Source organism: Lactuca serriola, chromosome 5 (assembly GCF_051521515.1).
Source record: "Lactuca serriola cultivar US96UC23 chromosome 5, Lser_US96UC23_V15, whole genome shotgun sequence".
NCBI classification, from domain to species: domain Eukaryota; kingdom Viridiplantae; phylum Streptophyta; class Magnoliopsida; order Asterales; family Asteraceae; genus Lactuca; species Lactuca serriola.
Window position 1 is genome coordinate 147,806,145 of NC_136412.1, and position 72,089 is coordinate 147,878,233.

Sequence of the window (72,089 nt, forward strand, 5' to 3'; positions counted from 1 at the left end):
ACCTTGTCGTAGTGAGCTGTTGCAAAATTCTGGGACATGAAATCCATGGGAACTGCTTCAGCTCTGGTAAGAGCAAGAGCGATTGGCGAGTACTTCAGGCATTCGATAATTGGGAACATGAAAGCGTCGTATGCTTGAGGAGTAAGATCAATGATCAAACTCTGCTGGGGACGAATCGGCAAGATGTGAGAAGTTGCGTGAACTGATGAAGAATCCACCATTGTTGTGATGAAGATGGGAGAGATGATGAACAGTAGAGTGTTGGACGATTTTCTTGCTCTCTGGAAATATGGGTGCAGTAAAGAGGTAAACAAAGGTTTACGTTACCTTTTATACTGTGGGTAAAGGAGAGAGAAGAATCTTTCCCAAATCTTCGAGTGAAATACAAAGAGATTTTCGGTGGCGATTGACGCCTCACAGTTGGTGTTGCCGATGATTACGCATGAGAGAGAGTGTCTGTCCCGATTTACACGCCTTCCCATCAGGCGCCATTTTGAGATGAAACGGTTCCAATTCGCACGCTTGGCCTTCTTGCGCCGTTTGAAATCAAATCGATTGGACTCCCGCCTGAGTCAGCATTTTGTCATCTTATCCTTTTAGAGTTTAACAGCATCTTTTAAATAAAATCGCCCACATGGATCAAAATTAACCACAACCCTTTTATAACAACCAAACCAATTAAAATGCCTTGTAATTAATGAAACCAGAATTATGGAAAATCAAAAGATTTTCGTGCTGAGTGTGTAAAAGAAAAAGAAATAAAGCAACACTTTTGAGGGATTATGTGATGTCAATAAAGACACGAAACAATGGATCCCGAGCACGAATCTCTTCCTTCAAAGTCAGGAAAGACCTTAAAGTGTTTGTGTGGTTTCCCGTTGAATGATGATCAGACACTTATTAAGAAGTGTTGAAAGGCTTCTTTTAATTAGGCTTATTTAGGTGGCTTTTGCTTCAATTCAGAATTCCTAATCTTGATATAAGACAGAAATCGAACGAAGTACTTGTGAGACCAGTGTAGTCTGTTGAACAAGTAGGTTGGAGATAATTTAAGTGGCAAGGTAAACTAATGTATGTAAAATCTCAAAAAAAAAAAAAAAAAAACTGGATTCCAAGGGAAGAAATGTTATGGGATTTAACAAGTTCATAGGAATCACTCAAAAGAAAATTAGAGATTTCACATTGTATCCCCATTGATAAGTCCGTCAATTCATTAGTGAAAGCTAGAGCAAATTTATTGTTCACCGTCAATGCATAGTAGGTATTGAATTGTGGGTTTCACTTAGCACGTAGTGACACGAAGCTAAGATCATGAACACAGAAATTGTGCAACCATAAACCTCAGTGGTAATGTCTGAGAGTCTCAAGGGTTACGTTTATGAAGAGAATAAGATGGAGAAAAGTAATGTAGATGGTGTAAAGAAACCAAAGTACCTCTGCTGTAAAAAATAGGGACTAAGCAGAAAACTCTTATCTCATGTGAGAAGAGAGTTAGGTAGCTCACGATTAGAATAAATATGAGAGCCTAATTGGGAATACAAGGTTTGTTTGTAACAAGTCAGTAAGACTATTATTCAGAATCAGGTGAGACTTTGGACACATACAGCAGCATGCTTCTAGGTCCAATTAACTAGTGAAATGATTTCCCCACAAATAGACATACAAAAAGATAAGAGCCAAAATTAAAATAAAATAAGGAAGAAAAAATTAAAAAAAAAATATTTTTGGAGTTTTTGAATTTACGAAAAAAAGTATTTTTGGAATTTTTGATAAAATAAAAAAATTAGACATAAAAAAACTGAACAAAAAAATGTTGGAACCGAACCCGAGCGTTCGGTCTATTTCGGTTGAGAAAAAATTTGGAACCGAACCCGAGCGTTCGGTCTATTTCGGGTGAGAAAAATTTTGTAACCGAACCTGAATGTTCGGTCTATTTCGGTTGCCAAAAAAAATAAGTTTGAAAAAGAAAAGAACTTTGACAATAAGATAAATGAATTTGAGAAAATAATACAAAAGAATTACAACCAAAGAAACTACCTGTGACAACCCTAAATTTCCATTATGTACAAATTATATCACTTCAATAGAAGTTATAGTAGTCACAGTTAATTTTCAGACTTTTTCGCGTAAGTTTGAGTAATTCAGGGTTTACACTTCAGGAGATATCAGGAGAGTGGATGCACTAGGGTTTAGTGCAACTCTATTATTTCATCACTCTATTATATTAGAGATCATTTCGGGAATAAAAATATTTTCTGCCAAAAATATCTCAGGACTATAAATAGAATTCTGAACCAAATTCATTCATTATTCACATTTCCAACTAAAGAAAACCCATTTTCTCTCTCACGAATTTTCGGGTTTTTATCCCAAATCGTGAGTACCTCTTTCTAGTAGTGTTAGAAAGCTTTATATGTAGTTATAACATGATTTAGAAGGCTAAATCACTAGATTTAGGAGTTTACTCCCCAAGGTGTTCTTGGGCGGTAAACTCCCGAAACAAAGCCGAGACCGACCCTTGTGTTATGCTATTGCCTTAGACTCATTTATAAGTGTGTTAGGGACATGAAATAAAGCAAAAACCACCCAAGTTTGGGAGTTCACGGCCCAAGAGTTTCTTAGGCCGTAAACTCCAAATTCAAGCTCCAAATGGTGCTTTTAAGGCACCTAAAGCATTGGACACTTACTAGGAATTGTTCCCACTTAAATCAAGGACCAAAGCACATCAAAATCACCTCTTGAAGTGAGTTTATGGCCTTGGTAATGCTCCTCGGCCGTAAACAGCAAACAAGGGCACCAAAGTGTGCCTAGGTTCCTCATTAGCTTTAAACAAATGCCTAGAAATTATCCCACTTATGCATGAGGCTTGAAAACAACAAAATCAACACCCCAAGGGAGTTTACAACCGTAAACTCCAAGGGAAATGGCCTTGAGGCCGTAAAATCCTAAATGGAGTGCTTCTATGCCTTAAACCCTTTCAAGAATTGAACCACCAAGTTGGAATAATTCTAGGAATCATTTGGGACTTCAAAACACACCATACACCCATGGTTGGGAGTTTACGGCCGTAAACTCAAGAGTTTACAACCGTAAACTCCATGTGTGATGGTATATGGGAAGTAAACTCATATATGGGGTCCTTTGGAACCCTAAACTCAAGTGCCTTGTCCCACAATAGCTTAGATGCAATCTTTAGGGCTTAAAACACTTATATAAAGTGTTTATTATGTCTAGGATGTCTTAACATTATCAATTAGTAATTTGAGACTAATTGAGTGCATATATGTGTGATTATATGCTCATTAGGATCGTAGTGTGTGTACAAGTCCTCGCTTGACACCTAGCAATCCTATACCGTTCAGTTCATCCCAATCACCAACTATAGGTGAGTTCATACCCCTAATCAATGTTTTAAAAGATTTTAAATGCTTTATAAAGGGGGGAATACAAGTAGAAACAAACATGTTATTAAATCATTGATATGTATTTTGTAACTGTGTTTGTCATTTAACAGATTTCACATACTACAAAATGTGATGCATGAAATGGTTTCAAATCTTAAAAATACGTTTTTATCAAATGTTTTACTTTTGAAATGTTTATTAAAATGACATCAAGTCATTGTTAATTATTGTTCAAAACCCATAAGATGTCTTACAAAACCATTTTATATTCTTGAACTAAACTATGCATATACACTTATATTCTTATATATGTATTGATGTTATAGTTTACATCTTTCATTTAGTTTCCCACACCCTTGAGTAGTAAGAGTGTATAAACCAACATGATCAACCAATTATATTTCAGTAAATTATCATAGGGATAATTTGAAGATATCAAACATCACTCCTATTACAAGGAATCACACAAGAGTCAGTTCATTCATGAGTCTATACTAGTACATTACCTGATACATGAGTACATGTACATATGCTTACCTGATACATGAATATGTTTACATATACTTACCTATTACATGAACACACTTACATGAATACCATACATGAACACTTTTACATAGGTGCATTATCCTGTATTCACTTACCTGGATACTTGTACTTAGAACTACGAGGATAATTTATTAGTACTTCCTGTGTAAATTATCTTTCCTATCCCGATTCAATGGGATATCTAGGCGGGACTTACCATTCCGAACCCCACTGATTAGCACTAGTGGTCGATGACCATCTACGGAGGTCTAAGGTTACTACTTATACTAGGAAGATCAATAACCGGGGCTAACCTCTCCACCCACCTGCTGCTGCTACAGAGGACAAGTGGACAATCTTTGATTGTTCATAAGGTTATACCTTTCGCTTATTGCGATGATGTGTTACTCCTTATACCCATCGATGACACTTACATTAATACTTTTCTGGACAATCTTCGGATGTTCATTAGGTTACATATTTCTCTTAATGCGATGTTGTGTTAGTCCTAGTACCCAGTGACAACACTTACAGTAGTACATTTTCCTGTTTACTTTATTTTGTGATACTTTCACATAAACGAGGAGTTAGACTAAGTACTTTAGTACTAAACAATTAAAGGAAAAACTATCATTTTACTTACAAAACATTCGGGTCTTGGTAGAAGACTACATTGTCATAAACAAAACATTCGGGTCTTGGTAGAAGACTACATCTCAAACTGATAGAAAATAAGGGATTTTTTAGGGCTTTTCATACTTACATCAACATTTTCATTTAAAGGTTTGCATGACTTTTAAAACAGCTTTTAGTAAGCAAGACAATGACACTTAAATACTTATGAATTCACCAGCTTTAAAGCTGATACTCTCTTTCAAAATAACTTGTATTCTCAGGTCAATAGTAGACAGGTACGATGGCCAGGTTTTGAGAAGACGGAGCAGACAAGTCTCGTCTTTTATTTTGATTATATATTTTTGGTGTCTTACTACAATGAAAGAACACACATGTATTAAAACTTTACTTATAATGCAATGGATGATGTTGTTGCTTGTTTATTATATTACACTGTTGTGATACTGTACATGACGTCCTCCACCCCTGAACGTTTCCGCCATTCGTGGTTTTGGGGTGTGACACTACCTTTGAGTGATAAGCGAAGATCAGATGATACGACCGAACCCGAGCATTCGGTTCATTTCGGTACACCAGAACAAGACCCGAACCCGAGCGTTCGGTTCATTTCGGCATACATGAGACCCGAACCCGAACGTTCGGTCTATTTCGCTTCTAACTTTTGATCTTGAGAAGTAATCTTTGGTACTGACTTCGATTCCATCATTCCTAGCCCTTGTAGAATTTTGTTGAAAGAAGCTTCAGGAAGAGATTTGGTGAAGATGTCAGCCAGTTGATCAGTGGTTCGAACAAAGTGAATTTCGACGTACCTCAGTGCTATGTGCTTAGTCTTGGAGTGTTGCACTGGGTTAGGATAGATCCTAATTGCACTCTCTGAGTCGCAATATAGTGGGATCTTTTTCATATTGAGTCCATAGTCCCGGAGCTGGCTTTGGATCCAAATCACTTGAGATGTACAGGAGGCAGCTGCGATGTATTCTGCTTTAGCTCTAGACAGAGATACACAAGTCTGTTTCTTTGATTGCCAGCTAACCAACTTCCCGTCAAGGAATTGGCAGCCTCCCGTGGTGCTTTTCCTGTCTAGTCCACAACCTCCAAGGTATGCATCTGAGTAGGCTTGAACGAAGAAACCTGAGTTTGATGGATACCATAGGCCGAGAGAGGTAGTTCGTTTCACATACCGGAGTATGTTCTTCACTGCAAGCATATGAGGTTCACGAGGATTCGCCTGAAATCTAGCACAGTAACAGACAAAAAACATTATATCAGGCCTGCTAGCAGTAAGGTACATTAAAGAACCGATCATCTGGCGATATAACGTAATATCGACTGCTGGCTTATCCAAGGATGGAGTGAGCTTGGTGCCGAACGCCATTGGAACTTTAACCTTTGAGTCTCCCATCATGCCGAATTTAGCAAGGAGAGTCTTGGTATACGCTTCCTGGTTGATAAAGATGCCTTCGGGTCCTTGTCTAATATTTAACCCAAGGAAAAAGTTAATCAGACCCATTGAGCTCATTTCAAATTTAGTCTCCAATCAGCTTTCTGAATTCAGCTGTTAAGCTAGGATTCGTTGAGCCAAAGATGATATCATCGACATAGATTTGAACAATCATAAGGTGGTTACCTTCCTTCTTACGAAAGAAGTTTGGGTCAACCGAACCTTGTTTGAATTTAGACATCTTTAAAAACTTGGTTAGCGTTTCATACCATGCCCTAGGTGCTTGTTTCAGACCATAAACCGCTTTGTCTAGAATATAGCAGTGATGGGGTACTTTACATTAACGAATCCCGAAGGTTGCTCCACATATACCGTTTCTTCAAGTTCTCCATTCAGAAATGCGCACTTTACGTCCATTTGGTAGACCTCAAAGTTCTTGTGTGCAGCATAGGCAAGAAATATTCGAACAGATTCCAGCCTAGCTACAGGAGCAAAAGTTTCCTCATAATCAATTCCTTCCTCGTGGCAGTATCCTTTCACCACTAGACGAGCTTTGTTTCTTATCACATTGCCTTCCTTGTCCATTTTATTTTTGAAGACCCATTTGAGACCAACAACCTAGGCGTCTTTAGGAGCTGGAATGACGCGCCAAACCTTATTTCTTTCAAACTCATTGAGTTCGTCTTGCATAGCTTGAACCCAGTCAGAGTGATCAAGAGCAGTGTTTACTGTCTTCGGTTCAATTTTTGAGACAAAAGAGTTAAACAAGCAAAACTCTACTTTTGAGAATAGAGATGTTTGCTTTGCATTCTGTTGAGATCGGGTCAAGACCTTTTCAGAGACATTACCCACTATCCGTGAAACAGGATGATCTCTGGTCCATTTAACAAGAGGAGGGTAATTTGCATCATAGGATGGATCGAATTCAGCATTGACCATTTCTTCTAATTCAGATTGGCTATCATTGTCGTACAACACATCGGCATTCTCCCCCTCGACTGATGAGCTTTCAGGTGTATCTAGACTTTCCGGTGCTACAGGACTTTCGGGTGCAGTAGAGCTTTCGGGTGCAGCTGGAGAAGAGTTCTCCCCCTCAACTTGTGAGCTCGACTGTTTGGAAGAAGATGGATTTTCCCCCTCAATTGAAGCGTCGTGTTGAAGAGGTTTATTTGGAACTGGTTCTCCTTTACCCATTCGTTTGGTAGCATTTTCGACGATTTGCTTTAGATGGTCGACTTTGTTGTCTGTTGCATTGGCTTCCGAGAGAGTAGCTTTCTCCGGTTCATCGAATAACTCCACAAACTGCTCAAACAAATTTGCAATTGAGGTCGTGACTTGACCTGTTTGAGAGAAAATTTCTCCAACTGTTTCTTCAGAGGCCTTCAGCTTCTTGACGTAGCTGTCATCGAAAGTTACATAATACGTTTCTTCAGTCTTCCTCGAACGCTTGTTTAAAACCCGGTATGCTTTTGAAGTAAGAGAGTATCCCAGAAAAATCCCTTCATCGGCTTTAACTTCGAACTTGTTACGATGTTCTTTAGAGTTGAAGATGTAGCATCGTGAGCCGAATTTGTGGATGAATTTAACGTTCGGCTTCCTGTTGTTTATAATGGATGGGTGACTTTGACGACTCTGCTTCCCCATTTCACACGCAGCACACAAATGTTCTCAATCAAACTTGAGCAATGGAAGACCCCTAACATGACGTCCGGTGACAAGCTTGTTGATATCTTTGAAGTTGAGATGGGAGAGCCTTCGGTGCCACAACCAGCTTTCGTTAGAATGTGCTTTGGATAACATACAGATAGTTGGATTTCCTTTGATAGGTTTAAGATTAAGAGGGAACATTTCGCCTTTGCGCTTTGATTTGAGAATCACCCTTTCTGTTTTCTTCTCTATTATTTCCGAACCCTCATCGTCAAATGAAACTTTAAGACCGGTACCTCCAACAAGCTGAGATACACTGATGAGGTTATGTCGTAGCCCTTCAACGTACGCAACCTTTCTAATTGTGAAGTCACCATTTGTTCTCATTCCATAACCTTTTATTGTTCCATATGAGTTGTTCCCGAACTTAACATTTCCAACATTTGGAAGAGATCGGAATTCCCTCAGCTCTTCCTTCCTTCCTGTCATGTGACGTGAGCAGCCACTATCAATATACCATTCTTCGTCGAACTGCTCGTCACTGATAACCTGCAAAAATCAAGCAGATTTAGGAACCCAAAGTTTCTTGGGTCCACGTGAGCCTTTCACAGGAACAGGAATAGTAAGAGAAATGTCAACAAGATATGTTCATTTTATTAAAGTTGTTTCATCTTTCTTCTTGATAGTGAATACTTTAATTTCGTTAGGATTTGTTACAGTCGGTTTGGATTCAAATTTTGGCGTTTGGGCCTTGGACTGCTTTTGATCATTTTTGACTAAGTAAACCATCAATTTTCCTTTCTGATCTGTTGAAGATTTTGGATTTTGAGTTTGAACATAATTGGATTTAGAATGAGGTTGAGAAGAATTAGAACGAGAGAATTTGGACTGAGAAGTTTTCTTGACTTGAGGTTCTAAGTGACCCTTTTGTTTTTGGTCATTAGTGGGACCGAACCTTGAACTTTGGTAGCTTTTGCTTTCAGAACCGAACCTATGCTTTCGGTAGCTGGTGCTCTCTGAACCGAACCAGTTCCTTCGGTTGTTATTCCTTTCAGAACCGAACTTGTCCTTTTGATTGTTATTACTCTCTTGCGGCCTGACAACACTTTTCTCTGACTTTGAATTTTTGTCAGGATAAGAGAAATGGGCGTTTTGAGATCGCCAAAACTGTTTTCACTCTGAGAGATTCTTTTTGTATCTCAGATTCCTTTGTTGCTTTTGATTCTTCACTTGTTTCGGCTGTCGATGGATGTTGGCCTTTTGCTTCTGCTTCCTGTCAGCCGGTTCACTTTTAACAGATGATGTTTCGCTTGTAGAAGTGACTTCTTCTATAGGAACTTCTTTTGTACCACTAGTGCTTGGCACATCAAAGTTGTCAGGCTTGTTTAGTGGCTCTGGCACATATCTGCCTTTGGTTTTCCAGGACATCCGCTCTGACAGACCAACAGTTTCATCAGCATTATCAATAGGAGCAGACCAGAAAAACTCATCATAGCCATCTGCATTATCTTCGTTCACTATGGCTGTTAGTTCGGTTGTTTGATGTTCGGTTACCCCTGTGACCTTATACACCTGATTTGGTGTTGTTCTCACCTTTTGATACACAACAACCTTTTCTTCTAGAATCGGGGACTTATTTGGGGACAAATGAGCAAACTCCACAGAATTTTCAGAAATGAGATTTTTGTGGTTTTCGGGTTCGCTCTTGACAAACTCAGAACAGTCGACTTCATCCTCTACAGAAATTACGCACATATCATCATCCTCATTAAGTTCAGATGCGTTTTCAACATCAATTTTGTTTTCTGAACTTAAATTGGCATTGAACGAGTCAAATTTTTGTATGGTTTCGGTCCTTAATTTCATCTTATCGTTTTCATCCAAAAGGTTTTTCAGCATGTCCTTATAGTCCTTGGACTTTATAAAAGATTCGATTTTGTCCAGACCATACATGTAGGTGGGATTCACATCATCGGACGATACAACGCTTTCGCAGTTATATGCTTCAGCATCGATTTCATCCTCCATGAACTCAAGGAAGGGTAAAATCATATGATGAATTTTCTGCCCTATTTCACAGTTTAGATGCAGTTGTGTGATGTTAGCATAAAGACGTTTAGCAATTAAACAAAAAACATTTCTCTGTTTCAAAAGTTTTAAATTGTCTCTTTGTAAATAAATGTTTTCGTCCTTAGATTTAATCAGCTTCGACTCTTTCAGCTCTATCCACATCCTCCGTTCCTCACTCTTGGATGACACCCTGCTTATTTGGTCAGTTAGGTTAGAATTGGTGACCCGTGTTTGAGTTAAACAACTATCTAGATTTGAGATTCTTGAATTTAAGCTATTTAATTCTTTTTCATACGATTTCTGAGGGACTTTGAATGAAATAAAAAGGGATTGTACCTTCTTGATCAATTCATCAAGCTCATTGATCTGCACACTGAGAGGTTTTGCTGTGAAGCATAAGTCCTCTCGCTCCTTGGTGTCCTCATTCCCACCGTCTGTATTGTATCCCCTCATGTGAGATACATCTGTCACCATTAAACACTTCCCACTGCTTTCATCACCTCTTGCAACATACGCCTTTCCATGAGATGGCTTCCTGACTTCATCATCCTATGAGTCGGTTGACCAGACCTGCACGCCACCGAACTCATCATCCGCTGCCGAACCCTGCACAATTAAAGCATTCATCGAAGGGTTAATAGCAGCTTTCTTTCTCTTGATCTCTTCCAGCTTTTTCATCAACACAGCCTCTTCATCTTTTTCCTCATCCTTCTCTGCCATTTTCTTTAGAACACAGTCTTTGGCATAATGGTTCTTTCCTCCACAGTAGTAGCAGTTCACACCAGAATCTCCTTCAACTTTCGCCTCTTTCTTTGGTTCCTCTGTCTTCGGCTCCTCCCTAACTTTTTCAGAACTATAGCTTCCCTGCCAATTTCCGTTCTTATTGGTAGGGAACCTTTTCTTGATGAACCTCTTTGGATTAGACACCATCATATCATAATCTTCAGAAGTAATATCATAGTCTTCTAGGTTGAGATCTTCATCTTCTACCACATTTTTGCTTTTAGATAGGAGGGCCAAGGACCCCAAACTTGAGACCACATTTTTCTCTTGCAAGACAATCTTTTCTTGGGATTTCAAGATTCCCACCAGCTTTGCCAGCGAATAAGACTTGAACTGCTCATGGGATTTAACAGTGGACACAACAACCCTCCACTCGGATCTTAGGCCATTCAAAAAGGTGACCTTCTGTTCAATCAGCTTCCTTTCTATATCATGTTTGATCATCTTGCTAAGAAGATGATAGAAGCTATCGAACGACTGAGTAACAGCTTCATCTGAATTCTGTTTGAATTCCCCAAACTCAGACAAAAGCACGGTCTGAATAGAATGCTCCAAATCTTCATCTGTGGAATATAGCTCTCGCAGCCTATCCCAGATTTCTTTAGCGGTACTGCAGGAACTCACCAACCTGAATGTATCTGATTGAAGAGCGAATCGAATCAGTCTCAATGCTTTAATGTTGCACTGAAACTTTTCCTTTTCGTCTTGAGCAACGTCCTTTACGTCCTTTAACAGATCATTATACTCTTTCTGAGTTTTAATGATTTTAGATGTTCCTGAGTGAGCAAATGGTCCAGACACGATTGCTTCCCAAATAAGATATCCTTTGTCTTCAGATCCAATGACATAATCTTCAAAATGATGCGCCCAAACTTCGTAATCCTAGGTGTAAAGAATAGGAATCTTCGTCGTTGATCCAATGCTATTTGAGATGTTGATGGGATTAGATTGTGACTCGTCCATGCTTGATCATTTAACCTATTTGAAAGATCAGACTTCTAATATGTAATATTAGGGCAAAACAAATAAATGCTGAGTTACGTCAATTATGGAATGACGGCTCAGTAAATATTAGTTAATGCGGAATAACCCTAATCGTAAACTCTTTCACAGAAAAGATGTGTATGAATTACACAGCCTCCTGCTATGATACCAATTGATCAGTTATAAAAACTCTTTGATCGATTAGATCTTCGTAACAGGTAAGTAATGAACGTGAAAATAGTAAAAACAAAACACAAGTACGGATTTGAATGTGTCGAATGATTAGATTACTCGATCCTCAGCAGAGCTCGACTAAGAACTTCCACTGTAGAGGATTCTACGGTTACAAAATAAGAACGATGGATATGCTGAACAATACTTCTCTAATCGTTACTAATCATTTTATTCTAGGATGCATGCAAGCATCTATTTATATTAAACCCTACAAAACTCACGGATGGACAGGCCCATACCGGAGATAAACATTGGACTAGCTAACGAGCCCAATAGACGCAACACAATACAGGACCTAACAATAAGGATCGTAAAAGTCAAAAATTTTGACTTTGCTTTAGATAGAAGACTATTATCTACTCTATTAAGTTCCTTTTTGGAGATTCTTAAGACATAATGTAATCTAATTACATTTTGGTGTCAAAGGATGCTTAAAGTAAAGAGTATGCTGATTCTAATCGCGAAGATGGATTTCGATTGCATGGTTCGATGATCAGAATTTTGAACTGCTGCTTAAGAGCTATGATATATTGCTTAAGAATAGATAACAACATAGTTTTCATATGTATTTGCGTTGTAAGGATAAGATTTTTTCCGCAAGTGTTTAAAAATAAAAGAAAAAAGTTTTGATTTTATTTATTTTAAATATCCTTACAATGGCATTTGTGAAAATTGTTATTTATATGTTTCCATTGATAAGCAATATTGGAAGATGGATTTGATTCTTTCGTTTGTGGTAGTGTCATAATTTACTAAATAAGGAAAAAATTCTTATCACCCAAGTTTAAGTTGGATAGAAACTTGGAATCGTGCAAGTTGTATTGTAGGATGAATGAGAATTTTCATTTTTGGGAAATTAAGACTAAGTCTTTATTCACATATATGTGTGAGTTAAGTGAAGGATTGGGTACACTTAGTTGTGTGCTGGTCAAGTCCACCACAAAGAATGATAAGACTATTCGTCATGATTTACTAAAGTTTAGTAAATATGGTTATGCTTACAAGTTTAAGTATAACTCTGGATCATTGGAAGAGTTACAATGATAGGCAGAACGTATGAGAAGAATCAAATTTGGCAGAAGGATAAAAGTTTCTCAAATCTGAAAAGATGGGAGAGTACTTTAGTATCATGTTTTATGATTATCTTAGTGTTTAGAAAAACCATATCACAATTTATCCTCTAAGGACACCTTAGTGCATTTATTTAGCTAAGGCGAGGAATCGTGAATTGTTGAAATGGTTAAATCAAAAGATAAATCATACTTCGTTCCAAAATCAAGTCTTAGATTCATACTCTAAGATTGTAACTTGAGTGACATAATTTTAAGAAAGGTTTCTAACACTTATCAAATGTAGAGTAACATGTTTCTTACTCTTGTACATTTGGGATTGGTAGGTTGTGATGTTTTGGATAAGACAAAGACCAACTAAGATCAATTGTGTGAAGTGTTAATCTTGATAAGAATTCTCACCAAATCTTTACTATTTGTCTGTCAAGGAATGGTTCTTGACAAAGAGAATCTTATATGTCCAGAAGACAGTGGGAGTCTTAAAAGAACTTGAGATAGTTTCAAGAACTAATCAAGAGTATTGTTAATCACTAGCCTACGACTTTGGGTTTGTAACCTATCGTATTGACACATTCTTATTTCTGTGACCATTCTAGTTAAAGTTGTCCATGCATGTGAGTTCTAAGAGTTCTCAGTTGTTTGCATAACAACCTGGAAGCAATGGTAGGCCCTTGTGCTGCTAGATGGCAAGAAATTAAGATTGAACAAGTTCAGTCCATATGAGTTTAGATTTGCCGCTAATCTTGTCTTGTGATTAAGGTTATGACAAATTCACATGGATAGGAACACTTACACCATAAAATCTAAGTGTCATAAGGTTCCTCTTTGATTCATGAAAATGATGGTAAGGAAACTCTTTCACTAAGTAGATTTTGAGTAGATAACAATTGTGAGAATGACAAAAGGTCTAAACATTATGATTACGGCATCCCTCTTCATAATTGTTTAGACACACATGTGAGCTATCTAAGGAAAGGTGTATGTTTTTGATAAAGTCTTATCAACGCATCTCGTATCAGAAATCTGAACATTGGTAAGAAAGTCAATAAAGTATTGATTTCTAGAAGTCCATTTGATTTCTGGGTAGATGTCAAAGCTAGTGGGAGCATAAGTGTTATGCTAGTAAGATAATAATCATTATGCTAGTGGGAGCATGATTATTATGTTAAGAATTGCAAGTTAGCAATGTTAATTATAGAAAACAAAAGGTTCAATTCGCTTTGAAAAATTGTTTTACTATAATTAAGGGAGAGGATTTTATACTTCATTCCAATTCTACAACTTTAGATTGAGATTTTAATCAACTTTAGTCAAGGATATATATAAATGTTATGTTGGAATGGTTCAACATAAGGAAATTCTATATATGTTGCGTTCTCAGAATTTGTTTATGACTACAACATCCCTCCTCATAGTTCAAATTTTGAGAACACGGAAAATCAAAATTTTATAGCATGAATCGTATCCTATATGCTTCGGGTATAGGATCGATTACATATGTTATAATATTTATCCATTCTAAATTTTCCAAATGCCTGGGGAATTGAGAGGGGAAAAGGTCTAGTATTAGATATGACCAAAATGATTAAGCAATTGTCGAGGACAATCTAAGGTTTACCAAAGATTGATTGCTAAGGGACAATCGGAAGTCTAGAGCTAGGACCATATTGACATATTCTGAAAGGAGGCAACTCTTGTTCAGAAGTGATAGTCAAAACGGGAATATGGAAATGTTTCCATAGGTGGAAGTTATTCTTTGAATCTATGTAAGATTAGAGTACTTAATGCAAATAAGGATGTTCAAAGGAATGTACTTTGAATTTAAGACTTCGTTTCCATGGAATTGCCCTCCATTGGAAAACTTTATAAATGTCTGTTGCCAAGTCTTTGTGACTTTTGTGCATAGTCATTGCAAAGGGATCATGGCATATAAGTTTAGAATCTAACAGATTATAGTAAATGGCAAGAGTTTGGCATTCTCATATTTACTATAACGATTTGGGATTGTGAAATAGAATCATTGGAATTATGTTCAGTTGATCTATTGCACAAAGTAAAGATCATAGACAAACATAGTACGCATACTTGGTGTATGGCATGACTATTGTTTGGACAAACATAGTGGGCATGCTTGGAGCATGACATGACTATTGTTTTCAATTCAGGTATAAAGTTGATAAATCAAAACATAAATAATGAGTAATCCATATGGTGCTTAGATAAAAGGTGTTTTTTTATTTACATGCAAAGTGTTGGGGCCATATAAGATTAGTATTATTCTCGTGTTTCACTTTGCATGTTTTGACTTCCACAATAATTGGGTCATTCTTCCCGAATGACTGAGTTATTCAAACCATCCACAGTCAGTCATATACTGGAAGTAGGTATGAATCAAGACTGTCATGAATTTGGCTTGTACGATTTGTCTAAGGTGCATTAGACATAGCAATGGTTGCTGCAACATTCATGAGTGCTCCTGGAATAAGATTTGAGTATTGGATTAAACCTACGCTCATTTGAATCACTTCATGGATTTTATCACAAGTGAATCATGAGCCGATAATATCTTATATTCTTCAAACCTAGAGATATGAGTTGTTACTATGAGTTGGTTACACATTGATTGTACGAAAACGCATTTGGTAACTCGATGTTATAAAACATGCCTTTGTGTATGATTCAACAAGTAGTAGAACAAGCCATATGAGTTGAAGTTTATCCATTCCTTTTACCTTCAGGATAAAAGTGATATTTGTGGGCCCCTCGATGATTTAATGATGACACATGTGAGTGCTTGGCCAAGCCAGGACTGATTTGATTTGTTCAATCAGTCAGTCGTTATAAATCAGAAATCGAGAAACAACAAATAAACAGAGAGAATGATTATAATCGATGTCTCAGTCCATATGATATCTAGAATGGAGGAATATATGATCACTTATCTAATGGACGCGTCATTTGATTTGTTCAGAGTTCGACACTGACTTTAAGAGCTATGATTGCTAATCGGGTTTTGAAGTCGTACTTTCAATAATAGTTTTAGACTTATCCAAGTGGGAGACTGTTGGATTAGATGTCTAAGTCCATAAATATTATTGGTATGTACTTGACCCAAGAGTAGCATGGTCCATTTGGGTTGCATATCATCAGGGCAATTTGTTAGGATGGACTTTTGAAAGAGGATGTTGTATATGATTTATTAATATATTATAAGTTATAATATATTAATATGAAATCATATGTTTTAATTAGTATTGATCAAGAATTAATTTGGATTTAATTTAGTGATCAAAGGATACTAATTAAATCTATGGGGACTAATTATGTTAATTAGTTATGTTTATATGTGTTTGGCTTATGATCCGTGTTGGACCAATTTTATGTATGGATACATAAAGAGTTCGGCCACATGAACCGTGGATCATTAAACCCATGGGTATGGATTTGGGTTATATCCATGACCCTAGAAATCCCACATATAAATACATACTTCATTGCCCAAAATCACAACTAGTGCATTCTTGGAGTTCATGGTGGCTTTTGGGTACATGGAGATTCTCTCTCAAGTTCACACTTTGTTCATGATGTGTTGTGATTCCACTTGAGGCTTCCACACTATTGGAGCTAAGCTCTTAAGGCTAGATACATAAAGACTTGAAGCTCCAAGATTAAGGTATGTTATCCTAACTAGATTCTTGTGTAGTGTAAGACAATTGTATGCTAGTTATAGGTTTAATACCTTGGAAACACCATTGCATGTATAATTAATGAAAACATAGATCCAAGGTATTTCGGGTTGCATGAACACCTTGGGAGTGTTAGAATGCTCAAAACCCAACAGGATACGTTGTTATAGCTAAATGATGAATGTGAAGAAGTTTAATTGTCTAGGTTTATAGATATATCATACTTTACGATCAGCAAAAATCGAACGACGGACCAACAACATCTGATATCTATTAATTTCTTACCACTGACATGGTATTAGCCAAACCAATGTTACTGTATTATATTGCCAAATCACCCGACAGATCATCCCATCCTAAGGCAAATGTACCATCTAGTTGACCATATAGTTTAATAGTAAGAAAAACAATAACTAGAGAAAAACCAAATGTCAATGGGAATCGAATTACTTTTCCTGCTCTCATTAGTTGGTCTTAGATTTGGAAACGATATTTGTTATTATCATAAATCAACTACAAGTACTTATTAGGTGGAATAATTGTGGTAAATGAAGTCTTCCACAAAACTGTTCTGTTTGTGTTAATCAAAAGGATATAACCGTCTTTCGTGAAGGTTGCCGTCACATGTGGCTATTGACCCATTTGAAGATTAGTGATATTATATACAGTTTTCCCACCTACAGTGACGATTAAGTCCCTGGTGTAGGCATTGACGTAGAGGTTATGGTTACTTGAGGTGGGTATGTTTAACCCAAATATATCAGCTATCCACACCTTCGTAATTTGAGCATTGTTGTACCAAATCCCCAAAAATCTACTTCTTTCTCAATAGAAACCTACCATGAAATTGCTATTGGGGGAAACAAGTCTGTCAGTTGACCTGAGTTGGCCATCGGGTCGAATCGTAGAAAATGTTCCGCCAGACGAACAAAACCTAACGATGTAATCCACATCTTTACATGTAAATGTCTTGGTCTTTATATCATCACTATAGGGGAGGTCGTGAGATCTCGGGCTCGCCTCCTCAAATGCATTTGTGTAATTTGTAGGTTTGCATTTCGAAGGCGTGTTGAACCCACGACCTTGACAATATTACTTACACTGAGTATGAGATATTGTTTTTATATTGTGGTATGCATAGGTACTTTTCTTGTGAGTTCTGTACCTGCTTTAGTGTTATTTGACTTGGGTGTGAGTAGATCTTTCGTGTCATTAGCATTTAGCCAGCACATCAGTATCCGACGAGAGGCGTTGAGTAGACCTCTGCGAGTTTCTATAGCCGACGAGTGAGCGGTGTATGCTACTGATGTGATTCGAGGATGTGTAGTCGAGATTTCTGGTGTTGAGTTTCCGATAGAACTGGTACCAATTACGATGGGGATGTCTATGTCATCATGGGCATGGACAAGTTGAGCCGATTTGGAGTTGTTATCGACTGCGAGCGTCAGTTGGTGGCCATACGAGACCCTAGTGGGGGAGGACTTACGTTGTATGGCGAGGGTACCCGATCTGGCTCAGCATTTTGCTCGGCTTCCAGAGCGAGACAGAGTCTACAACAGGGCTGTAGAGGGTTTATAGCCTATGTGATGGAGACACGAGTTGCCACAGTGAGGCCGCGTTCTGTCAATAAGGTACCAATAGTGCGGGAGTTTTCAGATGTTTTCCCCGAGGAGTTGCCGGGTGTGCCTCCCGAGAGGCAGGTGGAGTTTCACGTCGAATTGATTCGACAGGCGACACCTATTGCCAAGGCACCCTATCGCCTTGCGCCACCAGAGATGCAAGAGTTATCCTCACATCTTTAGGAGCTGTTGGGGAAAGGATTCATCCGACCGAGGAGCTCGCCGTGGGGAACGCCGATCCTTTTTGTCAAGAAAAAGGATGGTTCACACCGGATGTGCATTGATTACCGGGAGTTAAACAAGTTGACGGTCAAGAACCATTATCCACTACCGAGGATCGACGATCTGTTCGATCAGTTGCAAGGAGCGTGTTGGTTTTCCAAGATAGACTTGAGGTCTGGGTATCACCAGATGAGGGTGTGTGATGAGGATATCCATAAGACGGCGTTCAGGACTCGCTACGGGCATTACGAGTTCGTCGTGATGCCTTTTGGGCTCACCAATGCCTCAGCAACGTTCATGGATCTCATGAACCGAATATGCAGGCCGATGTCGGATCGATCGGTGATTGTGTTCATCGACGATATTCTAGTGTATTCGAGATCCAGAGAGCAGCACGAGGACCATCTGAGGGAGATCCTTAGAGGATTGTATTCGAGATCCAGAGAGCAGCATGAGGACCATCTGAGGGAGATCCTTGGAGGATTGAGATCGGATAGGCTTTATGCCAAATTCTCCAAGTGTGATTTCTGGTTACGAGAGGTCCAGTTCTTGGGGAAGCTCGTTAATCGGAATGGGATATTGGTCGATCCTACAAGGATTAAGGCTGTTATGAGTTGGGAGGTGTCGAGGTCCCCCACCGAGATCAGGAGTTTTCTCGGGTTGGCCGGCTACTATCGGAGATTTATCAGAGATTTCTCCAAGATTGACGTTCCCCTCACCAGATTGACCCGGAAGGGCGTTGCTTTTACTTGGGGTCCCGAGAAGCAAACCTCGTTTAAGACTCTTCACCAGAGATTATGTGAAGCCCCGGTGTTAGCCCTTCCTGAGGGAATGCAAGATTTCGTGGTGTATTGTGATGCGTCTATATCGGGGTTGCGTGCGGTGCTCATGCAGAGAGGGCACGTGATAGCGTACGCATCAAGACAACTGAAGACTCATGAGACGAGGTATCCCAACCACGATTTGGAGTTGGGGGAAGTGGTGTTCGCCCTCAAGATTTGGCGCCATTATTTTATGGGGTTCGGTGTACCATATACACGGACCACAAGAATTTGAAGTATCTAATGGATCAGCCCAACCTGCATATGCGCCAGAGGAGATGGTTGGATGTGGTAAAGGATTACGACTGTGAGAACCTATACCACCCGGGCAAGGCTAACGTAGTAGCTGATGCTCTGATCTGCAGGGCGGAGAGTGCCCCGATTCAAGATATATGTATGAGGATGACAGTGATGACTACGATGTTGGTTGCTATTCGAGAGGCCCAGGCAGAGGCAGTGAGACCGGAGAACCGCAAGAGAGAGCGAGTGATTAGGTAGGTATCCGAGTTTGTTACCGATATTCGAGGGCTTATGACCTTTCATGGTCGGATTTCGGTGTCGTTTATGGGCGGGGCACGTAGCATTCTGATGTAGGAGGCACACAGATCGAGATTCTCGATCCATACTAGGGCCACTAAGATATATTTGCGCCTGAAGAGAGATTATTGGTGGCTCTATATGAAGAGGGATGTTGTGTGGGTAGTAGAGAGGTGCTTGACCTGTCGTCGGGTTAAGGACAAGCAGCAGCGTCCGCATGGCAAGTTGCAGCCACTAGAGGTTCCCCAGTGGAAGTGGGAACAAATTTCTATAGACTGCATCACCAAATTGCCGAGGACCACGAGGGGTGTTGATGCAATTTGGGTGATTGTGGATCGGCTGATGAAGAGTGCTCTCTTCCTTGCTATTAGTGAGAGCTCTTTTGTGGAGAGGCTGGCGGAGATATATATGAGAGAGGTGGTGTCACGACACGGAGTGCTGCTCTCGATTGTGTTAGACCGAGATGTACATTTCACTTCCAGGTTCAGGAAGAAGTTCCGTGAGGAGTTGGGTATGAGATTGCACTTCAGTATTGCTTACCACCCACAGACGGATGGCCAGAGTGAACGAACGATACAGACGCTCGAGGACATGCTTCGAGCATGTGTTATGGACTTCGGGGGAAGTTGGGACATATACCTGCCTTTGGCTGAGTTTTCCTACAATAACAGCCACCATTCGAGTATTGGTATGCCTCCCTTTGAGCTTTTTTATGGGAGGAGGTGTCGGACTCCCATCTGTTGGGGAGAGGTAGGGCAACAAGTGACAGGTAGCACTGAGATAGTGCTTAAGACGACTGAGCAGATACATCAGGTCAGACAGAGGTTACTGATAGCCTAGAGTTGCCAGAAGAGTTATGCAGATAGGCAACGGTTCGAGCTCGAGTTCCACGTTGGAGACTTGGTACTCCTGAAGGTATCTCCTTGGAAAGGAGTGATCCGATTCAGGAAGATGGGCAAACTGGGGCCTCGATACATTGGGCCTTTTATAGTGATCGCCAGAGTGGGAAAGGTAGCATACCGTTTAGAGCAACACGAGGAGTTGTGTCAGATCCATGATACCATCCACGTATCCCAGTTGAGGAAGTGTACAGCCGATGAGACGGCGATAGTGCCGCTAGAGGATATTCAGGTGGATGCAAGCCTGAATTACACTGAGAGGCCGCTCGTGATCTTGGATCGGAAGATCAAGGTTTTGAGGAACAAAGAGGGTGCCCCTGGTTCAGGTCCGGTGGCAACATCGGAGATGGTTCGAGTTGACTTAGGAGCCGGAGACGGAGATACGGGAGCAACATCCAGAGTTGTTTGCAGAGTGAGACTTCGAGGGCGAATTCTGATTCTAGTAGGGGAGAATTGTAACATTCGGATTTCCAGGTATCATAATTTATGTATTTATATTGAGTTAAGAAGGGGGAATCGACGAGTTGATGCCTTAACTTGTCTAGTAAGATCGTGATTGATGACTCAGATTAATGAATGGACTCGACGAGTCGGTGAGTTGATTCGACGAGTCTGCGCTGTGGACAGAAACCCTAAACCTTTAGGCTAGTGCCCTATTTAAATGTCCTTATGGCCTTCATTAGCGGCCACACACACACTTGAGAGACCTTATTCAACCAGAGAGCATAGAGAGAGAGAGAGAGAGAGAGAGAGAAGAAAGGAGCTAATTACACCATTTTAATGCATTCTTGCATTGAAGGAAAGGAGATTCAAGCTAGGCTGATTAGAGGGGCGTCAGATTTGCTATCATTTCATCAAGGGTTGCTATTTAACGTATGATTTCAGACCTATTCTCGTAGGTATAGTAGATTCCTTGAATCTAGGGTTTCCTTACCCCTTTTTAGTTGAGTTATGGAGTATGTGGAGTCCCTTTGACGCATAGACATTAGATTTGGACCTTGAGAGGTCCAGAGAGTCCCAACAACCTAACTTTATGCAGTCGTATAAGAGTATTGAGCCTAAGACACCATTATAAGGGCTATTTTATCAAATAGAGGTAGATGTGTGGTGTATGGACATAAAGATTGAACCTTTACATGAGTTTTGGATGCTAGAAGGTCAGATCTATAAGTTAGAGAAATAGATCTGACCTCAGAAGGTCAAATGAGTGTTCCCATGGACGAAACTAGCTGAGTCCATAAGAGAACTCGACGAGTCGAATCGGGTTGCCACACGATTCGTGATCAGTGGTAACCCGTCGAGTGAAAGGTTAACTCGACGAGTCGAGTGAGGCCTTAGGAGGATTCAGAGGACAAGCATGGACTCGCCGAGTCACCCAAGTGCAGTCGATGAGTCTGGTCAAAGTCGGACCGTTGACTGAAGTTGACTTTTAGGGTTTGGTAACAATTGGGCATTTGGACTATTGGAGGTGTAAAATGGTCTTTTCCCCTTCCGAGAGACTATAGGAAGGGATTAGTCTAGCCTTTGAGAGTCATTGTTAATTAGAGGTAAATTACTTTATGTGATTTGGCGGAGGCTAGATCAGTATTTCAAGTTCGAGACTTTCCGAGATTACCCGAGGTGAGTCTTCTCACTATACATTACCTAGATTGGTATCTATGTGCAGACCGGAAGGTCTTATGTGTGTGTGTATGTTTGAGATTTATGTGCATTGTGTTATAAGTATGCTATGTGTTATATAGACCGGACCAGAAGGTCCAACGACTCATGAGGCCAGAGGGTCCTCGATCAGACCGGACCGAAGGGTCCAACGATTTAGACCGGACTGGAAGGTCCAATGAGCTAGACTGGACCGCAGGGTCCAACGAGCTATGAGAATGGAGGGTCCTACTGAGACACATTGACCGGAGAGTCGTGCCGAGTTATAGCCTCGAGTGGCATATGTGTTATATGTGGTATTTTGGGGAACTCACTAAGCATTTATCCTTACTGTGTTATGTGTTATGTGTTTCAGGTACTAGCGAGGATCGTGGGAAGGCGCCGACATGATCCATACACACTGATGGAGTATTATGTATTTGAGATTCTGGGATATGTTTTACTAAGTTAACATTTGATACATTTGAATTTTGAGATTATTTTATGAGATATGTTATGTTTGAAAAAAACGAAAAATTGTTTTGAAAATTTATGTCGTTACAGAACATCATTCAAACAGTTGCAAAATGCTTATTATATATTTATTAGGATTCTAATAAGCAGATCATTCATAAAGATCTCAAGCCCGAGAATGTCTTGTTAGATAGAAATAGGAATGCAAAAATTTGTGACTTTGGATTAGCCGAGTTTTTGGATATAAATGAGATCGAGGCAAGGGCAAACAACCTGGATGGGACATCTTAAGAACACTTTCTCATTTTCTAGATCTATTTCATATGCCCAATGTCACTTTACTCTTTTGAATGTCTATAAGTTCGTTAAAATTTTAGTTAGCTTTATGATTATCATTTTTAGAAATAGTTGATGATATTGACATAAATTAATATTAAAAATGTCACGTTCACCATCCATAGGGGTGGCGTCATCATTAGTTTTATGCTTAAAATTTAAAACCATCCATAGGTTTGGGATGTCATTATTTTGAAGTTCAAAAATTATATTGAATCTTTTTGCATATATACGTAAAGCGTACCAGGACCCGAAGTATATGAACGATCATATCTACTTGACCAAATATGATCTCTACAGCTTTGGAGTCATAATGCTTGAAATACTAGGTGGAAAAACTTGCAACCAACCCTTATTTTCGTAAGAACGCCCTATAAAATAATCTAAGTTAAGTTTAAATATAATTTGTATACATATATTCTATTTGAAAAATAATACATCCAACATCATTTAATTATTGAATCATGAAAATGGTTTTAGGCATGAGATATACGGAAACAAGGACAAAAAAGAAGTTGAAGGATCTGTTGGATTAGATATCTAAGACCATAACTATTATTGGTATGTACTTGACCCAAGAGTAGCATGGTCAATTTGGGTTGCATATCATCAGGGCAATTTGTTAGGATGGACTTTTGAGAGAAGATGTTGTATATGATTTATTACTATATTATAAGTTATAATATATTAATATGAAATCATATGTTTTAATTAGTAGTGATCAAGAATTAATTTGGAATTAATTTAGTGATCAAAAGAGACTAATTAAATCTATGGGGACTAATTATGATAATTAGTTATATTTATATGTGTTTGGCTTATGATCCATGTTGGACCAAGTTTATGTATGGATACATAAAGAGTTGGGCCACATGAACCGTGGATCATTAAACCCATGGGTATGGATTTGGGTTTTATCCATGACTCCAGAAATCCCACATAAAAATAATACATACCTCATTGCTCAAAATCACAACTAGTGTATTCTTGGAGTTCATGGTGGCTTTTAGGTACATGGAGATTCTCTCTCAAGTTCGCACTTTGTTCATGATGTGTTGTGATTCCACTTGAGGCTTCCACACTATTAGAGCTAAGCTCTTAAGGCTAGATACATCCAGACTTCAAGGTCCAGGATTAAGGTATGTTGTCCTAACTAGATTCTTGTGTAGTGTAAGACAATTGTATGCTAGTTATAGGTTTAATACCTTGGAAACACCATTGCATGTATAATTAGTTAAAACATAGATCCAATGTATTTAGGGTTGCATGAACACATTAGGAGTGTTAAAATGCTCAAAACCCAACAGTGGTATCTGTAACGCCCGTAGATCCGGGCTAGTCAATTGAGAGAGAATAGGGGTCGAAAACAACTTTTCGACAAAAGATTATTTAGAATAAATAAAATAATCCTAACCAAGATGTATAATATGTCTCAAGGGTTCCGTACATATAAAGAACGCCGAAATATGAGTTATAACGAAGAAGTTATGGCTCATCGAAGTTTTACGGCAAAACTGGCACGGCACCGGGAGACGTAAATAGTGAATTTTTTATAAAGGAATTTTTAGCCTTAGTGATGTAAACAAAAGTTTTAGCATACGTTAAACCGATAACGTACAAAAAAAATGCCCAAATCTGACTTCGTATGAGGAAGTTATGAATTTTCTAAGATTTGGTTTACCAATGCACAGCCCGAAACTCGAATTTTAGATGCAGTGGTTTGTGGCCTACGCGGACTAAATGAGAATTGAAGATCTCATTAATAAGAACACAATGGTAAAAGGACAGACGAAAACAGAGTCCGTATGTAGAAGTTTTGAATTTTACGCGGACATTTAACAGTATAATCTTCTAGTACTGTTAAATTTAAGATCGGTCGAGAATTAGCCGACGGAGTCAAAACGAAAGTTGTAGATCTTATTTTTACCTACGCGTGGATATAAAGAACGTTAGAAACGGAGCTCGTATGTCAAAGTTACAGATTTTACGAGTCGGAAGTGCACTGTGCGAAAATGGGTGACGTGGCACAATCTTGGCCATTGCTTTCTCCCCAAGGCTTGCCACTAGATGGTGACATGTCGCACCAAGTTCAGCCACATTTCACCCTATAAATACCACCTCTCCCACCCTCATTTTCTTCACATCTTTCCCATTCTTTCTTCTCTTTACTCTCTCTCTAGAACCTCTCTCTAGCCCCGAAATCCCCCAAAAAGCCTAGGGAACCTCCCTAGCACGAGGCGGAAGCCCCAGAGTGCTCGACGGCTCTGATAAGAAGAGCTTTTCGGCTAGGGAACGCTGCTCCAAGCAAAGCCTAGTTTTCTATAAAACCCGCTGTAAGTGAGCTACGCCTACACTATTTTTCATATAGCTTTTATTTAATTACAGTAACGTTATTAGGAACCTATAATAAGTACTTGGGCTATTATTATGGGTTATATAAGTATTTTTAACGCTTATATAATAGTAATAATAGCTAGACTATTAATTAGTCTCGGCGAATAATAGACTAAACTCTAGTGGTAATAATACTTGGTTTCGTCGAAGGAAATTATTTTTAAGAAGCGAAGCGCTGTCTGAGTTCGGAATCACCACCTTTTCAAGTGAGTGCATGGTCCCTGTCATCTTACACATAGATATGAAGTATTTTATATAAACTATGTGCTATGTGTGTATATTATTTTTATACTTGCTAGCTATGCTGGATGAACGATTTTATACAAGTTTTATATGATTTAAATTGTATATGTATTTTATATCTACAAAAAGTTGGGGTAAAACATGGGTAGATGTATTAGACGATGTGTGATAAAATGATGAGAGGCCTCGATGTTGTTGTTGATTCTGTCATCTAGCGGAGTATGGATGACGACCATGGACTCTTCTAGACAGTCCAGTAAAACACTAGCGGGCTCGCAACCTGTAGGCGTTTGTGAACGATGTGTTCACCGGTGTACTCCATCCCCCCATGGTTGCCTTAAGGACATTTATTATTGAGGAATCCCCTTAGCAGTAGTGTCCATCCCGATGATGATCCTTAGGCTAGGTACCTTATGATAGGTGTTTAGGGACGTAAAGTGAGGATAACGGGAACGAGTAATCGGGTTATTGTTGATTGATGAAATTAATAAAATTATTTATTGTGGGTTGAAAACCCTATGTGCTTACCAGGCTCCCAAGCCTGACCCACTCAGTTTCATGTATTACATGTAGTGGCGCTCGAGCATAGATGTGATGTTTTGGATGAGGGATTATGGATATAGGCCTGTAGATATGAAATAATGTAGTAAGACTTATATTGTACTATTTATGCTTTTGATATGTATCGAACATGACATCCCAAGTCTTATAATGAAATACATTTCTATGGAAATGCTTTTGATAAATCGTTATCATAAATTGTTTTGGGACAAATTCCGCATCACTATTATTTAAAATGTTACTCTGATTTTCAAACAAAGCATAAACAAAATCGGTATTTTCTAGCCTTGAAAATGGGGATGTCACAGTTGGTATCAAAGCATTAGTTTAAGCGAACTAGGAATTTGTAGGATTTCTAGACTTAAACTTAGAATGCTAAGCAATGATAGTGAGGTGTGAGCACTAGCTTATTTTAGGAATTATGCCTAAAATGCTTTTATGTGCTAAATGCTTTGTGCATGATATGTTGTTATTTGTTCGGATCTATGGTTTGTTGCCATTCTTTCTTCTCTTTACTCTCTCTCTAGAACCTCTCTCTAGCCCCGAAACCCCCCCCCCCCCCCCCGAAAAGCCTAACGAACCTCCGTAGCATGAGGCGGAAGCCCCGGAGTGCTCGACAGCTCCGAGAAGATGAGCTTTTCCGCACGGGAATGCTACTCCAAGCAAAGCCCGGTTTTCTATAAAACCCGTTGTAAGTGAGCTACGCCTACGCTATTTTTAATATAGCTTTTATTTAATTATAGTAACGTTATTAAAAATTTATAATAAGTAATTGGGCTATTATTATGGGTTATATAAGTATTGTTTAACGCTTATATAATAGTAATAATAGCTAGACTATTAATTAGTCTCGGCGAATAATAGACTAAACTCTAGTGGTAATAATACTAGGTTTCGTCGAACGAAATTATTTTTTTAAGAAGCGAAGCGCTGTCTGAGTTCGGAATCACCACCTTTTCAAGTGAGTGCATAGCTACTTTCATCTTACACATAGATATGAAGTATTTTACATAAATTACGTGCTATGTGTGCATATTATCTGAATACTTGCTGTCTATGTTGGATGAACGATTTTATACATGTTTTAAATGATTTAAATTGTATATGTATTTTATATCTACGATAGCGTTGGGGTAAAACATGGGCAGATGTAATAGATGGAATATGAGTTGAGAGGTGTTATAGACCACGAGGTGAGGGTGACAGGTGGACGATGTGAGAAGCCTTTTCCCAAACGATGGCCCCGTCATTCAGCAGAATATGGATGACAACCATGGACTGTTCTAGACAGTCCAGTGGAACACTAGCAAGCTCGCAACCTGTAAGTGCTGTGAATGATGTGTTCACCCGATGTACTCTAAACTTTGGTGATCATGCAGAGTTGATGCCCAAACCTTGGTGATCATGCAGACTTGATGCCTAAACCTTGGCGATCATGTAGACTTGATGCCTAAACCTTGGTTATCATGCAAACTTGATTCCTAAACCCTGGCGACTATGCAGACTTAGTGCCCGTCGTGTAAACCGTGGCAACCATGGACTTCATGCTGATTCCTTAGGATGATCCTTAAGAATGAATAAACGAGGAATAGCTGATTCTTAGGGTAGATCCTTAAGAGTAAAGTAGATAATGGGGATGGGTAATTGGGTTGATTGTTTGATGTTCAAACATAATAATTATATTATTGTGGGTTGAAAACCATATGTACTCACCAGGTTTCCCAACCTGACCCACTCAGTTTATTTATATCACAGGTGTCGATATGAAGTTACACTACACTAAGAGATTAAGGAGATATAAATCACTAGTAAGAATGAATGTAAGTTCTGTTTATGCTTATGTTTCTATATTGACGATGACATCCCAAATGTTTTAAAATGAATAAAAATACTTTTCTTCGGAAATGCTTTGATAACGTATTTATCATGTTTTACTGTGAACAAATTCCGCAACACTTTTATTAAAAGAGGTACTCTGATTTTTATAAAGCATAAACAAAAATCGGTCTTTTCTGACCGTGAAAATGGAGATGTCACAGTTGGTATCAGAGCATTAGTTTAAGCGAACTAGGAATATAGATTTATTTCTAGACTTAAACTTATAATGCTAACCAATGATTGTGAGGAGTGTGTCTAATAGATTTAGGTAATACACCTGAATAGACACAAGCACTAGTTTATTTTAGGAATGTTGCCTAAATTGCTTTTACGTGCTAAATCATTTGTTATGCTTTCATTTGATCGGATCTATGGTCTGTTGCCGACCGGATCTGGAAACTTTATGTGTTTATGATTATAAACGTACGAATATGATATTAGAACTAGCATATAAATGTTTCGGAGTGATAAGGATGATTTAAAATGTCAATCCTAAATTAAGAATTAGATTCACCTTATTCGGTGTATAGATCAAAATGGCTAGAACCCACAGTGGAGCGGGGAATGCAAATGGGAATAGGAATCAACCCCCGGTGATTCAGCAAATACCTGTTGTCGAAGAAGTGACACTTGGGCCAATAACGATGGTCGGAATGCAATCGATGATCCAGATGATGTTGAAACGCCAAATGGAGGAAACAAGGCGTTTACTTCAACAGAACCGAGAATAACTTACGATACCAACGGAACAACCCGAGCTGAATGATGGGCAGTCAGAAGGAGGAAACTACAGTGGGACTGTTGGTCAAGCCAACCCACCGATAGTTAGGCGAAACCACCATGATGGAGGAAATGACGGACGTGGATGCACATACAAGGATTTCATGGCATCCAAACCACCGAGTCTATCTGGAAGCCCAACGCCGGTGGAAGTCATTAACTGGATCTCTGAGATGGAGACAATGTTTGAGAGTTGCGAGTGTAGCAACAAGAAGAAGACCGCTCTCGCGGTTCCTCTGTTGAAATCTGGAGTACTAAGCTGGTGGAAGCTACTAGCTGATTCGATGCCCAAAGGAGAAGCGAGCAAGATGCCGTGGGAAGATTTTCTGGTATAGTTAAAGATGCAGTACTTCTCTGAGCAGGATCTTCTGGAGATCAACAATGAGTTGTAGAATCTAAAGAAGGGAAGAATGAGCATTACAGAATACGCTGCAAGCTTTACGGAAAAAATGAAGCTGGTTCCTTACCTAGTCCCAACCAAACTCTCCAAGGTTAACAAGTTTGCCCATGGATTACTAGCAGACTTTGACCCAATGGTCAAGCAAGCAACCACTTTGAAAGCCGCCATCTGGGCAGCCAGGAATGTTGAGACCCATATTAGGGAAAAGGGTTTGGAGAGAGCTGAAGTTGGTGAGAAAAGGAAGCATGAAGGATCTTCAAAATCCAACAAAGAAGGGAAATTCTCAAAGACTAAAGAAGGGGGAGGATGTGAAGCCAAGTGGTGCGAGAAGTGTAAAAAGAAGCACTTTGGGAAATGTAGCGAGGAGGTGACTTGCTACAAATATGGAAGGACAGGGCATTACACCAGCAAGTGTGCGTCCAACAAGAAGGTGTGCTATGGATGTAAAAAAGAAGGGCATATTTGTTGGATTAGTGTCTAAGTCCATAACTATTTTGGTATGTACTTGACCCGATGGTGCATGGTCCTTTTGGGTTGCCTTCACCAAAGCAACTTGATAGGATGAATTATGGAGAGAAAGGATTAATTATGATTTATTAATATATTATAAGAATAATATATTAAAGGTAAAATCATATTGTTTAATTAATATTAGTCAAGAATTAATTGATAATTAATTTTGTGGCTAAAAGAGATTAATTAAACTTAAGGGAGTGGAATTGTAATTATAAGATAATTGCAATTGGGCTATGGATTACCTTATAATATAAGGTTGGACGAATTCTATGGGGAAACCCATTAGAAATCGTCCAAGGCTGATTAAAGAAGGGTCCATGGGCTGCTTAGGGCTTAAGCAGTCAGTTTAGGGATTCCTAGTTCAAAACCCTAATAGCCTACATGTATATAAAGGACCCTTAAGCCCCAAAAACGTGGTGGACATGTTCCTTAGGGTTTTTCACACGTTTTGGGTAGCCTCCTTCTCTTCTCCTCTTCATCCTCTTGCTCTTGGTGTTTGTGAACTATTAGAGGAGTGACATTCGTGACTCTAAGCTTTCTAAAGTCATTACAAGGAGAATTTGAGATTGTTATTGCTACATAACAATCAAGGTAATATCTTAAACCCTATTTTATGTTAATATGATTAATTGTATGCTAGATCTAGGGTTTATAGCTTTGGATATTCAATTGCATGTTCATTAGACAAACTAGATCCAAAAGCTATTAGGGTTTGCATGTACACCATAGGAATGATGTATAGTCCATAACCCATCAGTGGTATCAGAGCCTAGGTTGTTTTTCTATTGAATAGATGCAAAAAATCAGAAAAAACGAAATTTTTTTACTGTCTGCGCCGCCAACTCGGCGAGTCCATTAGCCCTGACTCGGCGATTACATCAGTTGGACTCGGCGAGTAGGCTGAACTTGGCGAGTCCATCAGTGGACTCGGCGAGTACAGAGTGCTGTTGACGAGATTTTCAATTTTTTGAGCAGATTTTGTTAAGGATAATTACCAAAACTCGTTTTTATTGCCTAAAATCGATTTTTTTATGTTTGGAATGATTATTCTTATCAAAATTAATGGATTTGGTTAAATATGGATAATATAGGATTATTATTAGATAAATATTTGACCTATTTAGTTTGAAAAGTTTCAATTTGCACCCTTAGGTTTTATAATTTATATTTGAACTTAAAAGTTTTCTTTTTGAAATTAAATAGTTAAACCCTAATGTTTTGAAAAGGTTTCAAAACTTACCCTCCAGTTTTGGAATTTAAATTTTTGATTAAAAGTTTAATTTTGATGTATATTTAAATTCTAAACCCTAATGTTTTGAAATGTTTCAAAACTTGCCCTCAAGTTTTGGAATTTAAAAGTTGATTAAAAGTTTAATTTAGGAATGTTAAATTCAAAAACCCTAGTATTGTTTTGAAAAGTTCAAATCACACCCTTATGGTTTTATTAATTAATTAAGGTGTATAATTAAAAGAGATTTAATAAATCCATATAGTTTTTGGTTTACATTTAATTAAATTAAAGGTATAATTTTTAAATCAGACCAACTAGTATTTTAAAAGTGTAAAGTACACCCTATATTATATATAACATTAAAAGTCTAATATTATATAAGTATGAGTAAAAGTCAGTCTTACCGTTAGTAGGGCTCATTCACAAAGCTGGTCTATAAGGGGTGTTTAAGGAAATTGCCTATAAAATGGCGATTGAATGGGTATCCACTCTTACCCACCGCACTCTTGACTAGTGGAGGGTCGTTAGCCGAACTGGTAGGATAGGGCATAAACCTTCCATTATAAGTACAATGAAGTACAAAAGTAACTAAATGCTTTTACAAAATTCCCAATCTTAGTTACTTTAGGCAAAAGTGAATTGATGCAATTCCATGAAATTACACTTTGTACCCTTGCAAAAACGTTAGTAGAGCGTGTGTGGTTAACCGGCACACTAAATGGTTCTAAGCAAAGGTAGAAAAGGGTGACTTAATGTTTGTCATAGTTCGGTGGAGCGTGTGTGGTTAACCGACACATCGAATAGGTGACTGTAGCATGTGGGGGCACCATGTAAGTTTGCATGGTTATTCACACCCGCTTTGTGATCCTCGGTATCCCAGTCACAAACTAGAGGGGCATATCGAGATTTAAACATGCCATTAAAAAGTTCAATGAATCTCAAACGATGTAGGAATTTTCATAGATTTAAAACTTAAATTTCGTTTTCGTTTTTCATGGTGGAAATTAGTGAATCGTCATTCACTTACCTTCAAATATTCTGCAACTAGATTACGGCATCCCTTTTCTAGGTTGTAGCGTATTGTGTTGGGTCCTAGCCTTAATATGTCATTTGGGTGATTTATTAAGGACTCAATCAATCAACTAACTTGAATTTGCTTTCTCTCGTTTTGTAGATGTCAAAGTATGACAACTATGGTATTCCCAAATCCCGTGGAACAAGCTTTCCACATGAAGATGATATTCTACGATTCGATCGAGGAACAAGAGATCATGCTTCACTACCTCCACCTCCTCCAATTATTCTCCCTAACCCACAAGTTCGAAGGCTTGAAAATTTCAAGCTCACTCAAGCCCTTTTGGCAAGTAAACATGAAGAAGGAAAGTCAGTGTGTGCACACGTCCTAGAGATGAAGTCACACATTGATAGGTTAAGAATGTTGGGATCCATTGTCTGTGAGGAGCTGGCTGTTGACTGGGTTCTTCAATCACTTCCTAACTTGTATAGTGAGTTCGTAAGAGAGTACTATATGATGAACCACGACATGACCCTTATAGATCTCACCTACATGCTTGTTGCTGCTGAATCAGCAATGATTTGGCGCACTGGAAAAGCAACGTTGATTGGTGAATCTGCCTTCCAGACCTCTATGGATATAGGCAATGGCAACGAAAGGCATGCCATGATCGAAAAGTTTGATCATAAGAGACAGGCAATGTCTGAAGTAGTTCCATGTGCTGTTCCAAAAGAGTCAATTTGCTTTTATTGCCAAGAGAAGGGGCATTGGAGACGAAGCTGCCCTATTTACCTAAGAGATCTAAGAGATGGGAGAGTCAAAACGTATGGCTCCGCTTTAGGTAAAATACATTGACTAACTCTTTTAAGCTCCTATTCTAGATTCTTAAGACATAATGTGATAAGATTACAATTTATGTTTTGTAGGATTGAAGAAAAGAGAGGAAGCTTAAGGGAAGAAGTGAGCAGAATCTAACCGTGAAGAAATGGATTTCGATCGCATTACTTAAAGATTAGATTCTTAAGCTACTACTTATAGTTAGAATAAGATTGCTAAGAAATATGTATTAGCATAGTTTTTCAATGAATTGCATTGTAAGGACAAATTTTTCCGCAATAAAATAAATTTTGATTTTATATTATTTATTTATCCTTGCAATGGCGTGTATGAAAAATTGATGTTTGAATGTTTCTATTATTAGCAACAATGGATTTAATTCTTAATTATGTTTTTTGTGGAAATATCGAGAATTTACCAAATAGGGAGAGTTTCTCATCGCCCAAATTTCTATTGGACAGAAACTTGGAATCATGCAACTTGGTTGCACGATGAATGAGAAATTTCATATTTGGAAATTAGACTAATTCGTTGACAAAGTGTCAAGTGAAGGACTAGGAGATAAAGTACACAAAGTTGTGTGTTGATCAAGTCCACCACAAGAGTAACAAAGATATTCATCATGATTTACTAGAAGTTTAGTAAATATGATTATACTTATAAGATTAAGTGTAATTCTGAATTGATTGAAAGAGTTTAAATCAATAGCAGAACGAATAAGAAGAATCAAGTAGGCAGAAAGATAAAAGTTTCTCTATTCTAAGAAGAAGGGAGAGTACCTTTTATTATGTTTTATGATAAGTCTTAATGATTAAGAACCATATCTCAATTGATCCTCTAAGTGAGTCTTAGTACAATTGTATGTCTGAGAAGAGGAATCAAGAATTGAAAAAATGGTTAAATCAAGAAGTCAATCATACTTCGTTCCAAAAACCAGTCTTAGAGTTAAGATTGTGACATTGAGTGACAAGTACTAAGAAGGTTTTTGGAGAGTTAAGATTGTGACATTGAGTGACAAGTACTAAGAAGGTTTATAACATTCATCAAATGTGGAAAGGTGTGATGTCTTGGATTAGACAAAGACCATCTAGTACCAAATTTTATGAAGTGTTTTGTCTTGATAAAAGCTACACTAACTCTTGAATATTTGTTTGTCGAGAAATGTTTATTGACAAGAGAATGTTATATGTCAAGGAGTCAGTGGGAGTCTTAATGGTCTTGAAATGTTTCAAGAACTAATCAGGAATAAACCTTATCAATAATCACTAGCACATGAGTTGAGGTTTACAACCTATCGTGTTGACACTATTTTGTTTCTATGCCATTCCAATTGAGTTAAATATGCATATGAGTTGTATGAGTTCTCATTTGAATGCATAAAAGCCAAGCAACTTGATCAATGAAAGGTACATTGATAGGAAAGGGTGAGCTGCTTAACTGCTTGGAAGACATGGTGGGCACTCGTGTTACCATAAGGCAAGAAGTCAAAATTAAGAAAGTTCGGTCCATATGAGTTTGAATTTATCGCAAACTTTGGCTTTGAAAAATTCGCATGGATAGGAACACATACACCGTTAGAATCTAAGTGTCATAAGATTCCCTCCTTCATGAAAATGACTGTGAGGAAATGCTTTCACTAAGAGAGATTTTAAGAAGATAGTGTTGTAAAATTATATTCTCGAATTCGATTATGGTTACAGTATCCCTTTCCATGATTCGAATTGTGAGATTTGGCAATTAGTTTGAATTGTTTAGACACACATATGAGCTATCTAAGGCAAAGGTGTATAAGTTTAAGAAGCCTTGATAAAAGATTATCAAAGCATTGGGTATTAGAAATATGAACTTAAGAAATTCAATAGGTATTGTTTTTCTGAAAGTTAAAGTTGTCTTCTGAATAGATGTCAAAGCTAGTGGGAGCATAAGTGTTATGCTTATGTAATAATAATCATCATGATAGTAGGAGCATAAATGTTGTGCTTGTGTGATTATTAAGGCAAGTATTGCACGTTAGCAATATTAATTATAGGAAACAAGAGTTATACTTTGCAAAGTTGTAAGGATTGAATAGTTGTTTTGCTATAATTAAGGGAGAGAATATTATGCTTCATTTCAAAACTAAAGGCTTAGGTTGTGGAATGTTAATAAATTTAGTCAAGGATACATAGTACGTTCTCAAATTTCGATTATGATTATGGCATCCCTTTTCATAAATCGAATTATGAGAATGTGACACATAAAATATTATGGCAAAAGATTGATAAAGTATCAGATCTTTATGTAAGACATTATGCATCGTGTCCTATACGCTTCGGGTAAAGGATCGATTGCAAATGCTATAATATTCGACCATTCTAAAATTTTCCAAATGTCTAGCACATTAAGAGGGAAAAGGGACAAGAATCAGTTTTGACTAAGATAATTAAACAACTATCAAAGGACGATCCAAAGCTCGCTGAGGATTGGTCGCTTGTGAGTAGTTGGAAGTATGGTATTGGATGGACCATATCGACATTATTATGAATAGATAAGATTCTATTAAGAATGAGTTGTCATATGGAAACTATGGAAATGTTTCCATATTGAGAGTTGGATATTGAGAATCTATATCTAGATTAGAAACTTTTATGCAAGAAAGGATGTTCAAAGGAATGTACTTTGAGTGAGAGACATCATATCTATAGAATTGTTTCTTATAGAGATTGGCCAAGTCTTGATGATTTTGAGCTATGAATTTACGAAAGAATCATTGCATAAAATGTTAGAAACAAGCATAAGTAATAAGAATTTGATATTCTTACAGTTGTGATAGGGATTGGGAGTTGTGAAATGAGTATGATTGGAAATGTGTTCATTTGATCTATTTCACAAAGTAAGGTCCATAGGTAAACATTGTGTGCATGCTAAGAGCATAGGACAAGTGTAGTAAAAAAATTCACATTGGGTGCATGTTAAGAGCATGGGACAAGTGTAGTAAAAATTCAAGTAAGAAGTTGATTACCCGAAACAACAAATAATGAGTAATCAATATGGTGATAAATAAAAGGTGTTTTATTTATACTCAAGGGTTTGGGACCATATAGGATTAGTATTATTCTTGTGTTTCACTTTGCATGTTTTGACTTCCTAAATAATTAATTATTTCAGAATAATCGAATTATTCGAACCGATCACAGTCGTTCATATGTTGGAAGTAGGTATGAATAAAGACTGTCGTGAATTGGTGTGTGGATTGTCTAAAGTGTATTAGACATAAGCAAATGTTTGCTGCAACGTTCATGAGTGCTTATGAATATGATTTGAGCATTGGATTAAACCCACGCTCACTTGGATCACTTCATGGATTTTATCACGAGTGATTGGTGAGACGATAATATCTGATATTCTTGAAACCGAGATGTGTGAGTTGTATCTTGCGAATCGGTTGCACATTGATGATATGTAAACGCACCAGTAACTTGGTGTTATAAAACATATTGTTGTGTGTTATTCGGTGAGTAAGTGCAAGCGAGCATTGAATCAAAGTTTATCCGTTCCTTTTATCCAAAGTAGGATAAAAGTGATATCTTTGGGCCCCTCGATGATTTAGTGATGGCACCTAAGCGCTTGGCCAAGCCGGGACTAATTTGATGTGATCAATTGTAGTCTGTTGTCAGTCATCATAAATCGGAAGTCGGGAAATAGTATAGAGCGAATGATTAGAATTCATGTCTTATATCTATACGATATCTAGAATGGAGGAATATATGATCCCTTATCTAAAGGACACGCGTACCTGATAAGATCAGAGTTGACAGCAGCTTTGGAAAGCTATGATAGCAGATCGGGATCTGAAGTCATACGCAGAATAGTTATTAGACTTATCCAAGTGGGAGACTGTTGGATTAGTGTCTACGTCCATAACTATTTTGGTATGTACTTGACCCGATGGTGTGTGGTCCTTTTGAGTAGCCTTCACCAAAGCAACTTGATAGGATGAATTATGGAGAGAAAGGATTAATTATGATTTATTAATATATTATGAGAATAATATATTAAAGGAGAAATCATATTGTTTAATTAATATTAGTCAAGAATTAATTGATAATTAATTTTGTGGCTAAAAGAGATTAATTAAACTTAAGGGAGTGGAATTGTAATTATAAGATAATTGCAATTGGGCTATGGATTACCTTATAATATAAGGTTGGACGAATTCTATGGGGAAACCCATTAGAAATCGTCCAAGGCTTATTAAAGAAGGGTCCATGGGCTGCTTAGGGCTTAAGCAGTCAGTTTAGGGTTTCCTAGTTCAAAACCCTAATAGCCTACATGTATATAAAGGAGCCTTAAGCCCCAAAAACGTGGTGGACATGTTCCTTAGGGTTTTTCACACGTTTTGGGCGGCCTCCTTCTCTTCTCCTCTTCATCCTCTTGCTCTTGGTGTTTGTGAACTATTAGAGGAGTGACATTTGTGACTCTAAGCTTTCTAAAGTCATTACAAGGAGAATTCGAGATTGTTATTGCTACATAACAATCAAGGTAATATCTTAAACCCTATTTTATGTTAATATGATTAATTGTATGCTAGATCTAGGGTTTATAGCTTTGGATATTCAATTGCATGTTCATTAGACAAACTAGATCCAAAAGCTATTAGGGTTTGCATGTACACCATAGGAATGATGTATAGTCCATAACCCATCAATATTTCTAGGGACTGCCCAAAGAAAAACGAGGCAGGAAGACCAAACACACCACCAAGGCCAAGGGCATTCCACATGATCCTCGATGAAGCAGAAAACCATGCGAGGAACCAAGGATGAGGAATTCATACTCGAGGATCAAGTTATGAAGTAAACAAGGGGATAGAATCATATGATGTAGCCTATTAGAGGCATAGTCTAAGGTGAACTTGAAAACCTATGTAATAGTTTCGAGAAATAATAAAGCCTTCGTTTTGTTATCTGATGTGTTAAACTGTTATGTGATTTGCTTGTATGGTGACTTGGAAAACTGCGAGACAATTCTTGGGATGAGAATGAGTAGGTGTGAAAGGTAGTAGATGCATATACTACCAGAAGCACAAGACTCACGCTTAGATCAGGGAAAGTCACAAGGTTACCAAGAAGCTAGTAATTGATACCGTTTTATTCAAATATGTCGTTACTATCGTTTCAGTAATGACTAAGAAGATTGTTGTTATTCCGACCCTAGTGGTAAAGACGAATTGAGTCTGACTACGATGAGTATGTTACGTCGTTCAGAGAACCAAGTTCGATGTAGCATCTGACCTAAACCAGAAGATTGAAACGAAAGCTAACCAATGCGATTAGTAGAAGTATCGCGATGATTGTTAAAGAAGTTGGAGGCTAGAAATGCTACATGTTGAAATGTGATTGTATCACATTAGAACATGAAGGAAGGTATAGTCTGTTCTGGAGTTTGACTCTAAGAGACTTGAGTCTGAGCGCTGCAACATACGATGAGAGGTCATTAGAACGTGACACATCGGCCTATTGTAGGAATCAAATATACTTATCTTATGTTTGTTAAGAAGAAGAAGGAGTCTCCATTAAGGATTGAGACCGTGACATGAAGGTCATAATTTGGAGTCTAACATGAGATAGGGAGCAAGTGCAAGATCAAGCACCGCCTGCAGTCAAGGAGTAGAAGAGTTAGAAACTTGTTCGAAGCAATATAGAAGTTACGATTATTACTTAGGATGAAGAGATAACGTATGGATTCATCATGTGAGCCCTGTTTCGTTGATGATTCTGGGACGTAATCATCCTAAGGGGGAGATAATTGTAACGCCCGTAGATCTGGGCTAGTCAATTGAGAGATAATAGGGGTCGAAAATGACTTTTTGACAAAAGATTATTTAGAATAAATAATCTTAACCAAGATGTAGAATATGTCTCAAGGGTTCCATATAGACAAAGAACGCCGAAATCCAAGTTATAACGAAGAAGTTATGGCCCGTCGAAGTTTTACGGCAAAACCGGCACGATACCGGGAGACGTAAATAGTGAATTTTTGATAAAGGACTTTTTAGCCTTAGTCATGTAAAAAAAAGTTGTAGTATACGTTAAACCGAGAACGTACTAAAAAGAACGCCCAAATCTGACTTCGTATAAGGAAGTTATGAATTTTCTAAGATTTGGCTTAGCAGTGCACAGTCTGAAACTCGAATTTTAGATGGAGTGGTTTGTGGCCTACGCAGCCTAAATGAGAATTGCAGATCTCATTAATAAGAACTCAACGGTAAAAAGACAGACGAAAACAGAGTCCGTATGTAGAAGTTATGATACGCGGACATTTAACAATATAATCTCCTCGTACTGTTAAATTTAAGATAGGTCGAGAATTAACCGACGAAGTCAAAATGAAAGTTTTAGATCTTATTTTTACCTACGTGTGGATATAAATAACGTTAAAAATGGAGGTCATATGTGAATGTTACGGATTTTAGAAGTCGGAAGTATGTTGTGCGAAAATTGGTGATGTGGCACAATCTTGGCCATTGCTTTCTCCTCAAGTCTTGCCACTAAATGGTGACATGTGGCACCATGTTCAGTCATTTTCACCCTATAAATAGAACCTCTCCCACCGTCATTTTCTTCACACATTTCCCATTCTTTCTTCTCTTTACTCTCTCTCTAGCCCCGAAACCCCCCGAAAACAAGAAAACACTGCCCCTAGCTCTCGCTAGGGGACTCGTAAAGATTCACTCGTCAATTATATGGCGTGTAGAGAGAGAAGAAAATAGAAGATTTTGATTGGCGCAGAGGAATTGATGATATTTGCATGCAAACAGTTTGACTACTTTTTCCCAGTGACTTTATTTAATTTACTTTTGTCCCAGTGACTTTATTTAATTTACTTTCTACTGCACAAATTACTTTCGGCAGTTTATTTGCATGCAAATTCAATTGTTCATTTAATTCCCAGCCACTTTATTTGCATGCAAATTCAATTGTTCATTTACCATAAAACATTTTCTGACAAATAAAAATTAAAAATTTCATCTGCCATTCAACTACTATAAATCATACCACATTCTTAACATTTCACACACACACAAAATATCACTATCTCAATTCTCCAACACAAAAAATGTCTTCATCTCAAACAAAAAAACCCCAAGAACCAAAAAAAAAAAAGAAATCTTTGAACCTTTCATCACTGCACCTTCCACCACCAAACACTCAATCAATAAACCTTCCATCCCCAAATCTTCCATCACCACCATGTTATCGACCATGATTTCCCAATTCACTCTCCCGCTAACTTCTACTTTCCTACAATGGCTCCGCAAATGTTTCCATTTAATCTATTCTCTTCTTAACCAATGGGATTTTACCATAACCAATCTCAACCAACACCTCGTCTGAATATGGATATTGATCCGTTTGAAACAGTTCAAGAAACTCAATTCTGTTTTCCACCCCAACCGCAAACTAACTTTCACTCTCAACCATGCTGCCTACTCGACGAGTCATCCGATTCTTCTGATGAAGGCCCCATTGAAGATCCAGTTCAAGAATCATTTCAAGAGCCCGAAGTGGAACCACAAGCACAAAAAAAGGAAAAGGGAGGGCTCCAAGTAGAGGGTGGACGAATGATGAAGTAAGGGCACTAGCTCAATCATGGCTAGATGTGTCGGAGGACCCGATCCACGGGAAAGATCAAGACTCAACAACCTTCAAACAAAAAAATTGGATTAACTTTTGTAACTGCATGAACAAGAAGTACCGCAACCCCGGTTCACTTTACTCGAAGTGGAGGAACACCAACCGAGCCGCAATAGAGTTCAACGACATATACATGAACGCGATGAAAAACCCCCAAAGCGGTGCAACTGAGGTGGATGTCATGGCTAAGGTTCGAAAGATTTACAAGGCGAAAGTTGGAAAACATTTTGTCAATGAATCGTTTTGGGGAGTTGTGAAGGGCAATAAAAAATGGCTAGATCTAAAAAGTCCAGACGATTATGCAGGGATGTCCAAATGAAGCAAAACTTCGGAGTCTACCCATAGTCAATCTTCTGATGCGCGTATCGGAGGGATTGACCTCAATAACGACTGTCCTTATGAAGTTCCAACTTGTCCTATAGGAAAAGACAAAACAAAAAGAAAGTTGAAAGGAGCACAAAGTTCGTCGACTGAAGCGGAGGAGATAAGAAACTCAATCAAAGGGTTAGACGATAAGCTTGAGGGTTTTTTGGAAGTGGGAAAGTTAAAAGAAATAAACCGTGCAAGAAAGGAAAAAAACCGTGCGTTAGAACTTTACTTAAAACCTTTGGGAGATCAATTGTCCGAGGAGGAACGTCAGTTTATTATCAATGCCAAGCGGGATCTCGCTAAAGATTAAAACTGGGATTAGTCGTGTCTTTCTGCTATTAATAAGTCCTAGTTATTTTAAGTCGTGTTTTCGTCTATTACTAAGTCGGAGTTTTTTTTAAGTCGTGTGTTTCGTCTACTATTAATGTAATCTTTTTTTTTCTTTTTTTTAAATTTTAAGTCTTTGTAACCTCCTTTATTTAATATATATATATATATATATATATATATATATATATATATATATATATAAAGTTAAATGTAACATATATAAAAAGTTAAATGTAAATATATAATCATACTATATGGAATCGTGTGTGTGTCTATATATATATATATATATATATATATATATATATATATATATATATATATATATATATATATATATATAAAGTAAAATGTAATATATAATCATCTTATATGTAATCACGTGATGCCACCCTTTTTTATTCAACTTTGGCTCCAATGCATGAATCTATGCCATTTTGGCTTCATATGCATGAAATCTATGCAAGTTTGTCTTCATATACATGAAATATATGCACATTTGTCTTCATATGCATGGAATATTTGTAGAGAATATTTTTTGCAAGAATCAAATAATATATAATCAAGTCACTTCACATTAAATCAGTCGATTTATTTAACACATTATCTCGAACACAAAGCAAAACTATTCAAACATTGAATTAAGTTGTATCAAAGAAAAACTGTTACTTCAATGTCGTCTTCGTCATCTTCATCGAACAATGTTTTTGATAGTGTAGTCCAGTCGGTCGCCTCCGTACGTAACAAGCTACAAACTACATTGAATCAAGCAACGATCAACGTAAACGAAGAAGATATATTCAAAGACAACGTGAAGCGATCCACAAATGTCTCATGCAAGATTATTTTGACAAGAATGCTCTCTTTGAATGATATTATTTCCGCAGATGGTTCCGGATGCATAAAGATTTGTTTAAGCGTATTATAGAAGGTGTGACTTCAGTGTCTGAGTATATGCAGCAACGCGCAGACGCAAGAGGTACATTAGGCTTTGATCTAATTCAAAAATGTACTGCTATATTCGTATGTTAGCATATGCCACCCCCTGATGCACTAGACGAGACTTTTAGAATGTCTGCACGTACTGCTCGAGAAAGTCTTCATGAATTTTATATACCTATCATGTCTTTGTATGGTCCACGATATTTGCGTCGGCCAACTGCTTATGACATACAACAATTGTATCCTCGTCATGTAAATGTGCATGGTTTGCCTGGGATGTTCGGAAGTTTCGATTGCATGCACTGGAGATGGAATGCATGTCCTAACGCATATCAAGGACAATACACAAAGGGCAATTATCATTATCCCCGGTTGTACTTGAAGCTGTAGCGTCATAAGATTTATGGATCTGCCATGCCTTTTTCGGTAGTGCCGGTTCGCTTAATGACATTAATATTCTCAATAATTCACCAATATTCAACAAGGTGTATGACGGTACTGCCCCAGATTCGTCATTTATACTCTGAAGAACAAAATACAAATTTGGATACTATCTTGTCGATGAGATCTATCATAACCTTTCTGTTTTCGTTAAAAGTTTGTCACGTCCGGATGACCCTCAGATGACCAAATTTAAAAGAGTCCAAGAAAAAGCAAGAAAAGATATTGAACGAGCATTTGGAGCGCTAAAAAAGCGTTGGCAGATAGTTGCAAAACCATCCATGTTTTGTGATATTTCTAATATGACAAAGGTGATGTATACATGTATCATATTGAATAATATGATAGTAGAACATGAAGGAAACGCGATATGTGTGTACGACGAGAATAAAGTCACCCCGGAGACACAACCACTAAAATATGGTGGTCAAGAATGGATGTAAAGATTGAGGATAATTTAGAGTGCAGTAATCCATACCGATCTTTGTCGTCATTTTACCGATCATCTTTGGACGATGGACAATCTTGATCTAAATATGCCACCGGAAGACGAATTGGAAGACCAGTATTCAGAGGAAGACCCGTTGCTTTAGTGTGTGTTTTTTTATGAAGTGTCTTTTTTTATGTATTAAATCATGTTTTATGTCTTAAGTAGTATTAAATCGTGTTTTAAGTTATTGTAATCATTTTTATTTACTATGAAGTGTTTGTCGTTAAAAAAAAATTATGTCATTAATTAAATAAAAAATTGTTTGTGTATTATATATATATATATATATATATATATATATATATATATATATATATATATATATATATATAATTTAATATTAAATAAAAATATTTTTTTATTAAAATAAAGTAATTAAATTAAATTACAAAAAATATATTTATTAAAATATAGAAAGTAAATTCAATTAGAAAAAAGAAAATACAAAAAACTGAATGCTAAGAATTACCACTGCTTATCAAATGTTAAATGTATGTCTTATAATGTGGTATTTAAAATGACAACACTCCTCTTAACCATAAAAAAAAAAAATAAAAAAAAAAAATATGACAAAAATACCACCACTCACTTGGGAAGAAGGAATCCATATAATTTCGGAAACTGCAATTTCCCTAAAATTTGTATTTTTCTTTTCTTTTTTTTGTGTAAAATTGGTGGGACCATGTACGTCCCTTTTAAATTAAAAGAAAACATACGTGACAGAAGTAACACTTTCCGTTTTGATCATCCTGTATCACTCAGTCCAGAAGAAGGACCACCTTTCTCTTGGTTAGCTGGTTTCAAGCCCCGGTTTATGTTTAGTTGATGCCCTGTATTGCCCTTTTCAAAACTCGTGTCTTACCGTTTTGAAGCACAATTGAGGACCACCGATTACCAAACTTTGCTTTTGTCTTCATTTTGGCTTCCGATTCTTTGCTCTCCATCTACTTCGCCGGTTGCTTTCACTTCCCGATTCTCGATTTCCCGTCGCCCGACTCCGATTGCTTTCACTTCCTGATCGACGATTTCTCCGTCTTGTCCTAAATTGTATTGAAATTGCCATTCCAGTCCTTGGTTTGCCGTCTTCTCCATCATCTTCGTTGAGGTTCTGGTCTCTGAGGTCGGTAATTTTGTGCTTTCTTTCTACACTTTTCTTCCCATTTTACCTAAATTGATTTCTAGGTCTTTCCATTTTACCTCAGATTCTTCTATGGAAACTTGTAAGTTTGTTACTTAGGGTTTGACCTCTTTCACGGGGACCTGTGGAATAACACATTTCTCATTTACTTTGAAAGCAGTGAATCATCCGTGGAGAACAAACGATTGTGTTGGAAAATATGGACTGCATCTTCTGGTGCGGGTTGATGATTTTGAAAAACCTTCAGAAACAAATGTTGTTTGTAGTAACTGGAGAAGTCGGAAGCACCCAATCATATGGTAACTATTACAAGAATTTATAATCACACACACACAATAATCAATGCTTTTATTAAAGCGAAAGTTGATGATGTTATTTTGTGATTATGAAATTTTTTCTCCAGGTTTAAAGGTACAGCTGATGCAGGTGCTTACGTTTTCCTAAAGAATGTACGTGTTCAAACGAGCAAATATTCTTCTGTGTTATTTGGAGGGTAGGAAAAAGCCAGTTGCGGGTTTCTGTTCGATAAACTATTTGAGATATTTCTAAACCAAAAGAGTAAGACATCGTTACTTTTTGATCTCCTTACTGAAGGTTAGTCGATTATCTTCCTTCCTCACATGGTTTTATCTTTTATATGTTCATTAATGGTGAAAATATTTTGCTAAATTTCGGTCTATCTTCTAAATATCTATTTTATGCAAATTGATATGGACTAAACTAGCTAGTGCAATGATGATGTGTGAAACTGTATGATGTGCTCTTTATGTCTAGAAAGATGTAGAATATATATTGTGTTTATATGTCATGCAAGTCAATGAAATGATTTTTTTTTTATTTAATTATCATGGCCGATGCATTTGCTATAAATTTATTCAAATTTTGCTGGTTTATTTGGTATTTATTGTAAACTAGGTTATAACCCGTGGACACCACGGATGAAAAATAAAAAGTAATTTTAATTAAATTATAATTTAATAATTGAGCAATGATTATAAAAAATAATTAATAAATATATATTTTGTTAATAATTCCATAATGACAACGATTAGTTGAAATTACAAAAGCATAATGATTTGAATATCCAATCGACAATTTGTATTTCTAGATATGTTAGGAAATTATCATTTTGTAGAATGCAATATAAATTTAAATAAAAAAAAGCAGAAATTGATATAAATAATAAAAATGTGTAAAGTTTTATAAATTTCTAAAATAGAGTATTTATCATTTTTTTAGTTAAAATGACCAGTTTTTTATTTTTATTTTTATTTTTATTTTTATTTTTTATTTTAAATTATGTCATTCTTATCATCTTATAATATTATTTATTTTTTTAAATTGACATACATAAATTGAAAAAAAAGTAGTGATATGAAACATTTAAAATGTATAATTTGATTTTTTTTTTTAGTCAAAATGACTATTTTGGCCTTTTTGTCTAATTTAGTCAATTTATTTTCGTTTCTTTATTTTTTCATTCTTCAAAATTTGTACCACTTAAACAATTAATAAGAACTATAATTTTATCCCTTTAAATTTTTTATTTTGAACATTATTACCAATTTCATCAATTTTACTAATTTATTGTAGGTCATTTTTTTGTCATTTTGAACATTTTTGTCGATTTGTCATTTTATTTTTCATTTCTTTTTTTGCTGTTTACATGTATTCATAGCACAAATATCATAAAAAAAAAAAATTAGTTTTTGTATCTATAGTCATACCAGGGATACAATACTTATCCTTTGCAGGGACCATTTATGTAGTTAAAATTATTGTTGCGACCATTTTTTAAAAATTTCAATATCTAGGGAGTAGGGACCCTTGTTGGAACTTGTTTTTTTAGAGGGACAAACACGTGAAATTAAAATGCTACATTGTTGGGACTGTTTATTTATTTTTGTTTTTTCGTATAAGTACACAAATCTTTAATTGTTTTAATAACAAAAACATTTTTTGTATTTTTTTTCACATCACATACAAAAACATCAATATATACACACATAAAAAGTACGATACTTGAATTTTATTTAAAAGGGGCAAATTTGGCAATTTTTTATAACAATGACGCTTTGAAAAAAACAAATTAAATTGTATTTTTTTCTGGTTTTTAAAGTGTACTCATAACAACAAATAACAACTTACTTTTATTAGTTTATTTTTCTTTTTTTACATGCATTCATAACAATAATACCAACAATCTTTCTTTTTTCTTTTTTGTTTTTACATGCAGGTAATAGAAATGTACATCCGAACTTTTGTAGAAGCTGAAAAAAATTAATTTTGTAGACATTCTAGGTTAATTAAGAAAAACAAATAATAAATATAAACATGAAGACCATCAGCAGCCACCCGATGAGCTAATCACCGGGTTGAAAAAATTGGGACATATGTTGATATATGGTTATGATAGAGAATGAGAGGATAAACATTGCAGAAAAATGTATCATTCTATTGTGCCATTTGTGCAACAATTTCTATTTTACGAAAAAAATATATATGTTTATTTTATCAAAAACGTTATAGGGTGGCCATCATCATATTTCTCAGTTTCAACAACACTACTACCAAAATATATTACAATCAAACACTAAAACAAATTGATTGATTTCTGGTAATTTTTTTTTTTTTTAAAATGAGCATTTTTTTTTACCATTTCAGCAAAATATATTGTTGTAAACAGAATAACCATTTAGAATATTTCCTGTGAAAAGTTGGCTAAAATAACCATTTTAATTTTTTACCATTTTCACCAAAGTGAAATGCAAAAAAGCACCCCAACATGTTCGATGATTTCCAATCAAAAATTACAAAAACGGTCATCTAGACGAAAATAAGTGCTATAAAAATGCCTATTTTGATGTTTATAAACTTAACAAAAGGCCTTGAAAATGGTCTTTTTAGCTGCACAACTTTGCCTACAATGTAATAGTGTTAAAAATACCCGAATTACTTCCAGTTTTGTCTTCAGGTAAGCAAAATCACTTTTTGAAAAGGAACATTATTTTAACATTTTCATCAAAGTAAATTGCCATTTTTGGCATTTTCACCAAAGTACATTGCTATAAATTGAAGATTATTTATTTTCGTTCAATTATATGTTTGATTTATGGTAGGTTAAACACAAAAGAAGCATCTATGAAATATACATGATGAGTTATGACCATTATTATATAGTTTCCTTCCAATGGCATTTTAGACATTTGAGTTAATGGTGAATGCTTACTACAATGCAGAATGATACATAAGAGAGATCCGTAGCCTCACAAATGCCATGATCAACGAATGGGTTGCCATCATCCATGTAGATTACACGAATCATTATCAATAGAAGATTTGCAATGTTTCCTAATTTTTCATGAAAAGTGGAAGTTAACAAATTAGAAAATAAAATGAAATTTTTTTAAATGGCGAAGAAAAAGAAAAAGAAAAAAAGAACATGTAAAGATATAATAAATTCAAACATAATTACTAACTATATCTTCGTTCTTTTTTTTACTTTCTTCTATGTTATTGTTGCTAAAGAAAAACGTTGAATTATACAATGTATGAAGAAAGCACTTGTCATCGGTTTCAACCCCCTTGGGCATAAACGGCACTGAACCAGTAGTAATGGTTTACTTTTTTCCTCTCACGAGTATTTCCATATCACCAACGATTATGTTTTTATCCTTATGTGGACCCTGCATATAAGAAGAAGATGTGTGAAGCCTGATTTAGTTAACTTAAGAACAAAAAGATTAATAAAATGCTACTTTAGAGGACATGCCATAAGAACACTAAAACGTGTCAATATTTCAACACCAAGATATACCCAAAGTAAATATTACCTCTTGATTATGTATGGATACAACAGCTCATGTATAAGGGTAAAAAAAAAAAGTAAATATATGAAAGAGCTTTATAAGCATAGGACATTATTAGTGAGTGATTGTGTGTTTGTGTCAAATCATTAAAAAAACAACAACAATAAAACCTCCACAGATGGATCTTTTGAAGAATCCATCTCTCCTTTAGAGAGACGGAGTGAATTATCGAATTGATCAGAGCAAGATGATTGTACGTGAAGGGGATCATCAACCAATATAGACTCTGCATAATAGAAACATATTAAAAATTCAAATTAGTGCTCAAAACAATATATATATATATATATATATACATATCAACATTACTGGTGGAGTGATTGTTAAAACTCTGCCTCCAATAACCAAACCCAATGAGTAATAACTTCAATTTTTTGTCACCAATAAACCAAAAGCAACACAAGATGGTTCTAATGCAAAGAGTAAATCAAGTATGTCAGTTAAAGAAGAAATACACGTGGCTTATATGGTTTGTTTCATGGTGAAGCCTGATGGCGGCAATTGGAGAGCTTGCGTTTTCAAAGAGAGCAACATGTATGATGTCTACATTGTTCTTTGGTTGTGTAGTACTTAACAAAAACTAAGATGAAGAGGGCAACAGACTGTAGAGTTAGGATTTCTATCATGTCGAAAGGTGAGTGACGGACTGTGATGATCGTAAAGTTTTATGTGATGCATGAAGAATATATAGAATCCAGAAGATATGTGCGTATACGAATGAAAATCAAATGGGATTTACTTCAAGATAAATGAATGTGTGAAAATTGAGAACCAGGTTCTGATGGTGAAGCAAGAACCCGCTTTTAGGGTTTTATGAATTTTTTAAAGATGTTGGAGACAGTAAGCTGGCAGTCATGATTCTCGATGATGAGTAGTTGATTTCTCGGCTTCAAATTGGAAACTGTTATTAGTTTCCAACTATTATTATAAGACAAATCTGAATTTAAAATTCAAAATAAAAAAAAATTAACAGACGAAATTTCTAAATCTATGTCAAAACGTGGTCCACCTCGAATTTATACCGATACTATATAAAGTAACGCATATTAAATTATATTTTTTTATAAATAAATTAACAAATTTTACAAACTTAAAATTTGTAGGGTTTAAAATGACATTTAATAAAGTAGAAGGGTGGTAACTGTATACGGGATAAATACATTAAAAAATGGAGGGGATTAAAGTCATATTGTAAAAAATTTAAAGTTTAGAGGATGAAAGCGACATTTTAAAAAGTAGTGGAAAATAAAAGGGATGAAATTAATATTTTAAAAAGTCAAGTTAAGGCGGTGAAAACATCATTTTGAAAAAGTATAGGGAAGGAAATGTCCATTATCAAAATAAAGGGATGGAATATGTATAGAAATTCAAAGTATAGGGAGTGAGAATTGAAAATAAAAAAAAAGTAGAAGGGAGGAAAAGAAAAGAAAGTGACCACGACTTTTGTATTTAGAAGATATATAATATAATGATATTATTCTTTTTTCATAAAAATAGAATGGAGTCGGTATATATATATATATATATATATATATATATATATATATATATATATATATATATATATATATATATGTGTGTGTGTTTCCTCTCTTGCTACATCTTTTTCGATGTAAAAGGAATTTTGTACGGGCCGCACTTATATTTGTTGTCACATTTATTTGAAATTTTATAATTAATTCTTAAAGTAAAGAAATAAATATTATTATTAATTTGTTATTTCTATATTTTTAGTATTAGTTGTTATTTGTTAGTTTTAACCATGTTTTTATTTAAGTGGGAATGTGAATTTGGTTTTTGTTAGAGTTTGTTTTAATTTTTAGATAGTTGAGATTTTTGTTACATTTAACTTATAATTAGTTTGGGTTTTAATTTAAGGTTTTTTGTTAGTTCTAATGTTTAATTAGTTGAGATTGTTGTCTTGGTTGTTAATAGGTTTATTATTTCATTAAAAAATGGAAAGATTTCATGGTTATATACATACATATATACTCTTATAAAACCTCATACTCAATATGTGATGTACTAACATCCTCTTGCCTAAAAGGGCTCATCGTATGGTAACCCAAATTCTCTTGTCTAACCCAATGACCTCATTGTAGTCTTTTACGGTATACATAAACGACCTCTTACTCATAAAATCCTAATGATTAGGATTGTAATGAACCGAACGAACACGAACAAGGGTTTTTTTTCGTGTTCGTTCGTTTAAGTTAGCCGAACTAATAATGAACGAACTCGAACGGATAAGAGAACGAGTTTTTTTGTTCATGTTGGTTCGTTTAACAAATTATATTGTTCATGTTCATTTGTTTATGTTCGTGAACATGCTAAATAAAAATAAACGGATGGACATAAATGAATAAAGATAAACAAACACAATTGAACATATATATCATAAACAAACACATAATATACTATAGTAATGTAATAAAAAACAATTAAACATATATGAACATAAACAAACTTAAATGAACGAACATAAATGAACGTAAGCGATCAACATAAACAAACGTTCATGAACATAAATGAATGAATGAGACCATTGTTCATGTCCGTTCGTTTAACTAAACAAACGAGAATTTGTGTTCATGTTCGTTCATTTATTAAATAAACGAACATAAATGAACTTACCGCCAAACGGTTTACGAACGTTTCGTTGAATGTACTTTACAACACACACGCATGTCCTCTTGCTCATTAAATACTAGGTTATGGTATTGTGCTAAATGTATGAGCTTGCATGACTATATACATAAGACATTAACATAATGTCATCACAAACCATTAATCAAATTTCATGGTCCCATGTCATGTGAACTTTTAAATCAAACCCTACCTAGTATGAACACAAATGTTGATGCTAGAAAACCCTTTGTTAAAAACTTTAAACTTTTAAAATTCACTTTTCATGTATACATAAAAAAGTACATATAATACAACAAACAACACACAAAGTTTTATAATAAAAACAATCCTCAAAATAAGCATAAAACCATGTATGGATGTGTATCCACATAGAAACTCACTTCAATAACTTCATATCTCACTCCTTTCTTGCTTATAACGCCTCTTAATCACCACCTATTGATTATAGTCATGGTTATAAAATGACAAAAGTACCCTTACAAAGGTTCTTAACTTCATGACCTTATTTTTAAGTTTAAACCATTAGTATTAGTCTTCATGAAAGTTTTGGGGGAAATTTGAGCTTAAACACTATAAAAATATGACAAAAGGTTGGATTTTATTGAAGGTATCCACGAGAAGACATGGGTCTTTTGTTTTTCTTGTTACGAAACTCATAGTGCGTAGGCCCTCTATGCACCACCAAAAAACACAACTGTTTCTCATTTGGACAATGCACTTTGCTCCCTTGTCTTCTATATTTCCCAAACTTTTCCATTTGATGCTTTTATGCATAATAAGTTTTAACCACTTTAAGTCTAACTCAATTAACTTTTGACTCATTCATTTTTTAATACATAAAAGTCTTAATGTCTCCATGGATTCCATAAGAAACACATAAAAACATCAATTAACCACATCAAGCCTTAAGCCATGAATGACTTCCATGACATTTCTAGTTTATCTTATTAAGAATTAATGATTAACAATGATTCTCCAAATATAATTCCAACATCATACAACTCCTAATCTCCATCCTAAATCTCAATTCCATATTTCCACATGTGATTCAAAGTACATTTAAGGAGTTATGAGAGGTTTCCAATCATACAAAGACTTTACATGTAAAGGTGCAGATTACACTCTTAGGTTATGTTTGTCTGTCAGAATATTTTCTACGATTTGACTCAGTGGCCAACTCAGGTTAACCTCTGGTACCAAAGGGTTGTTCACACTCTGTTAAGGCCCCGATGAATAATTCTTAATTGGTAGCTCAGACCAACTACCAATCCGATGGAACATGCAACAATGGAAGTAATTTCCTCATGGTGGTGGTTTTCAAGTTTTGGGCCACTAGCTCACCTGATGAGTATTATGTACATAACATACATGGCTTTAACTTGGCAACATTTGTGGAAGCGATTGGTGGGTCAGGTTCACATAAATATAGTAGTGCCAAGGTGGGTTGTCATGGAGATGTGAACAACTGGTGTATTGTGTGAGGTCGGTAGGTCAGTTGTGAGACAGTTAGCCTTCCTCTAGGAGTGAGGTTGAGCAACCACCATGTGTATGTATATTGTTAGGGTGTTGTGGTGATACTTGAGACAAATATGGGTAGGTGTGGAAGGTAGTATGGGCCCGTACTACTGAAAGCACAGGACCCATACGCGTAACAAGGAAGTCACAACCACTATGAAAAGGCCTTAAGATCAATCAATTTATCAAACAATAACAATAAATAAGAATGAGAAGAATTCACGAAAAAAAGCTTTCACTAAGAAGGATAATCTCACAAAGAGATTATTGTGTGCACAAAGCAACGATTAGGGTTTGTGAAAGGTGATCTTTCACAAACCTATACAAAAGATTATATACTACAATTCTAGACAATCCCTATAAATCAGGGATACGCCAGCTAACTAATTAGGCTAACTATGGAAACAAGATAAATACAAGATCTGTTACAATGTACTGACTAAACTATTACAAACCGAGCTGCTGAAACGCTGATGCTGACACTGAGATATGCGCTGATGCTGAGGTCTGTTTTAAACATTATCATATTTCAAGGTTTGACCTTACAATCTCCCCCAATATGATGATGTTCAAAACAAACTAAATTAAAACACCTCTGGACAGGAACTCTTCATACTCAGCTTCAACTTCTATTTTTACTGGCCAGTAAGGACTATCCAGCAACTCCTGTCTTCTATTCAGCAACTCCATGGCAATAAGGATGTGAAACTCTCCGGAGAGATCTTGATGACTCATGCACATTTGCCTTAAGCCAACGAGATGAGTGGTTGGAGCCTTTGGGATCTCAGTAGTTTGCTGAAAACACATCTTTCTGTTTTTATCAAGATAGAACATCCCGTGTGACTGTACACATCCTTGTGTTTTGGACTTATGGTTTCTGGGATACTCTGATATTAAACTATTTTGAAAAAAATTTTGTAATAATTAATGGTTTATGGATCTTTGAAAAAGTTTAAATTTGCTTTATTTTTATGGGTGTTACAAGTTGGTATCAGATCCTTGGTTTGAGTGAATTTGAGGAACCTTTGTGTGAATCCAGTCTCAAATCAAGGAAAGATTTTCAAAATGATTTCTAAAATGGTTTTCAAAATAAGTAAAGGAGGATGTAGGGTATACGATCAGTCGGAGGCAATAAGTAGACCCCAAAATACCTTAAAATTATTTGATTATGTGATATGTTAGAACAACATGCTAGTGATAGGCTAGGGATCTTCATGAATTGTATGATAGAATTGCCTGATTACATCATGCCTGCTAGCCTAGTGTTTCCTTTACATGAGATTGACATCATTACTATAGTTGCTTAGTGTATGCATCACGGTTATACATAATTAAGATCTTATAGCCTGAGAATGTTTGATTTGGCCTTATGTTCTGTTCTTGTTTGATTGGGAGATTACCGTAGGATTGGATATTCGAAAGTCTATGGGGTCCAGCGTTATGTATGGCTAACATACACTAGTGTTGCAGGGTTGGTGGATGTTTCATGGATGGGTGTATTGTGTGAGGTCGGTAGGTCAGTTGTGAGACAGTTAGCCTTCTTCTAGGAGTGAGGTTGAGCGACCACCATGTGTATGTATATTGTTAGGGTGTTGTGGTGATACTTGAGACAAATATGGGTAGGTGTGGAAGGTAGTATGGGCCCGTACTACTGAAAGCACAGGACCCATACGCGTAACAAGGAAGTCACAACCCCTATGAAAAGGCCTTAAGATCAATCAATTTATCAAACAATAACAGTAAATAAGAATGAGAAGAATTCACGAAGAAAAGCTTTCACTAAGAAGGATAATCTCACAAAGAGATTATTGTGTGCACAAAGCAACGATTAGGGTTTGTGAAAGGTGATCTTTCACAAACCTATACAAAAGATTATATACTACAATTCTAGACAATCCCTATAAATCAGGGATACGCCAGCTAACTAATTAGGCTAACTATGGAAACAAGATAAATACAAGATCTGTTACAATGTACTGACTAAACTATTACAAACCGAGCTGCTGAAACGCTGATGCTGACACTGAGATATGCGCTGATGCTGAGGTCTGTTTTAAACATTATCATATTTCAAGGTTTGAACTTACAATCTCCCCCAATATGATGATGTTCAAAACAAACTAAATTAAAATACCTCTGGACAGGAACTCTTCATACTCAGCTTCAACTTCTATTTTTACTGGCCAGTAAGGACTATCCAGCAACTCCTGTCTTCTATTCAGCAACTCCATGGCAATAAGGATGTGAAACTCTCCGGAGAGATCTTGATGACTCATGCACATTTGCCTTAAGCCAACGAGATGAGTGGTTGGAGCCTTTGGGATCTCAGTAGTTCGCTGAAAACACATCTTTCTGTTTTTATCAAGATAGAACATCCCGTGTGACTGTACACATCCTTGTGTTTTGGACTTATGGTTTCTGGGATACTCTGATATTAAACTATTTTGAAAACATTTTTGTAATAATTAATGGTTTATGGATCTTTGAAAAAGTTTAAATTTGCTTTATTTTTATGGGTGTTACAAGTTGGTATCAGATCCTTGGTTTGAGTGAATTTGAGGAACCTTTGTGTGAATCCAGTCTCAAATCAAGGAAAGATTTTCAAAATGATTTCTAAAATGGTTTTCAAAATAAGTAAAGGAGGATGTAGGGTATACGATCAGTCGGAGGCAGTAAGTAGACCCCAAAATACCTTAAAATTATTTGATTATGTGATATGTTAGAACAACATGCTAGTGATAGGCTAGGGATCTTCATGAATTGTATGATAGAATTGCCTGATTACATCATGCCTGCTAGCCTAGTGTTTCCTTTACATGAGATTGACATCATTACTATAGTTGCTTAGTGTATGCATCACGGTTATACATAATTAAGATCTTATAGCCTGAGAATGTTTGATTTGGCCTTATGTTCTGTTCTTGTTTGATTGGGAGATTACCGTAGGATTGGATATTCGAAAGTCTATGGGGTCCAGCGTTATGTATGGCTAACATACACTAGTGTTGCAGGGTTGGTGGATGTTTCATGGATGGGTGTATTGTGTGAGGTCGGTAGGTCAGTTGTGAGACAGTTAGCCTTCCTCTAGGAGTGAGGTTGAGCGACCACCATGTGTATGTATATTGTTAGGGTGTTGTGGTGATACTTGAGACAAATATGGGTAGGTGTGGAAGGTAGTATGGGCCCGTACTACTGAAAGCACAGGACCCATACGCGTAACAAGGAAGTCACAACCCCTATGAAAAGGCCTTAAGATCAATCAATTTATCAAACAATAACAGTAAATAAGAATGAGAAGAATTCACGAAGAAAAGCTTTCACTAAGAAGGATAATCTCACAAAGAGATTATTGTGTGCACAAAGCAACGATTAGGGTTTGTGAAAGGTGATCTTTCACAAACCTATACAAAAGATTATATACTACAATTCTAGACAATCCCTATAAATCAGGGATACGCCAGCTAACTAATTAGGCTAACTATGGAAACAAGATAAATACAAGATCTGTTACAATGTACTGACTAAACTATTACAAACCGAGCTGCTGAAACGCTGATGCTGACACTGAGATATGCGCTGATGCTGAGGTCTGTTTTAAACATTATCATATTTCAAGGTTTGAACTTACAATCTCCCCCAATATGATGATGTTCAAAACAAACTAAATTAAAATACCTCTGGACAGGAACTCTTCATACTCAGCTTCAACTTCTATTTTTACTGGCCAGTAAGGACTATCCAGCAACTCCTGTCTTCTATTCAGCAACTCCATGGCAATAAGGATGTGAAACTCTCCGGAGAGATCTTGATGACTCATGCACATTTGCCTTAAGCCAACGAGATGAGTGGTTGGAGCCTTTGGGATCTCAGTAGTTCGCTGAAAACACATCTTTCTGTTTTTATCAAGATAGAACATCCCGTGTTCAGGAGCTGAGATAAACTTATGCTGAACCGGGTCAACATTGATAGGAAGAGAATTGTTTATTCCACCAGCACCAAAGTCCAGAACCAATACATCTTCACCATCAACTTGAAACTTGGTTCTTCGAGTTCTAGGAACAGATAACCTTTGGCCATGATGCTGAGGTCGTTCTTTAGGAACAAGATCTAAACGTTGAACTTTCTTGATCAGCAGATGAAGAGCACAAGTCAGTTCCGAAGAGTGAGCTGAGGTTTGCTTGGATGCTAGTTCGAGTAGTTCCATCCATTCAGAATATCCATACTTGATCAGCTCATCCCTCTTGACAACTTTAGTGTATGAATGCTGAGGACCTTGACGAGTGATCAGCAACGTAAGAATTTTCTCATTTCGTGGTTTGGAAGCTTTAACTTTGATGATCTTATCACCACACACTCTTCGTTTAAGAACGTCTTCAAACCTCTTTCGATCAATCCTGTCAAGAACACTGTCAGTCTTAGGCTTACTACTGCTAGGAGAAGGCTGAGAAGATTGAGATTTGGACTGAAATTCCAGGAATTTCTGCATCTGAGCTTCAAAAGATCCTTTGGCCTGAAGTTTGTGCTGAATAAGATTTTCATCAGCTTGAGCAATATTCTTTAGAAGCTGAGCTTGATTAGCTTCATCAAGAATTTGTTTAACTTGATCAGAAGACATGTTCCATTCAGCCGCCAAATTTGATATACTGACTATGGACTTGTGTTTCTTGGCAGGCAAAGAAGTATTAGTTTGAGAATGAGCCAAGTTAGTATCTGCTACCTTACACTTTCGAGATAGCGGATGTGAGTCTTCACAGGCAACGTCTGAATCTTCTCCTTGGACCGGACAAATGGGATCAGCAACAGAATCGACTAATTTCATGTCTGGCCTTTGAGATTCATTATCAAGATCATCTGAACTTTCTTCTTGAATTGGAATAAGAGGATTAATGAAGTTCATATCCAATATTTGACATTCATCATCTGGTTCATCATCATGCTCACTATCTTCAACCAGCTTTTCAGTGGCCGCTGGACTATTAGGCCCCGCAGAGTCAGACTCATGCATTGGCTTTGGTGATTCAGACTGAACAATGGTGTTGTCAACAGGTTCGGTGTCTCTCTCATTCGGTTCATCATCAGCATTATCATCAGCATCAGCATCATCATCAGTATCTCCCCCTTTTTGAGCATCATCAGATTGGGGACTGGAGGGAGGAGTATGCAGGAGAACCTCCTTTAGCTGATGAACATCAGCCTCAGTGCGTAGAAGACGCTGACTCATGTCCCGAGTCAGTGTCAGAAGTTCAGTAAATGCTGAGGCTGGAATTTGAATTAGTGAAGTAGCTGGAGCGGCTGGAGAGCTAGGTGGATTCTCCCCCTGCGAGGGATGCTCCCCCTGAGATGGTTGCTCCCCCTGAAATTGTTGCTCCTCCTGACTCATTGAATCCTTTAGTGCTGAGGAAACTTTCTCAGTATTAGAGACGATATGATGAGAAAGTTGAGGAGAGAATTGACCACCGTCATGTGGTTCATCTTCTTGACCGGCATGATCTTCATGGATATCATCAGCGCCTCCTTCATCAGTATCAACAGTGAGAGAGGGAACAGTGTATGGATTTGCAATCCATTCTCTCATTCTATCAGAGATTCCAATGTCAGTATCCAGGGGATCATCTTGATACATTCGAATAGACATGCGAGGGCATTGGATGGGATTTCCAAAATGCGAGAAGTAGTCTGCAGCGAAAAATTTATCGAGCACAAGAGCAATCTAGCGTGGAAAAGGAACGTGATCAGTGCGTACATTTGCACGAAGAAGCTGAACAAGTTGATCAAAGAATAGGGCCCCATAATCAAGTCTTTTGTTGAGAAGAAGTGAGCAGACGACTTGTTGCTCATAATTACTCAATTGATCACCACTTCGAGACTTGTAACCCACACACTTGCACAGAGCACCGGTGAAGAATTTCCATCCTGGGGTCATACATTGGCACAAAATAAGAGCCGATCAAGCACCAGCCTTTGAGTGATCATATCCCAGTTGATCAAACATACGTCTACACCGTTCAATAGAAGGAAGTTCAGAGAAAGGTTCAAAGATAGGTAACCTTAGTGCAGCACTGAGAAGTTCTGTGGTGATAAAGACAGAATGTCTTCCACGGCCAATGGTCCCGGTAATGGCATTGTTGTCGTCATTGACAGTTGCAGTGTAATAGAACTCACATACTTGTTCAGGGAAGAACTTTGATGGAATGTCACTGATTGCGTAGCGTAGGCGGCAGGAGGCTAAGAAATTAACAAAATCATCGAGTCCAAGACCTCGATGAACCTTGGGAATATCAGGGTTGAAAACAACGTTGGTGGCTTTGATGTATATTGGAAGAGGAGGAGAGTTTGGGGCAGGAACTACCCTTCGTGAAGTGGAGGAGTAAGTGAACAGAGATGCCGCCATTAGAGAGTTTTAGGGTGCTAGGGTTTTGAATATAAGTGAAAGAAGTTTAAAATTGTGGAAGGAAAGTTTAAAACAAGGGTGAAAGAGGTTTAAATATGGAATGAAACGGGCCTTTAAAAAGGTAATGATTATCTTCATTAAAAATAACGGCGTATCGTAACAACCTGTCAGATCAGAAAAAAAACAGCCGTTGGGTAAAAGAGCCGTTGACTGAAGATGAAACGTCAATCAGTGTTCGCGGAAGCGCTGAGATCAGAGTCACAAAAGTTCCATGCTGAAAATATTTCTCCGTCAATTCAAGGTACAACTTGCTTAATTGGGGCTAGCAAGGAGATTGGTGCGTGTGATAGATGCTAGTTACATTATCCAACCATCGGCACAGAGTGTTGTGTCTTTATCAGTGAGTGGTTTATCTTACTGAATCATTAGACACGTAATGAGAAGAAGGTAAAGAAAGGATTGTTGCGTGTGATAAACCTTGGTGTTTTGGTCAAACCATCGGCAAAGATTTTTAGATTCTCATCAGTGTGTGTTTTGTCACACTGAATCACGAAATTAGTGTAAGATTGGTAAGAAGAGATAGTTGCGTGTGATAGATCTTGGTGTTTTGATCTAACCATCGACAAAGATTTTTAGATTCTCATCAGCGTGTGTTTTGTCACACTGAATCATTGAATCAGTGTAAGATTGGTAAGAAGAGATAGTTGCGTATGATAGATCTTGGTGTTTTGATCTAACCATCGGCAAAGAGTTTCAAGTTGTTATCAGTGTATGGTTTAATACAGTGAATCATTCAACTTTAGTTGAGAAGAGTTAAAGAAGAGAGAAAGATAGGAGATCAAACCAAGTACTTAGTATGCAAATATCACCAACATATCATCATCAGCATGATATACATCAACTTATAAGACAACACCAAACATTAGCAAAGTTAATTAGCAACATTAATTACAAAGTAATCATTCCAAGTTCTCCAATAATGTAAGAAGTTGTTTGAGAATCCAGTGCTTTAGTGAAGATATCAGCAAGTTGCTCTGAAGTCTTGACATGTTCAAGAACAACCTTTCCCTTTTCAACATTATCTCTGATGAAATGATGTCTGATTTTGATATGCTTCGTCTTTGAGTGCTGAACAGGGTTTTGTGTGATTTGAATGGCACTGGTGTTATCACAATATATGGGAGTCTTTGAGAACTTGATCCCGTAGTCCAGAAGCTGATTTTGAATCCATAAAAGCTGAGCACAACATCTCCCAGCTGCAACATACTCAGCTTCTGCAGTCGAGATGGCTACTGATGTTTGCTTCTTGCTAGACCAGCTAATGAGACGATTTCCAAGGAAATGACATCCACCAGACGTACTCTTTTTGTCTAAATTGCATCCTGCATAGTCTGAATCAGTGTATCCAAAAAGTTCAAATGCTGAGTCGCGAGGATACCACAGTGCTAGGTTTTGAGTCCCTTTCAAGTATCGAAAGATACGTTTGACGGCCATGAGATGGGATTCCTTGGGATTAGCTTGGAATCGAGCACAGAGAATGGTTGCAAACATGATATCAGGACGACTTGCCGTGAGATATAAAAGAGATCCAATCATTCCTCGATACAGATAATGATTTACATCAGTTCTAGTTGGATCAGCGTGTATCTTATCAGTCTTGGACACTGGTGTAGAGGCTGGTTTGCAGTCACTGAGAGAATACTTAACAAGCAAGTCAAAAATATATTTACTTTGGCAAATAGAAATACCTAACTTTTGTTACTGAACTTCAAGACCTAAGAAAAAGGTCATCTTCCCCATCATGCTCATTTCGAACCTTTGAGACATGATCTATGCAAACTCTTTGCTCAGTTTCTCATTTGGAGAGCCAAAAATAATGTCATCGACATAAATTTGAACAAGAACCATATCTGAGCCTTTGTTTTTGATGAAGAGAGTATTGTCGATTGCTCCTCGTCTGTATCCATTTTCAAGAAGATACGATGTCAGCGTCTCATACCAAGCCCTGGGTGCTTGCTTCAGTCCATAAACAACTTTGTCTAATCGGTACACATAATCAGGGTGATCTTTGTCAACAAATCCTGGGGGCTGATTGAGGAAGACTTCTTCTTCTAACACACCATGAATAAAGGCTGTTTTCACATCCATCTGATAGACAATGAAATTCATGTAGGATGCGTATGCGAGAAACAGTCTAATTGCTTCAATGCGAGCAACTAGAGCAAAGGTTTCCCCGTAGTCGATGGATTCAATTTGAGTAAACCCTTGAGCGACAAGCCTTGCCTTGTTGCGAGTAATGATTCCATCTTTATCAACCTTGTTGCGATAGACCCAGCGAGTTCCGGTGATGGTCTTTCCTGATGGTCTTGGGACAAGAGTCCAAACTTTGTGTCTTTCAAACTCATTCAGTTCTTCTTGCATGGCTTTAATCCAATCAACATCTTGAAGAGGTGTGTGTATCTTGTCAGGTAAGATCATTGAAACAAAATTAACATACATGCAAAAGTTATTAGATACACTAGATCTGGTTCGGACACCATCATGAATATTCCCAATGATTTGATCAACAGGATGATATCGATGTTCAGAGACTGATGCTGATTCCGGAGAATTTGACACTGACAAGTTATCAGTTGCAGGATAATCTTCAGCTTCAAGGATTTCATCAGCACTTGATGAATTATTTGACGATCTGGCTGCAGAATCTTGATTCAAGGAACATGGAGCTGGGACAACAGAATTAGAAATATCAGCTTCATCTCCAGCAAGAGGAACTTTGTCAAATGGGCAAGAAAGAAGCTCTTGAAAAATAGAAGAAGAGTGAATGACTTTTTCATCAGTGTATGATTCCTCATCAAACTTCACATGAATGGATTCTTCAATGCATTGCATGTTCACATGAAAAACACGAAAAGCCTTTGAAATAGATGAGTATCCAACAAAAATACCTTTATTAGCCTTAGGTTCAAATTTAGATATTGGGTCACGCTGATTTAAAATATAGCAAACACATCCGAACACGTGAAAGAAGGATACGTCTGGCTTTCTACTTTTCAGCATTTCATATGGTGTCTTCTTATGAGTCCTGTGAATTAAGGATCGATTCTGAGTAAAGCACGCTGTATTGACAGCTTCAGCCCAAAACGACATAGGAAGACCAGTATGAATCATTAAGGTCCTTCCAGCCTCAATCAGTGTTCTATTTTTTCGTTCAGCGACTCCATTTTGTTGAGGAGTACGAGGAGCTGAGAAGTTTTGCCCAATGCCTTTATGATCACAAAATTCTTCAAGAGTTGAATTTCGGAACTCAGTACCATGATCACTTCTTAGCTGCTTAACTTTGAGACCTGTCAGTGTCTCATTTTTACGAATCAGTGAAATAAATTCCTGTGCAGCATGACTTTTCTTCTTCAGGAAAACCACCCATGTAAATCGAGTGGACTCATCCACAACCACTAGAGTATACTTATTTCCACCTAGAGAACGGACAGGAATAGGTCCAAACAAGTCCATGTGGAGTAAATGAAGAGGGACTGATATACTGGAACATGACTTGGGTTTGAAAGAGGACTTGGTTTGTTTTCCTTGTTCACAAGTTGAGCACATCTTGTCTTTCACAACGCTGAATTTTGGGAGCCCTCTAACTAGATCTTGATTGGATATTTTGGATAGGTTCTTGAAGTTCAGATGAGAGAACCTTTTGTGCCAAATCCAGCTAAGATTCGTCTAAGACTTTGTAAAGAAGCATTGCATCAGCGCCTTGTCACTCGAGAACATGTCAAGAACATATATATATATATATCATCTTTTCTACTTGCTGAAAGTACGATGTTCTTGTCAGTGTTGACAACTCTGCCTTCCTTCTTTGTAAAGTGAACTTCATAGTCAGCATCAGACAATTGACTGATGGAGATAAGGTTGTGTTTGAGACCCTTTACATATGAAACATTTTGAAAAACCATGTTATTGCATTTGATATTTCCATATCCTTTAGTGAACCCCTTTCCATTGTCTCCATAAGTTACTGCATGACCAGTTTTCTTGACATAATCTTCCAGGAGAGACTTTGATCCTGTCATATGCCTTGAGCAACCACTATCTAAGTACCAAAGATGCTCCTGACCCTGTAGTGCTGAGAAACTAGTTAGAACACACTGACCCATTCGAGGATGGGTCATTCACAAAATTATTTGATAATAGATTATAACACTCCTTAGGAAGACAGTTTAAAGAATTTGACTTAAGAGTCCATTTTTTATTTCTAACTTTAATATTATCAGCTCTTAAAGATGATTTATCAAATGAACATTCACTAATCTTATGAGAGGTATCACCACATCTGTAACAAACTCTAGTACCAAAGTTCCTCTTGGTGAGCAATTTTTTTTGAATTAACACATTTTGACTTGTAAGATTCACCAAGAGAGCTTTGTGTCCTTTTGTTCATTATAGAATCACAACTGAATTCAGTGTCAGACAGATTATGATCAGTGATAGACGATGAGCTATCATCAGTGTCTAGTTTGGACTTGTTCACAATTGCATTGCAGTCAGGAAAATGCTTAAGTTGTTCATGAACAACATGAAACACTCCATTTGAGATAGGAAAGGCAATAATATTCTCAGTGAGTGGAAGTTGGTCTTACAAGATGTGCAGGGTAAGAGGTTGATCAATTCCGGTAATTTCAACATTACACTCAGTAATACCATCAGAATTAGTAATACAGTATTCATCAATTAAACTCTGATTAATAAAAGAGTTACTGACAAACTTATTTTTGAAATTGTTTTTCATCTCATTCATGGAATAAAACTCAGATTCCTTTTCTTGTGATTTAAAAACTTTTTCAGCTTCTGCAAAATTACCCCCAAGAATTTTCTCACATGAATGTGGAATTTGAGCAGAAATAATATAATTGGCATTCTTATGAGATTTTGCCCAAGTATGAAGCACAGTTTGTTCTTTGATCAAAAGATTTTTAACATTGTCAATTTCAGCAGACAAAGATGAATTTGACAAACTAGTGATTCTAAGATTTTCTTGAGTGGAATCAATAAGGTTATTTTTCATGGATATTTCAGTTTTAAGAAGATCAAGTTGATTTTGTAAATCCCTTATTGTTTGATTCTTTTTAGAATTAATGACACCCAAATACTCAAACATTCTGATTTTTTCATTCATTGAATAAGAAACAAAGTTTTTAACCTGATACATTGAAGGAGAGTCAGTGTTGTGCTTCTTGGATTTTTCAACTGCATCAGACATATCAGCATCAAATGTACTTGTGCCTTTTTCAAGAAAATTCGTATCTGTATCTTTGCCATTAGACACTTGGCTTCATCATCTGATGACTCCTCATCAGTCTTCCAATTTTCTTCTTCAGCAACAAGAACTTTATGTTCCAAGTTTTCTGCTTTCAGTTTCTTAATCAGCTTGTTGTACTTCTGCTTCCAGTATTCATCCGAGCTTTGTTTCTTTCGTTTACATTCCTTTGCAAAATGATCAGTGCTCCCATAGTTAAAACACTGAGCCTTCCCTTTCTTATCAGCGCCATGCTTTTTGTTAGCATCTGATCCTTTTGAAAACTTTCCTCCCATCTTCTTCTGAAACTTTGAGAAGTTTTGACCTGATTTCTCAAAAGTCTTTACAATCAAAGCTGCACTAGCCACAACTTTTTCAAGATCATCAGTGTCAGTTTTAGAGGAATCAATATCTGAATTACTTTCAGTGTCTGAATCTGACACTAGCTTTTTGTTTGAAAACAAAGCTATAGATGATTCATGCTGAGAATCTTTCATCAGTTCCTTTCTTTGAAGCTTAGATTCTTCATAGTATCGAAGATTTCCATAGAGACTTTGTAAGTCCATAGTGTTGATCTTCTCACTGTTTTTCAGCACATCAACATGGTTCTCCCAACCTGCACCCAGAGAATCCAAAAACTTCTGCACTAGAACAGTTCTATGCTTTAACTGATCTAATCTCCGTAAATCATTAACAAGAGTATTGAATCTGTTAAAGGTTTGAGTCAAGGTTTCACCTATCTTTGCAAAAAATGTTCATACCTTCTGTTAAGATCATTTATTTGAGTGGCCTTGACTTCTTCAGTGCCTTCAAATGATACAGTCAAAGTATCCATCATCTCTTTCGCTGAGGTGCAGTTCCGAACCAACCCAAAGATATTATATGGAAGAGTGTAGCTGATTGCAGCACGAGCGCGAACATCTAGACCATGTTTTCTTTTGTCATCTGCCGTCCAGTTTTCTTTAGGTGTTTTCTTCATAGTACCATCAGGAACATTATTTTTCAAAGGCTGATACATTGGGACATATGGACCATTTTCAAGGATGTCCAACATGTCTTCATCTACTGACTCTAAGGCATATAGAGCCTTTATTTTCCACATGGAAAAATTTGTTTCATCAAACGGAGGAATTTTAGAGGAAGGATGATTTGATGAGTTCGACGAAGAGGAAGATGAAGCCATTTGTTTGATAAAAGAAACCTGCTCTGATACCAATTGAAAAGGCCTTAAGATCAATCAATTTATCAAACAATAATAGTAAATAAGAATAAGAAGAATTCACGAAGAAAAGCTTTCACTAAGAAGGATAATCTCACAAAGAGATTATTGTGTGCACAAAGCAACGATTAGGGTTTGTGAAAGGTGATCTTTCACAAAACTATACAAAAGATTATATACTACAATTCTAGACAATCCCTATAAATCAGGGATACGCCAGCTAACTAATTAGGCTAACTATGGAAACAAGATAAATACAAGATCTGTTACAATGTACTGACTAAACTATTACAAACTGAGCTGCTGAAACGCTGATGCTGACACTGAGATATGCGCTGATGCTGAGGTCTGTTTTAAACATTATCATATTTCAAGGTTTGACCTTACACCCTAGGGTTGGGTTGGGAGTTGGTCCCTTGTCATTATATGGATTATCAGAGATCTTTCTAGTGTCTTACCAGAATGCTGGTTACGAGACGTCTAGAGACCGGATCCAGGTTAGGATCGGGAGCTGGCAGCCAGGATAGGCCAACATTGTCAGAGGACCGTTTCTGTGAAATCATCCGTGAGGAGGTGATCGAGTTTGTATGGGGACAGTTACCGGAGATGTTTGGGTCTATTAAGACCGTCATGGTTGAGTATTTCGACGAGTGCTATGCAGCCATCAATGAGACGGCTGGTGGAGCAGCTTTAGTAGCTGTAACGACGGAAGGGGGAGGAGCCGGTCGAGTTTTCCAGTATTGGGACCTGTTACTGGGACATATTCTAATGAGCAGAGGGCTGCAGTTACTTGGGACCACAGAGATATTCTGTACTCGTTACATTCCGCGGGTTGAGCGGGAGAGTCTAGCACATGAGTTTCTAGATTTGAGGCTTCAGGGGATTTGATCAAGGTAGGAATGTGAGTCGTGAGGACTCCGAAAAGGAGTGACGATTATGTTCAGCTGGGGTTTTGCAGCTAGAAGTAGAAGGGTTAATTGATGGATTGGAATGTCGTTTGAAAGGGCAAGGATTGTGCCCTTTCAGTCTTTCGAGCTCGAAGGACTGAGCAGACTTGTGATGAAACATCCCCAAAAAATGACTCGAAAATTTCGTTTTAATATTACTAAAAATCACACCATCAACTGTCATACATACTGAAAACCATAAAATGAGTAACTAAAAGGCCAAGTAACTCTGTTAAAACAAATACTGTATCAAACATGCCAAATATCTGAATAAAACTCCCAGGATAAAACTGAAGTTCTGGTGTGTGTCATGTCATCATCTTGAGCTCTTCCCCTTACTTGCGGAAGTACCTGAAACCAAAAACTGAAACTGTAAGAACTAAGCTTAGTGAGCTCCCCCAAACTACCACATACCATACAATAACATATAAAGCAACTATTGGGCCTTGCCCACTGCATCGGACCGAGATCCGGAAGCTGCATCAGACCGGAGTCCGGAACTAACCAGGGCCTTGCCCTCTGCAGCAGACCGAAGTCTGGAACTACCCAGGGCCTTGCCCTCTGCATCGGACCGAAGTCCAGAAACTGCATTGGACCGAAGTCCGGAACTAACCAGGGCCTTGCCCTCTGCAGCAGACCGATGTCCGGAAACTAACCAGGGCCTTACCCTCTGCATCGGACCGAAGTCCGGAAACTGACTGGACATAGCATAGCATAATCATAACTACTAACATAACACATATACTGCATACTGCATCGGACCGAAGTCTAGAACACATAACACAAGACATGCTTGAATCACAAAGACGTCAACCACACTGAACTACTACATCAGACCGAAGTCTGGAACTAACTGCTAACTAAATGGGCCGGCATTGTGGCCGTAGACCCGTTCCTACTGGAAGGAAACTCACCTCGTAACGTTGGCTGCTGAGGTGCTAAATCTGAGGCGGTCTGACTGCTGCTCCGGAACTCCCCGGCTATAAATCCCATAAACACTGAATCAAATACTGATAACTAGTCTCAAGGTAAAATGGCTATTTCACCCTTGGTCAAAACCAACTTCCTGTTTGACCTGACTCGCCGAGTCAGGGCACAGACTTGGCGAGTCCCTTATTTACTAACACTGACTTAAACTCACTGAGTCCCTTTCCTACTCACTGACTCACCCTGGACTCCCAAGTTGAAGAAAAACGGGGACTCGCGACTCGACTAATCGAGTCCAAGAACAACTCACCGAGTTCTGTCGTGCAGATTCCATACAGTTGAATTCTAAACCATTCCAAAGCATCTAACTTATAGATCTGAGCCCCTGGAACCATTTGAACACGTAAAGTTGCTATCTTCACGTGTATCTAAGAAGGAATGAAGCTATTTCACTCAACACTACTTTTCTCAGGAAAAATCATCCGACTCGCCGAGTCCATTCAGTCCAAATTCCGTACAGACCTGATTTGAGCCATGCAGTGGCTCCAAATCACAGATCCAAGTTCCTAGGGCATGCTTAGCACATATAGTTGCAAACTTTACGTGCATGCATGGCTTGAAAAGCTTCAAATGCCAAATCTAAGCTCTTAATGGGGTTCCAAGCTCAAAAGGGGCCTCAATCATGACCACAACTGAAACTTTACACTTCTAGAATGCAATAAGGGTCCAGATCTGAAGTATAACCCGGCCATAAGGCTTCTTCATAAAGGATTTGGGGGTTTTGGGCTAAAAAGTAACAATTTGGGGCAAACAAGATCTACTAGATCAATAAGCAGCAAGATGGAGACTTTATTACCAGAAAAGATGGCCACAAATGAGTGTGTTCTGCTACTTCCCCTTCCTTGAACTCTTCAAACTTCTCATTCTTCTACTTGCTCCAAATACACCAAAAGTTCTAGGAACGGGGCGTTACATGTGACCCTAGGATCAGGTTGTATTCCAGCTCGGGGTCAGGTAGTTGTAGGGGTTGACGACATTATTCCAGCGCTGGTGAGCGCGGGTGGGTCGATGTGGCATAAATATCTGGTGAGATCCGAGTCGCCTTGGATCTCTTGCATCTGACGGTAAGGATTCATTATGCGATCTATTGCACTTTTGGGATTGTGGATTATGTCTTGGGAGTAGTTTGTAGCCTGGTTTAGGGCAGAGGTTGTTTCTGCTACTGCAATTTATCTACGGACGATTGAGTTGGTGAGTGAGTCAGGGTGCGAACCTTGAATGAATTGATTTCTAGAGCCGAGAGCGGAAGATTTGGTGAGTGAGACCAAATTCCTCTGGAAACCTCACTCTGGGTAGGCTTAGTACGCTTTGGAAAGCGTGGAAAGCCAAAACCCCAGAAAATTATGCCTTTCGAGATTCTTGTAAGAATCAGCCTTGTAATCGCAACTTCAATCTACTCCCGCGAGTTTGGTAAAGTACATTCTACCCGAAGTGTCTCGAACTTGCAGAAGTATCTATTCGATGAGACTCTTGTAATCCTCCTCGACGAGATCGAGTTCCACAAGAGCCTCACCTTCATGAAAGAACCATAGTGACCATGGACCGAAAGGTTAAGCGAACGCAGCAACGCTGCTCCCTATTAGTGAAAGTTCACAGGAATACTAACCAAGGACCTGGAGTCACTTGGAGGCGCGAGAACCAGTCGATTAGGAAGTATCCCCACTTCATGGCTCGATTGTTCATGCCTACTCCTTGCCTAAATTCAAATTTCGGGACGAAATTCCCTCTAACGGGGGGATGATGTGACAACCGTCAATTTTCGGTCAAGTCAAAGTCAACTAAAGTCAACAAGTCAAACCGGTCAACTCAATTTGCCATGAGTACTAGAGTTTACGTTATGTAATTTCTAAACAACTCTCTATTCTAATGAGAGATCATAAATCGAAAAGTGCATACATCTAGATCTCCTTAACCTAAAACGGTGGTACGTGGAGAGCCAAACCGATAAAACAATGTTACATACTCATCGGGAGTATGCAAGATCCTTAAACAAGGCTTAACGTGGTTTACGGACCTTGTAGTGCGAAGCCGGACACTCAAAAAGGTCACCAATGAAACCTCTCTCAATCGTTTTCACTCCATCTCTTCTTATTAGAAATCTCTCTAAGAATATGAAATCTCTCCCAAATATCTCTCTGTATGAGAAATCTCTCCAAGAATGTCAAATCTCTCCCAAATCTCTCTAAGTATGTGAAATCTCTTCCAAATCTCTCTCTAAATGAGAAATCTCTCCAAGAATGTCAAATCTCTCCCAAATCTCTCTAAGTATGTGAAATCTCTCCCAAATCTCTCTCGGAATGAGAAATCTCTCCAAGAATGTCAAATCTCTCCCAAATCTCTCTAAATATGTGAAATCTCTCCCAAATCTCTCTCTGAATGAGAAATCTCTCCAAGAATGTCAAATCTCTCCCAAATCTCTCTAAGTATGTGAAATCTCTCGCAAATCTCTCTCTGAATGAGAAATCTCTCCAAGAATGTCAAATCTCTCCCAAATCTCTCTAAGTATGTGAAATCTCTCCCAAATCTCTCTAAGAATATGAAATCTCTCCCAAATATCTCTTTGTATGTGAAATCTCTCCAAGAATGTCAAATCTCTCCCAAATCTCTCTAAGAATATGAAATCTCTCCCAAATATCTCTTTGTATGTGAAATCTCTCCAAGAATGTCAAATCTCTCCAAGAATGTCAAATCTCTCCCAAATCTCTCTAAGAATATGAAATCTCTCCCAAATATCTCTTTGTATGTGAAATCTCTCCAAGAATGTCAAATCTCTCCCAAATCTCTCTGAGTATGTGGAATCTCTCTCAAATCTCTCTCGAAATCTCTCCCAACTTTCTATAATCACTCGGGGCATCCCGACCCTCGAATTTGGCGAAAACAGCCCAAAAACGGAAGTCCACGCGAAAAACGGACTTAAGGAACCGAAACCCCTCTCAGGAACCGAAACCCCTCTCAGGAACCGAAAGTCCTCTTAGGAACCGAACCTTCTGATGAAGAGGAACCGAACCGAAGGTACTGTTCACTACTGTTCACTACAGTTCATTCGGTTCTGACCATTTCCTCTTCTGATGACTAACCGAACCTTCGCATCTGAGCCTCGCTTCTGACCGAACCCTCGGCCTAGGACCCTTCGCTTCTCGCTCCTGGTTCGCATCTCGCATCCGGCTCAGCAACCACCATGACCGAACCTCGGCCTAGGACCGAGAGGCCTCGCTGGGAAGCCTTTTTCTCCCGGTTTTCGATTAAATTCGCGTTTTAAGCCCGTTTTTAATTGTTTTAGCACGGGATTTTCACCCAAAACTTTATTTTAACATATAGGCCCCTAAACTATTAATTAATCACGTTTTTAAGGATAAAACCTTATCCAAAAGGGAGTAGGTGAAGTACAAAGATAGAGTGTTGACTTTCCTTTATTTTATGACACAAGCAACCTCCACCACCCACTCCATGTCAGTATTCCCCATCAGCCCTTACCTAGTCATTTCATTGTACTTTTCACACCTTTTTCCAACCCCACAATTGGTCAAAGGCTAGAAAAGCCTCCTCTCTCCTCATTTCTCTCATTTTCTCTCTTTTCACCATAAAGAGCAAACTCTTTTCTCTCTCATTTTCCCTCTCTAGAACTCGAGATTTGAGGGTTGATCTTGGGATTTTCCTCCACATTTGGTAAGAATAATCCCTTCTCTTTATGCTTATTTCACTTCTTTCTACTCGAATCATGGATATCTTACACAAACTCTCTCATAATTGTGTTAGATCTTCGAATCTTCAAGTGATTCTTCAAGTGTTCTTGGGTTGAACACTTCTCTTCTTCAACACTTACCTACTGAAATCACTTAAGGTGAGTTCATAACCCTATATTTTCATGTTTTCTCAAGTTTTTAGGGGGGGAATACAAGTTAAAACACCAAGAACATAACTACACTTTTCTAACAGCCTTCATCAGAAAAGTTGAACTCCATTCACGGACTGTTTTGGACAACTTAAACATTTTAGTTTTCAAAACTGTTTTAGGTGTAAGTAGTTCCAGTTCTTAGCTTTAAAATGACTACTTGCACATCTCCATGCGATTTTTCTACAATTTATGGTGATTTTTACAAAACTGCCTATCATTTCAAACACCAATCCGGACCAGTCTGTGATTATGGACTTTTTCACCCAAGTTGGAAGTCATTAAAAATCATGATAAAAATTATGAGTAAACTAGACAAATTTTGGGAACTCTCAGAATTTACGGATTTAGTTTTCAACTTCGTATGATTTTTCTATGAATTTTCAAAAACAGTGTAGAAAGGTTGAAAATTTGTTAACAGCTTATAACTTTCATAACACTTTGTATTATGTTGAGCAAAGTGTATAACGATAAGTTCCAAATATTGAATGTGTTTCCTTGTTAGTTTATCATCATAAACTGAAATATAGTCATTCATGATAAGATTATTCATTCATTTAGAACACGTATATTAAGCTATAATGAGCATAGTTTATGGATTCATAGCATTAAAGCATTCATAAAAGAATTCTTATACATTACAAACGTTTTGGATAAACTATAATAAGTATAGTTTATGCATTATTTACTTCTCAAACTTATTTACCAAAGGTTTTCCGTTTAGTTCACGTAAATCTGTTAATGAATAAATTTGTGAGTCATTCCCTTCGGGTTACTTCCAAAGTAACAAAGTCAAAAAGTCCTGTAAATTGTAACCAGAGTCTCTTGTAGGGAGAACGTGATAGTTGTGTATAGATCTATATTGGGTTTGACAAACCCACACCAGAGCTGCTTGCAACAGCTAGACCGGCAGGTCTGTGGTGACAAATGTCATTTAACGGCGACGCCTGAAGAACGTCGTATTACGAGGCCGTCTATGTCAAGTATGGTTATGATAGCTCACATGTGGTATTAACAATCATAAGATTTACGGGTTCTAACTTTAAAT

The 72,089-nt window shown here is 37.4% G+C and overlaps 1 long non-coding RNA gene across 2 annotated transcripts; it reads left to right on the forward strand.

The window, feature by feature from the left end:
* The first annotated feature begins 43,874 nt into the window (after window positions 1-43,874).
* Window positions 43,875-45,365, forward strand: LOC145053080 (uncharacterized). 2 transcript variants are annotated; one of them, XR_013684349.1, is made up of 3 exons: window positions 43,875-44,252; window positions 44,431-44,569; window positions 44,674-45,361. It is a non-coding gene; the product is annotated as an uncharacterized LOC145053080 (long non-coding RNA). The 2 variants fall into 2 exon arrangements; XR_013684350.1 differs by having other exon boundaries at window positions 44,247-44,352; window positions 44,674-45,365.
* Window positions 45,366-72,089: the final 26,724 nt, after the last annotated feature.